This window comes from Cupressus sempervirens, chromosome 1 (genome assembly GCF_028749045.1).
Source record: "Cupressus sempervirens isolate cs-2001-9-10 chromosome 1, ASM2874904v1, whole genome shotgun sequence".
NCBI lineage: Eukaryota > Viridiplantae > Streptophyta > Pinopsida > Cupressales > Cupressaceae > Cupressus > Cupressus sempervirens.
In genome coordinates, this window is record NC_143118.1 from 821,340,958 (window position 1) to 821,413,046 (window position 72,089).

Consider the following 72,089-nt stretch of genomic DNA (forward strand, 5'->3'; position numbering starts at 1 on the left):
TTGAAATTTGAATCATTATAAAATAGAAAATATAGGTTTAAAAATAATTTTTATTTTTGATTGCTCTAGCTAGACTATGTTATCTATAACATAGTCTAAGATCAAAAGGAGATAAATATATTTCTCTATAGTTTTGTCGTGGGAACTAGACCCACAATTTTCAATATTTTTCAACAACTAAAATATTGTCTTTAAAAATTAGAAAAATGTATGAATTCTTATTCCAAATAATTATTAAAAATTATTATCCTAAAATTCATCTATCTCTACACATTTCATTAGTTGATTTAATTTTCAAATTCAAAATAATAATACCAATTTTATGTCATTGAAGGTGAATAGTTATACTTTTGTTAGCCTTTTCCTTTACAAAAGGGTGATACAAGTTTGTGCTTTCACCTATCAACATCAAAAGACAGTGCTCTTCTAGATGATTTCTAGATTTTGTATCTGTATCACTATCAACTCTTATGATATCATGGTATAATTTTCTAAATGATTTCTCTTGCTACTTTATCTTCTGTTATAGCAATCATGTACTTGCTAAAGTGGGGGGACAATGTAACATAAGGGAGAATAATTATATCCAACTAAGCCTCCATCTAATCCAACTTTAAGCTAAATTTATAACCATCTAAATGGTATATTTTTCAGCATATGGGTAGTGCTAAGAGGTCCATGCAACACATACTCATCTCAAAACTCTCTAAATCAAAGCTGGATAGTGTAGAATTACACCTAATATCCTTTAACATACTAGCAATGTTCAAAATCCATTGGGTTGTTTTAAACCTTCATTTTTATCCTTCGTGGTCATTTGAATAATTTATTGAGCCATCTCTACAACTTCTTCAATATTCTTATATAATTCACAACAATTTGCCGATTTTGGCTTTACTACTCCATGACCTTTTGTTGTGCATGAGCTTGTTCTCTCTTTTAATTGACAAAAAATCAGCTTCTTGGCTCTAAAAGTGGGTTATGTGATGCTCAATTACTTTTAATTGAGAAGAATAAATTAGCATCTCAAGGGTTTTTCCCTTTTGTCCATTATCACTTATCATTATTAGATTATCAGTTCTAAAATCTATCTATCCAACTGTCCATGGAGGTACACAACCTCAAATGGGGATTTGACTTCTTAGGCCTCTTAAATAAACATCCCCGATAATTTTCCTATTACTTCATGTGCAAGTTTAGAGTGGAGTAAGGCACCATTTCCATCAAAGGGGTTGTAAGACCCTCTTTCTCATTTCTTAGGTTTAAATTTTTTATTTCTATATTGTAATTAATATTCAATTATTCATAATTATTTTATTTTTAGTTATGTTGAGCTAGCCTCTGGTATTTTATTTTTATGTTATGGATCATTATACCTAATTTGTACAAGGTACATATATGTTATTCTAGTGCCCTAAATTCATTTTGTCATCCTTGGTTCAAACACATTCTTGGACATAGAGGTAATGGATCCTAGTAGTAAGCCTCATTTGTCATCTCTTTCATTACTAGCACTATATGTATTTTCACCATTTTGTATCATACTATTAATCTTCATTTCAACTATTCTGCATTCATATCTAGTTCTAATTCCTATTTAATTGAACACTAAAAGAGGGGTAAACAATTTTTCAAAACAAAGAGATGTGAAAGAAAGAAGGTGCAACCACCCACTAGAGAAGAGACCATTACACAATCTTCTCTTTATTCACCAACTAATCCAACATGTGAGACAATGCCAAATATAATTTTTTCATCTCTACAACATTTCATCCTTTTATTTCAACATAAGTACATTTGGCTAAAAAATCTAGTACTCCTTTCCACTACCTTGGAATGTGACTAAATATAAAGAATCAAATTAAGAAACAATCATTTTCTAGCTAAGAAAGAAATATCACTTCCAAACATACTGTTAGTGAATAGATTGTCTTTCCTTTACACAATGACAATTTTCTCTATGCCCAAGAAATGGAAAGTACAAAGATGTTCACAATAGTTGAGAAAAATTCATGTTATTTATTTTCTATTTGTATTTATAGGTATAGATTCCTTTAAAAGATTTATCAATGAATCGAAACTAATTCCACACCTTTTCCAGAAAGTGCATAAGGACTCCAACACACTCTTGGGTAGTGAGGTGACAATTAATTCATGCAATAAAGAGAAAATAATTTACAATATTTCCTTCGAAATCACTTATTCAAAGAAAGGGATGATATAACAACTTCATAATAATCATTCAAGAAATTTAACTAAAGTAACTACAACATAAATGGCAATAGATATCTTTAATCAGTAAATCAAAGATCTCAAAGCAATGATGATTTAAACACTTGTGAGGCCTCACCCTGATCCTTCGTAGCCTTAGTTGTTACACTACTATTTTGATACTCACGACTCGAGATGTCAAGACTTTATCTGATGCTTAGAACATATTATATTATTCCATGTTGTGTGATGTTACTTCCAGATATTTGATGTTCATCATTTAATGTTTTATGTATATGTATGTTGATGAAATTAGTAAATGTAGGATTGATACCTTGATTTAAGAGATTTTAATAGTTAAGAATTGAGAGAAACCCTGATTGATGTATGTTTCAATTTAATTTCTAATATATATATATATATATATGTACATGTGATTTTACAAGACTACTAATGTGTGCAATGAGTGTGTAGATATTTTAGCTGAGAAAACTGACGAAGGAACAGAACTAATCTCTATGTGCTAATTTTGGAAACCTTGTTGTTTGTAATTAAATTAAGATGTATGTATGTATCCTTATGTGATCAGTAAATGTTAATGTTCGCAACTATGTTCTTTAGTGTCACTTGACACTCGTGAATTGTTTATGTTCTTCTTCATGCTAGCTAGGGTTAGCTGTGTAACCTCTGGACCTAAGGTGGTTTAAGTTAGTGTCAATTTGCTAATTGGGTTCTTAATCAAGTTTAGTCACCCTATATCTAGATTAGTGCTTAATCTGCATTTTTGAGTTGTTAGATGGTCCTATTTAATTCCTAGCTTTTGTTTGGCTCTAAACCTTTTCCTAAGGCTTTAAAACATGAAATATTTATACCCAAGGGGTATGGGTATGGGTATGGGTTGGGGGCCTTTTCCAACCCCTAAGCCCCTTTTATTGACTTTTGATGTCACTCAAAAAGTCTCTTTTTGCCTTTGTGCGAAAATTGACTATGGCTACCATGAGTTGTCTCACCTCACCTCCACTTAGTGATTTAACCATAGTGTGGGTTGAGTTAGGAGTTTCTAGAATTGTAAGTGGGTGGGAGAAGTTATGGATCCTTTTGGTGGTTGATTTTGAGGCTTATTTAGAGGCCTTTCTTGGACTAGTTGAGGTTGTTACCTAATCTCTACATTTAGAGAGGAGTCTTGGAAGATTGAAGCAAGGAAGGGAAACGCTCTACTCAAACTTGTTCATTTTCCATTACCTCTTTGTGCAGGTAAGAATTCTCATCTCCCTTGTTCAAATTTTCATGTTTTTTTCATGCTTATGCTACCTTGTTGTTATTTGAATGTTTGTATGTTTGTGGGTGTGTTGGGAAGATTTGAAAATCATGTTTTTGAATGATTTCTTTTCACGTATCTGTTTGATTTTCAAAGTTTTCTTGTATGGGTTTTTTGGCATTTTCGGGAAAGGTCATTTTAGTTGGACTCCAATAGTGTAGAGTCTCTTCTTAGGACAAGAAGAGGGAGAGAGGGTAGGGTGTTATGGGCCCCTACTTGTCAGCAAAAACCACATATGAGTTTTGGCATGTAAGAATGGATGAACGAAAGTTCTTAATTTATAGCCCCGATTGGGCACCTATCTTGGTGTTGTGTTTGACATCTCCTGTTGGAAAAATCCACCTTTCCCTAGTTTTGATTCATTGTGAATCTTATTGTGTAAACCTTGTATGAATATGCATGTTTGATTGTCTCTTGGTTATGCTTGGTTGTCACCCGATCAGATTTTGTTCCCTCCATAGTTTTAGAAATGTGTTGCAGATATTGTTATGAATCCCTTGATGAGGGTCATGAAGGAAATTTAGTTTAAGTGTTTTAATTCAAGATTGAAATCCTATGTAGTTTGTATCTCAAAACCTTGTTGTAATGGCAACGATGCCGGATTTTCTTCCTAGTTCTTTTCCGGCTGAGCCTTTGAATTAGGTTCGCCAATAAAATTGGTGGTGAGTATAATTTGGTTATCATGTGGTTTAATTGTAAATTTAATTTAGATGAATGCACATCAAAAATAGGATGAATTAAGATGATGGTTTAATTAGGCAAAAATTTTAAGTTTTCCTTATATGTTCAAAAATGAAATTATGTTAAGGAAAGAAAATAATGGCTAAGGTTGATATATTTCAATTCAAGTTATATAGGAGAATAAATGATTATGGTGTTAATGTGATTCAAACTATGGTATCAATATTTTAAATCTATTAAAAAAAAAATACACCTTAAAATTTAGACCAACATATATATATATATATATATATATATATATATATACACATTGCCTTGTAATCTTATACTTAGAAAAATATGATAAAAAATGCACTCCTAGGAGCAAATTACTCACTGGAATTTGTATGGGGGACCAATTTAATTTGAAATGGATAATAGAGAAGATTCTTTAAATTATCCTTTTTATTTAAATTTTGAAATAAAACAAAATAGAGAACAACATAGATATACATGATAAATTAACAAAGAAAATTCAAAAAATATATATATATAACATCATATAGCTAAATATCCTAAACTTACCTATAAAACTTTATTCCATCAATGCTTTACCTTCTCCTTGGACGTCAGTTTTGGAGGGTAGATTTAAAAATGTTTATGTTTTTGCAAAGTCTTTGTGCCATCATAACGATGATGTCATCCTTGTCTCATCCTTACAATTTCGCTTACTTTGGAAGGAGGAGATTTAATAGGGGATTAATTATCATTTTCCCCATCTTGTCACTTGGTCTGTGCCTTGTTTAGACCAGGCCTGCGTGACATGCCACCCATGCAAGGACAGGGCCCGACCTGCCATGCGTAGGCCTTGGGCAGCACATGCGCAGGCCTAGGAGGTGTGGGGGGGGGTGTTAGAGTAGGGTTTAAATGTAGTATAGGTTAGTATTAGTAATATGAGTTAAGTATTAGGGGTTAGTGTTAAATTAGTTTAAATTTTAAGTTATTTTAAATTTTAGCATGCTAGTTATGTGATAAGTTATTTTTTTAGGTTAGTTTAAGTGTAGTTTAGTAATAGTTTTTAAATAAAGTTTTAAAGTTGTTATTAATTTTGTTTTTGTTTAAGCTATTTGTTTTAAAATTTATTATATAATTAGTAGTGTTAGTTTATTAACATATTTTAATTAGTTAGTTTTAAATGGCATGATTTTATGGGTATATTTTGATGATCAACTATTAGTTATTTTATATCAAATTTAGTTAGTTTTAGAATTAAGTTAGAATGTGAGTTACATGCTTAGGTTATTTTGTTGTGTTATTTTTTTTAAGTTTTTGTTTTAAAGTTAGTTATAAATTAAGTTAGTTTTGTATCAAATTTATATTAAATGTAATATAGTTTAGATTTTAAATTAGTTAGTATTTTTAAATAGATATATATTTTAATATAGTTTAGTTGCAATTATAGTTTTAATTTAGCATTAATTGAATTAGTATTTGAATGGTGATTTTATTAGAATTAAAAGGATAAGTTTAATTTTGTTATGAATTAAGTATCATGCTAAATTAATATCAAATTATAGGTTCTATCATCATTTAATTTGTGCAACTTTAGTTCTATACTAATATGATTTTTAACTAGTTTAAATATATTATTGATTTATAATTAGTTAGTAGGCATTAGATTAAGTTAGTTGTTAGTAAATGAAATTTAAATTTAGTAAGATTAGATAGTTAATTTTTATGTTAAGATAGTCGAAATGTTTAAAGTTAATAAATTTTAGACATATATATTCAGTTTTAATTTTAGTTAATTATTTTTCTTAAAAGTGACTTTACAATATCGGTTAGATTGTCAGTCGATAATTGTCTAAGAGATTTATAGTTCATTTTGATTAGATATTTTCAATTAAGCTAAACCCGATTACATTTACATTGTTATTTAAATAATTGTTTCATATTGTTGTAAGTTAATAAAATAATGTATCTTACGATCGATATCAATCTAATAACGAAAGCTTCAAAATCTTAACGATGTATTCCTCCACTAGAGTTTTAAACTTAAGATAAATTGTAGTGGACCTTCACTTCTCTTGCAAGAAATCAGATTAAACCTTAGAGCATTTTAATTATAAATTTTTTTAAAAAAAATTGTGTGTTTTTGCCCACATAGGTTGGGCATGACAACACTCACAAACAGCAAGTTTTGAAGTGGGGTCCAAGATGATGATGATGATGTGTGTGTGTGTGTGTGTGTGTGTGTGTGTGTGTGTGTGTGTGTGTGTGTGTGTAAACTTTATGCACATAGTTATTCAAAAGGTAAACATATATATGCTATCTATTGATCACTGTAAAAGTGTCTACTTATCAAATTATTTTCCAGCTGTCTATTATAACCCCTAATTAGTTCAATGCCCTAGCATTTATAGTTTCATTACAAATCTAAAAGGCCTCCATTAAAGCCCATCCATTTTGGTTTAAATAATTACAATATGAACCAAAAAAAAGTTTTTAAAATGGTTACCTTAAACATGACCAAAAGTAACTATTTTGATCAAACTTCACACCACTCTTTTCCTCTTCGCCCATGGTTTGCCTTACCAATTTCTAGCTTCTAAAGGTGTTCATGAACTCTTGCATCACATGGGAATGGGGGTTCTTTAAACTTAGTAGCTTAGTCCTACAAGTGTCCTTTTTCCATTTGAATTCCTTGATTTCCATGCTCTGACATGGCATGAGATTCCTATTTAGACATAACATGGATCCAATATTTGCTAGTGTCGTGAAATCACTAGCAGTAGGTGTTCCATTGTCTTTAATCTTTGTAATAGCCTCATTGAAGCTCTTTGTTAATGCTTCTGAATCCATGTTGCCATCATCAAATTGTAGAATTCCCATAGGATTAACTATATTCATGTCTTTAAAAAGCTCCTCATGAATCCTAGCAATATTGCTTTCAATGGATTGCATCTCTTTAATATCTTCTTTCTAGATTGATTCTTTCTAGCCCATGTTATTTTTCATGATGAACAACTTATAGGAATCTAGATTTTTCATTAGATTCTCACCTAGAAACTTAAGTACTCCAAATTTTTCAACTTAGTCACCTAAAACACAACAGCCTAGCACCAACTGTGTTCAGTTTCCCACCCTGGAATCAGAGTTTGAATCTCTCCCAAGAGCATTTCCCCTTCAACATACACAAATGTGAATTCTAGGATAAACTCATTACCTTCTTTGATAATGGAATTAACCCAATCTTGCATTGCATCTAAGAGTAGCTTCCCCTTTTGCATTTGTTTTACTAGTTGTTGGTTGTCTACAAAATTAGGGTTGAAAGATTAAGGGGCTTGAACAACTGGTAAGGCTCCGAGATTCATCAAAGAATCAATGTAAGCAACCATGGTCACCACTAAGGCCTTAAGTTCCTTTTTCTCCCTGCTATCCTTTTCAAACTAGGTGATTAGCAAAAAACTTAAAGAAATGATTGCCCATATTTCTATTGATGGTACCAAGTTCAACCAAAGTAACTTTGAAACCTCCACTTTCAATTTCTCTAGATTCAAATTTCTACTTGTATGTGGCTAGCTCTGTTGTGATCTTCCCAATTACTGGGTCTTTAATTAAATGGGCATCAATTTCTAGCTTTTTAACTTTAGAACTGCGTGCTACATATTTTGTTACAATGTCTTTCACAGGTGTACACATTGGTTGCAAATTTCTTTTCTTACTAACTGAGCTGGATAACTAGGATGCGACAATGGGATTAGCAAAGATTGCTTGAGTAACCCGAGTAGGAGTCACGAACTTAGGCTAGTCTTTCGTAGAGGCTTCAATAAATTGAAAATCACCATCAATATTGTCTAAGAAACCAAAACCATCACTTGAATCCTATCCTTCAATTAGCATCTTTTCCTTCTGAACTTCTTGTTGCATGAGGGCTTCGAACTTAGTTTTAGATTTGCTTCAAGGCGCCATGTTCTGTGCAAGTTATGGCATCTTTTTTTGCTTTCTTAGAGTTGGCACACCTACAATAGGAGATGAAACTTAGATGTCAAAGGTCAGTGTTTTAGAAAATGTAACCATTTTTGGAGATCGTTCATTGACTACTTTTATGCTCTGCCTCCTTAGCGAGTTGTCTGTATGAGTGAGAATGGATCTAGTTCTCATATTAATATCATCTTCTTCTCCCTGATCCCAATCCACTTCTAATTGTTTTAACTTGCTAGCTTCCTCCCATCCAAGTTCAATAATATCTTAACCATCTTCAACTACTCCTTCAAGTTGAAACTTCAAAATTTGAAGGAATTGATTTGTTGAAGTGTTAATCTTGAGTGGTCTCTTTTTAACACTTCTTCTTCATTCTTACAATCCTACCATAAATCCTCCAGGTGTGGAATTATGGATGACTAACCCTTCAGACCAAGAACTCGAGCTACAAATCCTTTACTATCAAAATGCCTTCACCCTTGGTAAGACCCAAAACCAAAGCCAAGAAAATTTCTTCCTATGACTGAAGCATTGATCATGTTGTTACAAGTCAGAGGGTCGAGTTTGATAGAAAACACCAACTCCCAACTCTCTTGCTGGAGATTATCCTTGATGATAGAGAATAGCTGCCTACAAACCTCAGCTAAAATAAAATAGTCAAGTGCATAATGTGGTAACCTTATTGGCTCATCCTCGAACCCACCTATTTTGAAATAGGTCAACTTTGGGAACTGTATGTAATAGCTTCCATAATTTTGAATTAATCTTTGGGCTTCTGAAGACAGCCTAAGCATGGGTGCATTTTTTAGAGATAAATACACACTTTCTACTAATACATCGTGCACCTTTCTAAATTTTTCTAACACTTGATCTCTTTGTAGTAGGGGACAATACTAATAGACTATTATTTCCTCACTCCAAATCTCATGGGGTAGGGAAGTGAGATTACAGACACAAGAAATGTAGTGTGTAAGAGGCCATGTAGAAATTTTCTTTCAATTCCTTAGCATGTCTAAGCTGTGTTCTTAAGGAGCTAGCAATTATTTTTTCCCAATCCATTCATTTTTCTCCATTTAAAATAATTTCAACATAACAAAACACCCATTCTTCAAAAAGGACATCAGTCGAACCCTTAACTCAATGTAACAACACTACAAGATCATGAATATGGGGTTTTAGGTGATCTTTTGTGACTATTTTGGGTAGTTTTGAACCTCCACCATAATTAGTCACGGTCCACTTCTTGGCTAGGATATTATGATATTCTCTCAGGGTTTCTTGGTATTCAACTATGGATTGGATGGGAGAAAAAGCAGCAAATGTACTTTCTAGTAGACGCAACACTGAGGCAATAGTCTCCCTAGATATTGATAATACAAGTTCTCCATCTTTATTTAAGATACTTTTACTCCTTATATCATAATGGTCAATACAAAGTTGGAGTAATTTAGGGCTTAACAGGGCAGGAGGGAAGGTCATAGCTTCAATCAAAACACTACTCAGAATTTCCATACAACCATTTAATTCATTGGCTCGCTCAAGGAAATTCAACTATAATTTTTCTAGCCTAACACCTTCTAAATTTGTATCACAAATAATGGGTCTTTTGCACTCCAAACTTGACACATTACCAAAGAAATGCAACATGGATTTCATCTTAAACAAGGAAAGCAAGGCTCAAATTGATTCTATTTTGAAATGCACACAAATGGTAGAATAAAGGAAGGCTTTTCTGTGTTCTCACCTACAACTCTCTGAGAAAAATAACCTCTTTTCTTGTCCCTTAGCAACTCCTTCTCCATATTTCCTTTTTGCATGAACAACAAAAAAGAAAGGCTACACTCTTTTTAAGGGAAAGAGAACATACATGTGAAAGTATAGCCTCATAATGAGGCATTCATGACAGATCAATTGCAATTAAGCTTACACATTCAAAATCTTTTGACGTGACCTCTTATTAAATACTTCCCTTTGTAGCTATATTGACAATGATTAGCTTTCTTTGACACCCAATATTTCCTTTGGCAAAAAGACTTTTCATTTTAAGTCATGATGGCATTTTCCCATGCTTAAAATTAAGGCATCTCCTTTGAATGATTACCTCCTAATGTGGTAATTTGTGCCACAAAAACCCGGTGACTTCACCAACCAACAATAAATTTTTTTAAGGAACCTTAGTTATTGAACATCTTTGAACTACTTTGAACCAAGCTTCAAAGGGGTTCGAAGTAGTTCAAAGGGACACTCCAGAGTCTTGCACAAATTACCTGTAGGAAACAAAGGTCAACGTAAAAATCTTCAATTCAACTACTTTGAACCATGGTTCAGAGTGGTTCAAAGAGGTTCAGACAAAGACAAGGAAATATATGAAGCTTCGAGTGAATTTGTACAATGTTTTCAATGATCGAGAGGGCATGAAATGACAATAAGAAGCTTCGAGAACTAGATGGGCAGTCTAGGAAAGGTTTTAAAATATGGCAACTCATAATATGGCTAACACATACAAAATGTTGAAATCCTCCATCTAATTATCTAAATAAAGACCCTTTTAAATAGAAAAAATTAAATTGAACATCCCTAACACTATCACACCCTACTCTACTAATACCAAAGTGATTAGGATTCTCTAATAAGAGTCATCAGTGTTAATTTTAAAAAATCCTTTGAGGAGGAGTTGTTCACCAACTCTCTCAATTCATCTTCTATAAAGGATGTGTACTTCTATTTGTCACTATTTTTCTAGATCTCGCTACCCCAAGAGAGGAATACTCTCTAAAGATTTAAAAAAATGATTTGATTGTAGGTATCAACAAGTCTAAGATTCCCTCTTCTTGCAAAGTCACACTTTGCCAAGAAAGTCTCATGAAGATAATGTATAATTTGCACCACAACTGCCAAACAACCATCCAAGCATCATGAAATATCCTATAGTTCCTCTCCAACCAAATATTCTTATGACTAATTTAGTTTCCCTTTGTTAATAGTTTTCTATGTAATTTCAATTTTATCTTAACCTATGAAAAGAGTTTTTTTTTGGTTTATTTGAATGAAATATCTCTTATTTCTCCACAAATTACTACTCCATGTTTCTCTTTTAATATTTTTTTATAGCATATTTTCCTGTTAGAAACAAATATCCCCCTTTACTCATTATGAAATAAACCTTGTCCACTATAGTGGTGCATTGAAATTTAACTTCTCATCAAACCTTATGCACAACACAAATTGTCTTTAAATCAACCCTCATAATAGAAATAAGAATTTGGCACTTTATAATTATTTGCATCATTACAAAAGAGAATATCATTTTACTTAAAAATGAAAATTGGGTGACAAAATATTTTTCCCTTTGCCAAATATTGTAAGTATTCACCTCTCTCATAAAACACTATACCATCACCTAAGGGAAAATGAACCTTAAGCAATTTAAATTTACCCTTTGGTTAAAATTAATTCACCTCATTCACTATACTTGTGCACTGCTCGAGTGAAATAATTTTCACTCCAGCAATAAAGTTTTTTTTTCTTGTCAAAATAATTGTCCTATGTGCTTATTCCTTGACATATCTTCTCCACTTCATCTAAAAGCATTTCATCCAAAATGTTGTGAATAGTCAATGGGCCCTTGGTCTACTAGTGAAGTTGAATGGCTCACAAAGAGCCCACCAAGGATCAAGTCTTGCTATGTGCAAGGCCCGAAGACATCATAAGGGATGAGGTCCAGATTGTGCCCCAAGAAAATTTGGTAGCATAAATGCTCCTTAATCCTTGGCTCTTAGCTGAAGAGGTTTTAGGCATGTGTGGGCCCATATCGGGTACCTAAAACTTGTTTGTGGATGACCTCCATCAAAAAATGTTGCAAACAAAAACATTGATAGTAGGATCTAAATTTTCTATCACACATTCGGCATGCATATCTACCTATGTGTTTCTCATAAAGTTACTCATCATATATGGTTTTATGGAAGCCCATACCCCTAATTCATGTCCCACATCTTTTTACTAAAAAATATGATGATGACAATGGCTATCAATAATTTTTATTTATTATTGCCAATGTCGTTCCCTGATTCCCACCATCAACATAATACCTATTTGCATGGGAAAGAAGAATAATTTCAATTGTTATAGAATATAGCTATACATCCTTGAATTACATTTTCAAGAAATACTTTCAATGAATTCCCAAGTGACTTCATGACATGGTCCCCTACTTCTACAACTCAACAACTTGCCTAGGCATTTTATAAGACTCAACATGCTGATAAACATACATCAAGAATAAAGAGACTAGAGAATTTTCTTGTTAGAGATGATGACTCCCATTTTTGTAAATTTTTGTGTACAAATAAAATGTAATTTTTTTGGAGTTACCCATCAAAGTTGATCTAGTTATAAAAGGAAAGAACAAATGTGTAGATTAAAGAGGAAAGATTTAGAAAAATAAAAAGCATAGTAAACTCTTTTAGTAATATAAAAATGATTAAAATTACAATATATAAACTTTCTCGAATAAAACAAATGAGCAAAAACAAAAAAAAACTAGAAAATATGATATATTAATTAGTTAGCTTACTAATTAAGCAATTGCAGTTTTATCTAGATTGGAAACATTTGTCTATAAAACATGGATAAAATAAATTCATAAATCTAGGAAGATAAAAGCATCAAGTTGCTTGAATCCTTTCTCTCCTGCTCCCTCCCCCCCATCCCCCCACTCGCAACTCTTACTAAGGAGATAAAAGTGTAAGGAAAGGAGATAGGAAAGAGGGAAAGCCTAATGTGAACAAAACCCCCTCAAAATATACACTAGATTTGCATGTCAACTTCTATGCTACAATATGATTCACCCTAATAGGTTCTTCTACAAAGTAAAATGGAAGAGGCAATGAATCCCTCCATAATGACTTGTCAATAGTAGATGCTTGAAACTAGATGTAGAAGATGCTCCATGATCATCAAAATAACATTCCTTCCTTTAGGAAGAAATAAAACTAAATATGTATGAATGAAATCTTCTCATACCTCAAAGTAATGTGTATGAAGAAAACTCAAGATTTATATCTTTGAAAACTACTCCATAGTCTTTGTGTTGATGCTAAAAGATATCATAATGAAATCAGGCACTATTGAATATGAAATACTAGAATCTAGTAAAGACCAATGTAGATTATAGTCCAAAGATTTAGGTTTCCCCTTAGAAGGCAACAAGATCTCTTTGTAATGTCGTGTCAAAGTATCCAAACTCACCAAATGTAAGGAATGATAATGTGAAAAGTGAAGAAGAGGATCAAAAATTTTCCCCACAACAACTAAAGAAGAGTAATCCTCATCAAAGAGAATATGCATGCAAACAATAGTGTCATCTAGCTCTAAAATTGATCCGGTGGATATTTTCAATGAAAATTGAAGTGTCTTCAAATCTCCAATTTTTTGCATCATCAAAAAGATCGCAGCATCTTGATTCCAACGCAACTTGAATGAAGTGAAAAGGATTCTATTTGTGCAAGTTATGTTTGGTCAAAGTTTGGTCAAATCGAGACTAGAGGCCGTAAAAGGGGGAAAAAGTAATCATCTCAAAAGTATTTGACCATGGATTTCAAATGAAAGAGCTCGTCAAAAGCTTTCCAATGGTGTTCGTTTCATCAAGAATGGAGATTGGATGTAAAAGTTATGATGGTTTCAAATTCAGGTAAAAGTATGGATTTTGATGATGTCATCATGACATCACAAAATCATAAAGAGAGGGAAAACATTCAAATTAAAATTAAAATGGTTATTTAATTCGAATTAAAAGAATGAGATAATGGGAGTTGAACTCCTAACCATTGGCCTCCTAAAATTAAGGCCAACCAATGGGCTATTTATAGTACATGCAATATTAAGGGAAGAGTTGTTATCTATCCATAACAGATTTGCCCAATCTTATCTAAATAAGGGTATTTGTTGAAAACAAACCCTTAATTTTGGTATGAGATCATAACAAAATAATGGTAAAAGGGGCAAATTCGAAAATATGTAATCAAAATAGGGGATTATGTTTGTTAATTGTTTTAGCCCATTTTTGGCTAAATTTGATGTATAAAATGGGGGTAGTAGGCTTTCGAAAGACATTCAAGTGGTGAGAATAGGAGAATTTTTAAGAGATTTTTGAAGACTATTCTTCACATTGAGGGCATGTTATGCTGATGTGTTTAAGGGAATAAGTCTTGGTGCATTTGTAATTGATTTTTGGAGATTAATCAGATCGGTCGTACTCTATTGGAGCTGACCTAGAGATGTAGTCACGTTTGTGGTGAACTGCAAAATCAAACTTGTTTGCACGTTCTATCTCCTTCTCTCTCAATTCTATTCATTTTACCTTAAATTCTTAAGTTTTGATGCATAATTTCATTTATGTATGCATGTAATAAGACTTCCGCTAAAATTTGATTTTATTTAAGCATTCAATACTGCAATTAGTCTAGATCCGTTCATCAGATCAAGTGGTATCAAAGCCCAGTTGACTATTATTGCAGTTGTTTTCTTGAATGCTAACAAGATCTAGGATTTAGAAGGGTGAAGGCAAGCTTGAAGAATTTAATCCTGAGATCGGGAAGTGAAGAACATTTCCAAAGATGTCTATTTCTGGAATGGAGGTTCTTGATGAGATCAGTGAGCAAGAATTTCGAAGAGCATTCCTCAAGATGAAGGCTAAGGTGGACATTCTTTTTCGGGAGAGACAAGAGTGGAAAGAACGTGAAGACAAGAAAGGGAAACATCATGGAGATGGTGACAAGAAACCAGATCCACCCTCTTCTTCTTCTTCTCCTCCCTCTTCTCCTTCTTCTCCATCTTCTCCTCATTCTACTGCTTCTAATCCTTTCAAGAGTGGGTATAAGCCTAAGATCAAACTGGATGTAAAATTTGAATTGCCTAAGTATTGTGGTGAACTTAATGCTAAAAAATTGGATGATTGGATTCAGCAAGTAGAAGTCTACTGTAGAGTCCAGAACCTATTAGATGATGTTGATAGGATTCAATTAGCTACTCTCAAGTTAGGGGGTACAACTTTAACCTGGTGGGAGAGTAAGACTAAGGCAGAAGTTTCACAACATGGTAAAGTTAGTTTAACTTGGGTAGGGTTTGTTAATGCTCTTAAGAAGCAGTTTTATCCCCTAGGACATATGCAACAGTTAATGATGGACTAGCAAATGTTTAGGCAAGGGAAAGATCAAACTGTCCAAGAGTACACCCATGAATATAGGAAAAGGGCTATTGCTTTGAATGTTCCTTTGTACACCCAGGATACGTTGTTGAAGTACATAGGGGGTCTGCATTCCTACCTTAGACATTCTATTTTGGTATTGAACCCTTGTAATTTGGATGAAGTGTGTGTTCAAGCTACACACTTAGAGTCAAGGGGTAAAGGATCTTTTATTGATAAGTTTGATGATGAAAACTCTATAAAGAAATCTTCTAAGTTTGCAGAGACAGGGAAAGGAAAGAAGACAACTATAGTCAAGAAGGATGATAAACTTTCTTGCACTCATTGTGACAGGAAGGGTCATGATGAAGAGCATTGTTGGCAGTTGCATCCTGAACTAAAGCCTAAGTGGGCTCAAAGATAGAATCAGAAACAAAAAGGTAAGGAGAAAGCCGGAAATGTTGTTATGGATCTTGGTTCAGATTAAGATGATGAGACCAAGATAACAGCAATGGGTGTAAAAGGTAAAGCTCCTATCTCTGGTGTTCCTGTTCATAGTTGTGCTTCTTCATCTACAGTTAATGATTTCCCTAAAGATAAGAAAAGGAATGAGTTGTTTCATCTAAGGGTTGTTGCCAAGAACACTAAAATTGATGCACTCATAGATAGTGGTTCTCAAGTGAACTTGATTTCTGAAAGTATTGTAAGAAACTTGGGATTGAAAACTACATTACTTAAGAAACCTTATCCACTAGGCTAGATTTGTTAAAATGATAAGTTGCAAGTAACAAGACAATGCACCTTAAGATTCAAAATAAATAGTAAATTTGTGGATGAAGTACAATTTGATGTGGTTCAACTAGATATCTGTGAGATAGTGCTTGGTAGCCCTTATCTTTATGACCGAAAAGCAATTTTCTACAGGGAAAAGAATCATTATCACTTATTTAAAGATGGCATTCAGTATATTGTACATTCTCACAGGATTAAGAATGATCATTCTTTTGCAAACACAGGGAAGTTAAAGAGGGTAATTAATGCAAGTAAAGAGTTAACTCTTATGTCTATTAGTACAGGTGGTTCTACACTTGAACTTGGAGTAGCTAACCGGGGTTAGATGTTGCAGGATGCACCCACAGTACAACATGAGGGGATGATGATCGAAAGCATTGATGGTTCCTTGGGTAAAAATGTTCCTGTTGTTAAGGATCGATATGTTGTTGATTTATTCTCTTTCATTTCTACATTATTGTTTAGCTTGATGCTAGTCAATGTTTGTTGGTTAGTGGCTACGACAATTGATGTAGATGCTTATGGAAGTGTTAGAATAATGTTTATGATCAACAATGTTGTTGCAGTCTTCATTGTGCTTGTGAGCCAGATTTTTAGATGTACAGATGATACAGGACAAGTGGGGAGGCCAAGTCCTCACTTTATGTCAGAGTAAATGTCACTTTTGGAGGTCCAAAAGGTCTTCAGTGGGGAGGCCTGATCAGGTGGATATTTTCAGTGAAAATTGAAGTGTCTTCAAATCTCCAATTTTTTGCACCATCAGAAAGATCTCAGCATCTTGATTCCAACGCAACTTGAACGAAGTGAAAAGGATTCTATTCGTGCAAGTTATGTTTGGTCAAAGTTTGGTCAAATCGAGACTAGAGGCCATAAAAGGGGGAAAAAGTAATCATCTCAAAAGTATTTGACCATGGATTTCAAATGAAAGAGCTCATCAAAAGCTCTCCAATGGTGTTCATTTCATCAAGAACGAAGATTGGATGTAAAAGTTATGATGGTTTCAAATTCAGGTAAAAGTATGGATTTTGATGATGTCATCATGACATCACAAAATCATAAAGAGAGGGAAAACATTCAAATTCAAATTAAAATGGTTATTTAATTCGAATTAAAAGAATGAGATAATGGGAGTTGAACTCCTAACCATTGGCCTCCTAAAATTAAGGCCAACCAATGGGCTATTTATGGTACATGTAATATCAAGGGAAGAGTTGTTATCTATACATAAGAGATCCACCCAATCTTATCTAAATAAGGGTATTTGTTGAAAACAAACCCTTAATTTTGGTATGAGCTCATAACAAAATAATGGTAAAAGGGGCAAATTCGAAAATATGTAATCAAAATAGGGGATTATGTTTGTTAATTGTTTTAGCCCATTTTTGGCTAAATTTGATGTATAAAATAGGGGTAGTAGGCTTTGGAAAGACATTCAGGTGGTGAGAACAGGAGAATGTTTAAGAGATTTTTGAAGGCTATTCTGCACGTTGAGGGCATGTTATGCTGATGTGTTTAAGGGAATAAGTCTTGGTGCATTTATAATTGATTTTTGGAGATTAATCGGATCGGTTGTACTCTATTGGAGCCGACTCGGAGATGTAGTCACATTTGTGGCAAACTCCGAAATCAAACTTGTTTGCACGTTCTATCTCCTTCTCTCTCAATTCTATTCATTTTACCTTAAATTCTTAAGTTTTGATCCATAATTTCATTTATGTATGCATGTAATAAGACTTCCGCTAAAATTTGATTTTATTTAAGCATTCAATACTGCAATTAGTCTAGATCCGTTCATCAGATCAAAAATGAGGGATTCTATAGACTAAAAAGAAATATAAGGTAGAAATTGATCCTAATGAACATAATCTAAAAGACATAAATGATCTTGTTGCAAAGAATAATTAGAAGCATTCAGTGAAGAGACTTCAAGCTTTAAAGAACCAATAGTAGATGCATTGTAAACAAAATCATCATCCAAAAAGAATGTGTTCACACAAGTAGGGGCAATAAAAAACTTGTTATCATCCATAGAAGCTTGGCCTTCCAAGGAAAAATTACCTTAGATGAAGAACTAATGATTCCACACAATTGTTAGATGGTAGTCTTTTTGATATTGTGTTGACTGATAATGTAGTGGGTGTTGATGTTGTGACCCTAAAACATTGTTATAAGTGGCTGAGATGTATAACACATTGTAATGTTGGTGTACGTTTTTGCTGGATAATAGAAAGGTTGAAGGTTGTATAGGTGGACATAGCCCAGGTTTTGGGTGAACCATGTTAAATTTGTTTGTTATTTGTGTTCTTTGAGTATTCTTTTTTTGTTTATGCATATAACTATTTATTCTTATATTATTCTAGATCTGTCAAAACCCAACAAGTCTAAGCAATGAAAAAGCACTCAGTGTGCTCTATATGGTGTATGATATCCTCAACAATAGTAAGATATTTTTCATATAAAATTTATGGAGCTTTACTACTATATAAAATTTAGCTTACCTTGCACATCAAAATTGATCTAGGTAAAAAAGAAGGAACAAATTTATGGATTAAAGAAGAAAAGTTTAGAAAAAAAATAAGAATAATAAATTTTTTCATTAATTTACAAATAGATATAATTACATTATATATATACTTTCTCAAAGCTAAAAGTGGAGGAAAAAATGGGATAAAATTGGAAAACCAGAGATATTCCTTAGTCATCTTACTAATTAAGCAACTGTAGTTTTATCTAGATTAGCAACTATTATTCATAAAGCATGGATAAAATAAATTCATAAATCTAGGAAGATAAAAACAACAAGTTACACTAGCAACTCCAACTCTAATTGGCTGCAACTGTCAATACATTTAAAATCTCCTAACAATTATATGGAAACGTTCACTCTTTCTATCATTTTGAGTGCTAACATAGAAATCTTTTATTTCTCTTGACTTTAACTCTAGTGGTCACTCAAAATGAAAAACATTTTCTATGACTACCCAATGAAAATACTTTAGCTAATCAAACATTAAAGAAGGCCCCTCATTTGTGATATTTGCAATAACAATTAAAACCATTTTAATGCAATATTTGTTTTCTTAAGAAAATGTTTAAATCTCCTCTTTTTAGTATTAGGAGATGGGTCCTACATAGACAGTTGAAAACTTTATGTTCACCTCTTAAATCAAGTCCTTGAAAAATTTATCAAAACTAATTGTGAGAAGTTGTCACTTGACAAATATGCTCATGATAAGTAATCAACATGATTCCAAGAGTCATAAGTAATCTACATGATTCCAAGAGTACTTCTACAAAAGAAATGATTGAAATATAAATTATTCACTTTAGAAGTAGGCCATTCAGACAAATTTTCTAAGGATGTCCTCTTATGCTTTTGTAAAAATTTCAACAAATACACTTCGAATTTCTTTAAAATTTAGAGTTACAACATAGAGGGGTACTTCCACTTTAAGTGGTGCGGGTTTCAACCCTCTCATATTTAACCTTGAAGAATGCAAAATAAAGTAGTAAATTTGCACGTTTGAGGCCATGTGACTTTATCGTGTATCCCCTAAACCCTTTTTTGTAAATTTGTCTCTTTTTGTTTAATTAAATAATGGAAAGAGCCTAAAAATAGTTCAACCCACCATGATAAAAAAATATTTAAATAAATTATTAATTAAAATAATAAGCATCCAACTATGCATACGTAGACAGAGTGTGTGGGTATCGCTAGATAGCTGACTCAAACTAAAATCTAAAATATATAAAGACAATTGAAAAATAAAACCATGTGTTCCCCTTAGTAAGATAGGGGTAGGCGTTTTAGTTTGCTGTTTAGCTCCATCTATCACTCCGCATGCGAATCCTGCCAACTCCATTGCTGCACATATCTTATCTTCTCTGAATTCTGCAGCCCATTTTCTCGAACGTTCGACCAGAATCTTGGGCGACTCTGTGACGCTGATGGCAATCAGATCGGCGGCTATGTTAATTAGATAATCCTGCAGCTGCTCTGCACTGTCAGGTATGGGATCACGATCGAGTATTAGTTTGCATAGTTTGTAGATGGCATAAGCTTCTGCTGTGTCATTCCCCTCTGCTCCAGCGCCTTCCGAGTCCACATCTCCCAGCAGCTTACTCTTTTCAAGTTTGTTCTTTGCTTCGTTGAACAACCTTTCAACGGCGTTGGCAACGGTCGGCGACTCTCTGAAATTGAACCGCACACGTTTGAATTGATTAGTTGAGGCATTTCTCAACATGAAAGCTTCTAAATTGGATATGCTGAAGATATCCATTGAGACTACTATGTTATCGGGGCAGTCGAGAAAATCTATGAGATCCTCTGTTTTCTTAAATGCTCTACGGACATCTTTCTTGAACTTACCCTTCGAGTGCTGGTGATCTTGAGAAACTGAATCATCCTCCATGAGCAACACCAAAGCTGTTATCCTCCGGAAGGAATCCTTGAGCCACGGAAAATACACCTTCACACTCTCCAAAGGCTCCAGTAATTCTTTCACATGTTCACCACTTGGCGGAGCATTTAGAACAAACCTGCTTCCAATTACTTTCCGCAACTCTTTGCAACTTCCCCCCTTCTTGTACGCCAGCTGCACACGTGTCTTTCTATGATGGAAAGAGGCTTTATTCTTCACCCATAAGCTCCCTGCCCTATCGCGCCCATGCATACCCTCTCCAGGGCTTCCTTATACCTTGGAAAATCTTCGTCTTCATCTTCTGGAGGCACTGAACAAATCCTTTTTACTAACATGATCACCAAGAATTCTATGAGACTACACACAAGTATTGCCACTGAAATTAGCGTCGATACTGGTAAATCTATGCAGAATAGCAGTAAGAGCTTGAAACAGAGCAGACCCGAGTTAACCACTAATTGACAAGCTAACCTCTCTATCTTTGATAAACTACTGAATAGAAACAGAGCACAGATAACAATCAGAAAAACAGGGCATAACAGAGTAACAGCAGAACAGCAGAACAGAGGAACGGCTGAACGGAGAGACAAAGGAAATAGTAAAATCACAGTATTATTAATCACTACTGATTTTGTTGCATACATATGACAAGAGGGTATTTATAAGCATACTGCAGACCTCTGCAAAGTCCTTGTAGGCTACGGTGGAGAGAAAGAAGAAATCAAGACAATTCAAGATGTTTCTGGACTGTACATTAAATACTCAACTACCACATTCTGAATATTCAACTAGAAAGAAATAAAGAAATATTATTTGTTCTAACACTCCTTCATAATGTTTATTTTGAGAGGATTGGAACATTCTTGAGTTGTAACAGATCTCTAAATTTAGTAAATTTTATTATAGATAGTGCTTTTGTAAATATATCAGCAACTTGATCTTCTGTTCCACAAAAATGAAGCTCCACTTCTTGACTTTCAATTAGATCTCGAACAAAATGATGATCCACTTCTATATGCTTGGACCTTACATGATCCACCATATTTTTTGCTAGCTTGATAGTACTTTGGTTGTCACAAAATATTGTAGTTGGAGAGTCTTGTGGATGGTGTACTTCTTCAAGTAATCTCCTAAGCCACAATGCTTCTTGAGATGCCTTTGATGAGCCAATATATTCAGCTTTTGTTGATGAGAGTGACACCGTTGATTGCTTCTTGCTACTCCATGAAATTGATCCCAATCCAAGATGGAAGATATATTTTGAAGTTGATTTTCTATCATCAATATCACTTGCATAATCAGAATCTGTATATCCAACTAAAGTAGGCTCTCCTATGTTGAGAAACATGTGTCTCAACTTTGCAATCCTTTCTTTAAAAATTCCAGAATTTGTTTGTGGAAGTTTTCCACTTGTTTATGCATTGGAAAATGGTTAGTGAGTTGTTAAAATGAGTCTTGTGCATAGTAGAATGTAGGTAGGTCATTTTTAGAGCCTTGATGATTCATTTTGTGACTTTTATGGGGGTCTAGACTAAGAGACAAAATTGTGGACGGGATTACTATTTTAACCTGGTTGTTTTTCCATATTGGAAATGTAAATGTTAAAAATGGGTAACATGTGGCATGGTAGTTTTGCCCATGGTTTTGTAAAATCATAAGTGGTTTCCAGGTTGTAAAATCACTATAAAAGGAGGGCCTGGGGAGGTGTTTGTGTAATTGAGTTTAGTTTGCAAGACTAGTGCTAGAAGGAGTCTCTCCAAGTTCACGTTGTGGTGATGCGCTCCTGTAAGAACTTGCATTGCAAGTGTATTGTAATCATCTTGGTTTGATAATACATTGTGTGAGTTTTGGAAGGTGGAGTTTTTCTCCCGGAAGGGTTTCCCCACGGTAATCACTGTGTTGTGTGTTCTTTGTTATTTTGATTATGTTATTGTGCATTTCTTGAGATCTTTGCAATAGTTACTTTGATTTGCATAATCGTCCTCTCAAAGATTAGCGTAGGAAGTAATTCCGCGCACCTTTGCTTCCTTACGAGTGGTATCAGAGCCTGGCCAGTTTTGGTTCTATTTGTTGGGTACAAGATTTTTTGAGCTAATCAAGGTTTGAGTGGGAGCTTGTGCAGAGCATTTCATTTATGTGTTGCAGGATTGAAAAGATGGCAAGCATGTCAGGGAGAATTGATGTTGAAAAGCTTTCTGGCACAAACTTTGAGATGTGGAAGCTGAAGATGGAAGATCTGTTGTCTGATCGGGATCTATGGGATGCAATTGATGAGAACAAGCTAAGGCCCACAGATCCGACATTAGCCGCACAATATGATGTGACTGATAGAAAAGCTAAAGGTCTCATCAGATTGTGTCTTGTAGACTCGATTCTGATTAATGTCCATGAAGAACCTACTGCGAAGAAGCTTTGGAAAAAGCTTAGTGAGATCTATCAAGCGAAATCACTTGTGAATAAGATTTTCTTGAGGAAGAAGTTGTATTCCTTGAGAATGGAAGAAGGTGGACAAATTTCTGAGCATCTAGAAAGGTTTAATATGTTGGTGACTCGGTTGACCTCAGTAGGGGTGCCAATGGATGAAGAAAAAAGGTGTCAAATCTTGTTATGTTCATTGCCAGACTCATGGGATAGTTTTGTGATGGCTATAAGGAGCACTTCAGTTGTCTTGAAGATGGAGGATGTTGTTGGTTCTCTACTTTCTGAGGAGATGAGAAGGAAGGTCTCTCTGAATGCCAAAGAGGCTTTGAGTGTTCGCGGAAGACCAAAAGAAAGAGGCAAGAATGAAAAGCAGCATGATCATTCTAAGTCCAAAAATAAGGGGAGATCAAAATCCCCTAGTAAGTCCAAGGCAATCTGCTGGAATTGCGGCAAACCTGGACACTTCCGAAAGGACTGCAAAGAGGAGAAGAAAAAGAAGAAGAAGAAGCAAGATTCTGATTCTGAGTCCGAGAAGGAAGATGGAGATGCTTTCATTGCAACCCTGGCCACTCATGTAGGTGAAAATGCATGGTTAATAGATTCAGGTGCATCTTTCCACATGACTCCTAATAGGAATTGGTTTAGTAAGTATGAAAATTTTGATGGTGGTAAGGTGTATTTGGGTGATAATTCAGTACTTGATATTGTTGGTCGTGGAAGTATTCGTGTGAAATTTTCTGATGGTAGAATTAGAAGATTTGATGGTGTCTTGCATATTCCAGGACTAGTAAGGAATTTGTTATCTGTTAGTAAGCTAATAGATGCGAGTGTGCATGTACAGTTTTCTGAAGCAGGTGTAAAAATGGTGAGAGGCGCTATGGTAATAGCAAGAGGAAGTAGATTGGGTACATTGTACCAACTTGATGCACACACAGTCGAGTGCAATAGTACTTCTAATAAGATTGTGAAAAAGACTACTCAGTTGGAGAAGGAGAGAGTTTCTCTTTCAACAAATGGTCGTGGTTTTTGGGTACCCAAGGGTGCTCTGTCTACCGAATCAAAGTTGCCTACAGAGAAGACTATGTTATGGCACCAAAGACTTGCCCACATAGGTGAGAAGGGCCTACGGACCTTGAAAAATAAGAACCTTGTTGATGGGTTGAATGACTGCAATCTTGAGTTTGATTTTTGTGAGCATTGTATCTATGGTAAACAAAACCGCATTCAGTTTTACTCGAGTTCTCATAAGTCTTCATGTATTTTGGATCTAATTCATTCAGATGTATTTGGTCCAGTTGATGTTCCTTCTATTGGTAGATCAGTTTGTTATGTTTCTTTCATTGATGATTTTAGTAGAAGAACATGGGTTTATTTCCTTAGGAGTAAAGCTGAAGTTTTCAGTCGTTTCAAAGAATTTAAAGAAATGGTTGAATTGCAGACTGGAAAGAAAATAAAATGCTTGAGAACTGATAATGGTGGTGAATTTTGCTCCAATATTTTTGACACATTTTGTAAAGATTGTGGTATTAAAAGAGAGAAGACAACTCCGTATTCTCCATAGCAGAATGGAGTTGCAGAAAGAATGAATAGGACCTTGATGGAGAAGGCTAGGAGTATGTTGAGTGGTGCTAGACTAGAACAAAAGTTCTGGGCTGAAGCTATAGCCACTACCTGCTACCTGATAAATAGGTCTCGTACATCAGCTCTTGTTGATAAGACACCAATGGAAGTGTGGTCGGGCCACAAGCCTTCACTTAGACATCTTAGAGTGTTTGGTTGTGAGGCATATGCTCATGTGCCAAAGGAGAAGCAAACAAAATTGGACAACAAAGCTGTCAAATGTATCTTCATCGGATATAGTTATGGTGTGAAAGGATACGAGCTTTAGGATCCTATTGCACAAAAGGTATTTTATTCCAAAAGTGTTATTTTTAGAGAAACTAAGCCTTCTTTTGTTACAGTGCATCCAGAACAAATTAAAGAAAAGAAAGAAGTGATTCAACTTCCTGCTACACCTGAGAAAGTTGAATCAAGGCCCTTAGAAAGACGAGATGTTGAAGAGAGCTCTATGAGTTCTGAATCATCAGAGGAAGAGGGAGAACCTAATCATGAACTTGAACCTCCTAAACCTGAACCAGATCTTGTTCAAAGATCTACTAGACAAATGAAACCACCTGAAAGGTATGGGTATTCTCCTGATGATTGGAGGTGCATATTTGCATTGAATGCTAACATTGATGAACCGAGATCTGTAGAAGAGGCTCTTGGTATGAATGATTCAGAGTCTTGGAAAATAGCCATGGATGAAGAAAGAAGAATCAAACATGGGACCTTGTACCATTGCCTGAAGGATGGAAGCCTGTTGGTTGTAAATGGGTGTTCAAAAGGAAGATGGGTTCAGATGGAAGCATTGAGAAGTATAAAGCACGTTTGGTTGCAAAAGGTTACTCTCAAGTTGAGGGAATAGATTATGGTGAGATTTTTTCTCCAGTAGCCAAAATGAAATCCATTAGATTTTTGTTTTCTATTGCAGCAGCTTATGATCTAGAGATCGAGCAAATGGATGTGAAAACTACTTTTCTTCATGGAGATTTGGAGGAAGAAATTTACATGTCACTGCCAGAGCACTATGTGGTGAAAGGTAAAAGTCATTTGGTCTGTAAATTGAAGAAATCCTTGTATGGTTTAAAACAAAGTCCTAGGATGTGGTACCAGAAGTTTGATACATATGTGTTGAGTTTGAGATTTGTGCGATCTAAATCTGATCACTGTATATATTTCAAATCTGATGGTGATGGTTTCCTGGTTATTGCCTTGTATGTCGATGACATGTTGTTTATTGGCAAAGGAAAAGGTTTGATTGTAGAGTTCAAATCTCAACTCTCAATAAAGTTTGAAATGAAAGATCTTGGTGCAGCTAGGCACATTCTGGGAATGAAGATTATACGAGATAGACAGAACAGAAAGCTTTGGCTAGGCCAAAGTAAGTATGTTGGTACTATTTTGAAAAGATTCAATATGCAGGATGCAAGACCATTGAGTGTTCCTGTTACTATGGGAACAAAGCTTTCTAGCTCACAGTGTCCTACATCCCCATTGGAGATGGAAGAGATGAGTCGAGTACCATATCAGAGTGCTATTGGAAGTTTGATGTATGCTATGGTTTGTACAAGACCAGACATTGCCCAAGCAGTGGGAGTACTTTCCCGTTATATGTCTAATCCAGGAAGAGCACATTGGGATGCAGTAAAAAGAGTTTTCAGATACTTGTGGGGTACCTCATAGTACTCAATATGTTTTCATGGAATAGGAAGTGAGCATTCCTTGGATATTCGAGGCTATGTGGATTCAGACTGGGCTAGTGATGTTGATAGAAGAGGATCCACCAGTGCATATGTTTTTACATTATTTGGTGATGTAATTAGTTGGATGAGTAAGCGATAGGCTATGGTCACTTTGTCCACTACTGAGGCAGAGTATATGGAAGCTACTCATGCTTGCAAAGAAGCCATCTGGCTAAAGAGATTTTGTTCAGATATAGAGTTCAAACTGGGTGCAGTGACAATTTATAGTGATAGCCAGAGTGCAATCTACCTAGTGAACAACCTGACTTTTCATGCGAGGACCAAGAACATTGATGTACAATATCATTTTTTGAGAGATATGATCAAGGACGGCAAGGTGAAGTTGGAAAAGGTATAGACTTTGGTGAATGTTGCTGATGCATTAACTAAGCCCGTGAGCACAAAAAATTCAAATGTTGTTCAGAGTCTATGGGCCTCTCGGCCCCTAGCAATTAAGTCCATGATATTTCAGATCCCTTGACTCTTGCAAGGTGTTCGACAAGTGGGAGAATGTTGAGAAACATGTGTCTCAACCTTGCAATCCTTTCTTGGAAAATTTCAGAAATTGTTTGTGGAAGTTTTCCACTTGTTTATGCATTGGAAAATGGTTAGTGAGTTGTTAAAATGAGTCTTGTCTATACTAGAATATAGGTAGGTCATTTTTAGAGCCTTGATGATTCATTTTGTGACTTTTATGGGGGTCTAGACTAAGAGACAAAATTGTGGACGGGATTACTATTTTAACCTGGTTGTTTTTCCATATTGGAAATGTAAATGTCAAAAATGGGTAACATGTGGCATGGTAGTTTTGCCCATGGTTTTGTAAAATCATAAGTGGTTTCTGGTTGTAAAATCACTATAAAAGGAGGGCTTGGGGAGGTGTTTGTGTAATTGAGTTTAGTTTGCAAGACTGGTGCTAGAAGGAGTCTCTCTAAGTTCGTGTTGTGGTGATGCGCTCCTATAAGAACTTGCATTGCAAGTGTATTATAATCATCTTGGTTTGATAATACATTGTGCGAGTTTTGGAGGGTGGGGTTTTTCTCCTGGAAGGGTTTCCCCATGGTAAACACTGTGTTGTGTGTTCTTTGTTATTTTGATTATGTTATTATGCATTTCTTAATATTTTTTCAATAGTTACTTTGATTTGCATAATCATCCTCTCAAAGATTAGCGTAGGAAGTGATTCCGCGCACCTTTGCTTCCTTACATCTTATATATTAGTATTCGTTGCCAAGCTGGTAAGTACTCTTAATTTATCTTAATATTCTTTTAGCCACTTTCCAATGTTCAATGTGTGGATCTGCCATGTACCTAGATACAATACCAACCGCATATGCAATATCTAATCTAAATATAGTAAGATACAAAAGATTTCCAACAAGTTGTCTAGACAATTTTCCATCCACCTTCTTTTGAGTAGAATTAGTACTCAACTTCAATCCTACTTCACATGGTGTATTAGATGGTTTACAATCACTCATATTAAACTTCTCTAGTACATCGAGAGCATACTTAGTTTGAGAAAGCATGATTCTCCCTTCTTCTTGCCATACTTGTATGCCCAAAAAGTAGTGCATTAGCCCTAAATCAATTATTTCAAAAACTTGTTTGAGTTGATCTTTAGTTATCTCAATATCATGTGTGTGATCTCCTATAATAATCAAGTCATCCACATATAATACAATGATAACAACTTCATCATCACAATATTTTACATACACATCTAGATCAGCTTTACTTCTTTTAAATCCAACATCTAGAAAGTATTTATTTATTTTTGAGTACCATGCCCTTGGTGCTTGTTTGAGACCATAGAGTGATTTTCTTAATCTACACACCAAATTCTCTTCACCATACTTAATAAATCCTGGTGGTTGTTGCATGTAGATTTCTTCTTTTAAGTCACCATGCAAAAATGCACTTTTTACATCCATTTGAAAAAGTTTCCAGCCAAACTTTGCAGCTAAAGCAACTATTGTACGAATGGAAGTCATCTTAGCTATTGGAGCAAAGGAATCAGTATAGTCTATACCTTATTCTTGTGAGAAACCTTTAGCCACTAACCTTCCTTTGTATTCTTCAATAGCTTCATCTGATGTGAACTTGGTTCTATAGGTCCACTTGCAACCAACCATATTTTTTCCTTCTGGAAGTGTTGTTAGTTCCCACATTCCATTCTTTATCAAAGAGTTGTATTCTTCTTGCATAGCTGCTTCCCGCTCATCTTTTCCCTTTGCTTCTTCATATGTGCTTGGAGTGTCAACCTACATCACCTTAGTCATAAGAGCATAGTTAGCAAATATATTTCTAGGGCCTTCTTGATAAATTTCTTGGATGCTTCTAAATTTCCTTGGATTTTCATTATCACTTTCACTTTATTTTTCAACTTGAGTCTCTTCCCCTTTAGTAGTTTGTACACCTTAACTTTGACCATTGGTAGAAGTAGAATTTTCTTCATCAATCAAAATTGGAAAGAAAGATAATGTTGGAGAGTTATCATTCTTAATATCTTCATTAAACCATACATTTCTTTTAATATAAATTTCATTAGTTTTAGGATTGTATAACCTATATCCTTTTGATTACTCACTATATCCAACCATTATGCACTTCTCACTCTTCTTTTCAAGTTTGCTCCTTCTTTCATCAGGAATGTGAGCATATGCATTGCAACCAAAAATTCTAAAATGAGATATTGTAGGATTTCTTCCACTCCATGTCTCTTCTGGTGTTATGTTCGAAACTGCCTTAGTAGGTGTTCTATTCAAGATATATATGGCAGTATGAACCACTTCAGCGCAAAATTTTGCTTCTAGATTTCTAGAATGAAGCATACACCTAGCCATTTCTATTATAGTTTTATTTTTCCTTTCAACAACCCCATTTTGTTGGGGTGAATAAGAGATAGTTGATTGCTTCTTTATGCCATGTTCTTTACAAAAATCTAAAAAGGTCTTATTCATGTATTTAGTCCCTCTATCAGTTCTTATTATCTTTAAATGTTTTCCACTTTGTTTTTCAGTTACAGCTTTAAATTCCTTAAACTTTTGGAAGACTTCATCCTTCTTTTGCAAAAAATACACCCAAATTATTCTACTATAATCGTCTATAAAGGTGAGGGCATACCTTGATCCTCCAATTGATGGTGTTTTAAAAGTACCCATTACATCACTATGAACTAGATGTAGAGGAATTTTTGCTCTCCATGATTTACCTTGAGGGAAACTTTCCACATGTTGTTTTTCCATTGCAAATCCTTCACATACCTTGGGACTTAATGATATCTTTGGAAGCCCATGCACCATTTGTAATCTCTTCATTAGCTTGAGACTTTGAAAATTGACATGCCCCAAATGCTGATGCCATAGCCTACTCATATCATCATATTGGGCAATAGCACACATATGTTTATCTCCACATTTAGAAGTAAATTCTTGAAACTTATATAATCCATTCTCCATTTTACCAATTACAATAACTCTATAATTATCATTGACATCCTTGATTAAGCACTTATCATTATAGAATTCTATTTTATGTCCTTGACTTGCGATTTGAGATACTGAAAGTTAAAAAAAAAAATTCAGGGACTAACTTCACATTTTTTAACAAACCATTATCAACTTTGACATCACCAGTCCCTTTAACTTCTAAAGCACTATTATCCCCCAAATATATTTTCTCTATATTATTTTTACTTATTGATTCAAATTGATTCTCATTATGAGACATGTGTTGTGTAGCACCAGAATCAATAACTCAATCATCTTTGAAAATATTATTTTCTTTAAGTGCAACACAAAATGCATTTCTTTTAGAATCACCAAATTTTGGAGAATTATTTATCTTTTTTCTGTTGTATCTCTCTTCTTCTTGAAACATTCATTTTCCTTATGACCCATTTTACCACAATAATGACATTTCCATTTTACTTCTATTGTGATCTATGAATGAAACACTCTTATTTTCATACTTCAAATTTCTTTCTTTAAATTGATTATCTTGTGACTTCTTATAATATTGTTTTCCTTTCATTACAAATGCTTGAGATTCAACATCAAATGATTCTTTTTCTTTAACTTGTATTTTCTCTTTTTGAACTAACTTAGCACACAATTCTTTAGATTTAATACTTTTTAATTTATCTGCAGTATCTAAACCCCTTATAAATGATAGATATGATCCCGAAAGACTTTGTAATATAATTTGTACAAAATCTCTATCATCTATATCTTTTCCAAGAGAAGCAAGCTCATTTTTCTTTTCCTTTAATTTACTTAAATGTGGAACTATCTCTTGTGACTTGATAATTTCATATTATATAACTCAGTAGTGAGAGATAAGACCCATACATCACCTAAATTTTGATATAAATCCTTCAAAATTTCTCATACTTTTACTCCACTTCTCTCATTATGAACTTTTAGAAAAACCTCTTCTGAGAGTGTAAGCGTGATTAATGTTGTTGCCTTCTTGTCCTTTTATCCCAATTATCTTGATCTTTTCCTAGATTTGCCGGCCTCTATTCACTACCAGTCACAATATCATAACAATTTTGAAGAGTTAGAGTGATTTCAACATGAGATACCCAATCATATTATTTTTTTCCATTTAATTTAACTATAGGCAAAGTCACACCAAGTGATTCCATTATCAAATCCTCCCTTTTTGGATGAGAATGAAAGAGATTTCAAAAAATATTTAATGCCCAAATTAAAATTGAAAACCTCTCACCAATTTGTTGAAGAAAGTCTCTTTCTTTTGCTGGTGTATTGATATTTTGTCACAAGAATTGCTAATGTTGCTCACTCCCAGATTTCAGCCTACAAGTAAAAGTTTTAGCCAAAAAAAATTCACAGCCCAAAGAGCAAAGAAGGCTCTGATACCATGATAAACTATTGAATAGAAATAGAGCACATATAATAATAAGAAAAATAGGGCATAATAGAGTAACAGTAGAATAGCAGAGCAGAGGAACAGGTGAATAGAGAGACAAAGGAAATGGTAAAAGCATTGTATTATTAATCACTATTGATTTTGTTGCATACATATGACAAGAGGCTGGGTATTTATAAGCATACTATAGACCTCTAGAAAGTTCTTGGAGGCTATGGTTGAGAGAAAGGAGAAATGAGGACAATTCAAGATGTTTCTGGACTGGACATTAAATACTCAACTACCACATTCTAAATACTCAACTAGAAAGAAAGAAATAAATATTATTTGTTCTAACAATCTTAGAATTGAGATCAATAATTGTCAACAAGTACCACATTTTCGTGGCCCTATTTAAAGCAGGTGAACACCCATGTTGGACTTGTGAAGGAATTAGGTTGGTAATGTAGAATCTATAGGTTACAACAAACCATGCTAGAGAAATGAATATACACTAAAGAGTAAACAAAGGGGATGGTCAGTGCAATTGGGACCTTAGACATATGACCTTGATTTCCATGAACACAACATTTATTGTCACCACATATCTCAGTTGATATCAAATATCTGACCTAATTAACACATATTCAGGCTGGGAAACATGTGCTACAATCCATGACTTAAGAAACTCGATCTGATAGGTGCCCTAGAAGATGTTCTCACTAATATTCTCATGACTGTCAACGGCTAAAGTAACTTGGCTCCCCAGATATTCATGAATGAATTGACCTCTAATGATTGACTCACTTACAAGAAATGAGAGATAAAAGATTGACTCTAACATGAAAAAACCGGATACAATTACCCAAATCTCACTTTGTCCCTCAACTACTTTGATGTCTTTCTCACTAACATGATAGTGAAAGGCATAGACAACTCAGTGGCGATATGGGTGGACAAGCTAACAAACAAGGCTATAATAAAAGGCCAAATTCCACAACTAGAGGCTAAATCTGGTAGTAAATACCCACAAATACCAAAGGGACGAGCTTGGAAATATCAAATGAAAGTTGGTTAGAAACCAATACTTCCAACTACTACTCTCTATCATGTCTACTCCCAATCCTCACATTCTGGACATCTAAGTATCCAATCAACTAGAGGTAGAGAGCATAGATAGTAATGGCATAGCCCCTCTTTTGTATGCCATCAATATATCTATGATCACACACATCACCAGGACAACTATGCCTACAAACAAAAGGGTCTCGTCACTTGTGTTGTGTGTCATTGCCTTGTCACACCTTCAAACACACAAAAGTCTTTGACGTAAAGAATATATCAAACTTTTGTTCCCCAAGTATAGTATAGTTCCTTGTAATGTCCTCTTTCAAGGTCATTAGATTTTAAACTCTAGATCTGCATATATTTTATATTTTTTCCTTCTTGATAATCCTTTACTAAAGTTTTTATTTCCTCTTTATATATTTTGATGGTAAGAATTGTTTCTTTTTATAATAATATAATAGTTATATTAATAATATAATTATATTAATATATATTATTAATATAATCATTATTTTAAAATTTAATAGTTATATTAATAATATAATCATATTAATATATATTGTATTAACATATAGATTATACTATATGAGTTCAATTACATACCTATTGTGATATCATTATTCTTAATAGTATTGGTGATATAAATATTATTTATTTATATCATAATATGGGTGTGTGTGTGTGTGTGTGTGTGTGTATGGTTGTATTTAAATTATTATGATCTATGGTCATTTATATTTTAGTATTATTATCTTATTCCTATCTATTATTTAATCTTTTAATATTATAGCACCTATGTATAATACTTATTTTATTAATAAATTATATGTCAAATGGGGATCTTGAATTTGCTTGTCCTCAAGCAATTGATTTGGTCCTCATAGTTTGGATTCATTCTCTTTCCTGCATATGTGTTAGGCACTTGCAAAGTAGACATGTTAGTATATATTAGCATGTACAAAAACATATGAATGAAGACACAAAGTAGACACATTAATGCATGAAGACATAATGCAAACACGAGGTAGACACACAAATGATGAAGACATGAAGAAAATATGAAGTAGACATATTAATACATGAAGACACGATGTAGACACATAGTATAAATGTTATAGTCTAGCTTACAAATTGAAAAAAGAAAAGGGTAAAGAAATGTTTTACCATTTTGATCATGAATGTCGCTCCTTTCCCTTGTCTTGAAATAAAAAGTTAGATTGAAGATGCAAATTTTCTATAGTTAGTACTATAATAGGGTGTATAATTCCATAGTGGATGGTAGATTTACTGCGGCTCTAAGTTTGGACATGCTTAGCTTGAGGCTCCCTTAGACCTTAGTCCATATTGGGATTCATTTTGCCCCAATGTGACCGATTTACTCCTCCCCTGTGCACACTCCCTACCCACTAGAAACATGTTCAATTTTGACATGCATGGTAGATTTACTGTGGCTCTAAGTTTGGACACGCTTAGCTTGGGGCTCCCTCAGATCTTAGTCCATATTGAAATTCATTTTGCCCCAATGTGACCAATTTACTCCTTCCCTTGTGCACATTCCCTATCCACTACATGGCTAACACAATAGTTCTTATGGATTCAACCACAAATTGCTTGTAATATTATTCACACATCTTTACAATTCAACATAATAATATTAGATCCTTCAAATACATTATAGATTAAATGTATACTTTGAATATTTAATATGTATTTGATCTTCTATTTACATATTTCAATATATGCCCCTCACACATATTATTTCCTTATCAAATATTTGACTATGATTAAGAAATTCATATGCAAATAATAAGGAACATATAATCAATTCACAATCTATATTTTCTTAAATTTCATATATCCACATAGAAATTCTTAAAAATAAAAAAATAAAAAATACTTACCTCCAACTTCCTTTTGACTTCTTCAATCCGTATGTAATAATGAATGTGGAGTGTCTCGTATGGGATATAAGACAATGGCCATTCCATAATTTCATATTTGACACACTTTACTTATGTGGTGGTAGTCCAATTATATTTTGTTTATTTGATGTTCCACTAGTGGGATCCATTTACATATTTTCTCTTACTTGTCTTCTCTACAATATATTTTCCAAAATTCTCCAACATATAGTATTCGCTATTTCCACATTTGGTTGATGAGATATTGCTCTCTAATTCCATGCTAATCCAAAATGGTGTTTAGCAATTCTGTAATGTGTCTATTGGCAATTAAACTTCCATGTGCCTATTTGTAATGTTCCATCTAGGACATTACTTTTATAATCCGAAACCTTCTGTGTCTTTCTCTAATTTTCCCACATCCTACGCAGAGGCTATAAGAATTCCCTATACATCCAATTGAAAGCAAACCCTAATACTTATTTGGTTATCATTCATAGTGGTACTAGACGACTCTTTATTAGCAAGAATGGGTGTATTGCGAGGAACTATTATTTTCTTGATGTCGCTGTTGACTGAAATTCCAAGACTCAAAGAAGTGATTTTCATGATTTCATTATGGATTATCTTTTGTGATTTTGAGATTTATGATTCCATGAGCTTAGGGTAGGATATCTGCATGTAGTGTCGGGAAGTGGCTTGCAATGGGGGCCGAGGCCCTAAGAGGCTGCCAGGGTAACTCATTGAAAGTTGGATTAATAAGTGATAACATTCACACCTAATACTAACTGAATGAACCTAAAAAGATAAGTGTTTTTGTTCTCGCCCATGCCTTGAGTGCTTGTACAGGCTACGATGGGAGTAGTGAGAATGCATGGTTGCGACCTTGCATTCCATAGTATGCCTCGTCAGTATGAGAGGATACTAGTGGCCGCATGAGATCAATATGGACCCGTGGAGTTTAGCTAACTGCCAGGGTAACTTGTACGTGATAAATGTGATGACACTTTCTCGCTTGCATAGTAAGTTCCTATATGTCTTTGTGTGCCTCTGGGATTAGATGTCGATTTTTGTGCTTGGAACCTTTGAGTTGGTATACTTTTAGGATTCCTGGACTTGTAGAGATTTATGTTGTGTTTTGGATAGCTTGTTTGGGACTTGAGATTATCTCCTCAGCACGGTGGGAGTGGACCACTTAGGTACCACGCGGTCGGGTGGTAGTGTATTTTCCACTATTATCATTTGAGATTCATTGAGACATTATGGCTGATGCATCCTTCATGATGGTGGATATGTATCCTTTCATTGATAATTAGCATATGTTAGATGATGTTATCTTATGCTTATGTTTGCATGTTAGTTTACTTTTTGCATATGATATAGTATATGTAGGAGTGACATTCTTACTATGTTAATACCGATGATCTCTTCGGTGCTTTGGAATGTTACACATGGAGGGATGGCTAGGGCCCATGATGGTCTAATGATGCTATTAACGGTTGGGAGGAACCGTGCACTTAGTTTGTTATGTTTGACCTTTATGATGGATGTATATTTTCTATGATGATGTATCATGTATATCATGTGATTATCTTTACTTTGATGTATCATGGATTAGAATAGGATGATGTACCTTATTCTACATATGTATATTCTTTTGAGTTTTTCATACCCTGTGACATGTACAGTGGATGATTGAGCATTTGAAATGTAATGTATAAACATTGGACTTATCATTATTATTTCATGTGGATGTTTTACTAGATGGATTCATTAATGTTAATTATTTAGATGTAATTCAACGTTAAGGGATCTTAAAGAATGTAATCAGTTGTGTATGTTATGTTTATTTTTAGATGGACATTGATATTGCTTCCGTTATGGTGCATGAGTTATATGTGGTATTTACTTTCATGTTTTAAAAAAAAAATGCTACCAAACTTAGTGAAATTCTAGGTTAATTCTTTGGATCCCTTGGCGGGGCATTACATTTGGTATCAGAGCTCGAGTTTCTACATTGGGAGCTCTGGGTATTTTGGAACAACTAGAAAAATTTGAAATATTAAGTGTATCTTTTAAACTTGAGACCAGGTGAACTGAGACATAACTTGAACTATTACTTGTATATTTTTCATACTTTCAAAACTGAAAATGTTACTTAAACCTAAACATAGAAATTGAACTTAGTCTATTGCAAACATGTGCCTTTGATTATAATAGAACTTTTTACCACTGTAGGATGGTATTTGAGACTAGGTCTTCTGGTAGAGGTCGTGGTAAAGGCCGTGGTAGAGGTCGTGGGTGTGGCAGAGCTATCAGTGTCCATGAGTCTACCCATGAGGGATCGGCTCATGTAGAAAGCAGGGAAGAGCACACTAGTAGGTAGCAGGAAGAGAGTCGTAGAGAGGACCAAGCTGAGTCTGAAGAGGTTGGTTTGAGACAGATGATGCAGACTATTCTAGAACATCTACCTCCTATTTAAGAACAACCCAAAGTGCATCAGATAGAACAAAAGCATAGACCTAGGTCTAGGAGTCCTCAGAAGGATCGTCAAAGGTCTATTGTGTCCACTCAGATGAAGGATCTTTCAAGATCCAAGGTCAGGCCTTTCAATGGCCAAGGTTCTGGTTATGTGACCAAGCAGTGGCTTATTTCCCTTGATAGGATTTTTTGTAATGCCCCGTCAAGGGATCCAAAGAATTGACCTAGTATTTCACTAAGTTTGGTAGCATTTTTTTTTTTTTTTTTTGAAAGTAATTACCACATACAACTTATGCACGATAACGGAAGCAATAGCAATGTCCATCTAAAGAGTAAACTTAACATATACAATAGATTACATTCTTTAAGATCCCCTTAACGTGAATTACTTACATGAATCCATCTAGTACAACATCCACATGAAATAATATGATAAGTCCAATGTTCAATTATTACATATCCAACTGCTCATTCATCCACTGTACATGTCACAGGGTATGAAGGCTTAAAAGAATATACATATGTAGAATAAGGTACATCATCCTATTCTAATCCATGATACATCAAAGTAAAGATAATCACATGATACTCATGATACAACATCATATAAGTCATTTACATCTATCAGAAAGATCAAATAAATAAACTAAGTGCACGGTTCCTCCCAACCATTAATAGCATCATTAGACCATCGTGGATCCTAGCCATCCCTCCGTGCATAACATTCCAAGCACCGAAGAGATCATCGATATTATCATAGTAGGAATGTCACTCCTAAACATCCTACTAACATAAAAAGTAAAGCATAAGATATCATCATCTAACATATGCTAATCATCAATGAAAGGATACATATCCACCATCACGAAGGACGCATTAACCACAAAGTCTCAATGAATCTCAAATGATAAGAGTGGAAAATACACTACCACCCGACCGCGTGGTACCTAAGTGGTCCACTCCCACCGTGCTGAGGAGATAATCTCAAGTCCCAAACAAGTTATCAAAACCACATAGCACATGACTCTAAAGTCCAGGAATCCTAAAAGTATACTAACTCAAAGGTTCCAATCACAAAACAGACATCTACTTCCCAAAGGCACACAATGACATGTAGGAACCTACTATGCAAGTGGGAAAGTGTCATCGCATTTATCTCGTACAAGTTACCCTGGCAGTTAGCTAAACTCCACGGGTCTATACAGATCTCATGCGGCCACTAGTATCCTTTCATACTAACAAGGCATACTATGGAATGCAAGGTTGCAACCATGCGTTCTCTCTACTCCCATCCTAGCCTATACAAGCACTCAAGGCATGGGCAAGAACCAAAAACTCTTATCTTTTTAGGTTCATTCAGTTAGTATTAAGTGTGTGAATGTTATCACTTATTAACCAACTTACAATGAGTTACCCTGGCAGCCTCTTAGGGCCTCGGCCCCCATTGCAAGCCACTTCCCGACACTACATGCAGATATCCTACCCTAATGCTCATGGTATCATAAACATAAAGAAAGTCCACAAAATGACCATAATAAGGATCAACAAATATCCATGATTAAAAATCATTAAATATGCATAAAAGCATCAAATCACCATGAGCAACATCCATAGAAAATCATGAACACAACAGCTCTCTATTGGCAACTGAAGTATCACTGATAATCAAAATATTCATTGGTTCTCAATAACCAAAATACATCTCAAAATCATACTGATCGAAGACTCCAAAATGGTTGAGTCAAACATGTCACATCATGACATCATCAATAATAAATCCACATATTAGTCCCATCATGGCGACTAGAATATATCCAAGGATAACTGATCGATGACCAAAATAATGGTTAAGTCAAGGGTTCCAGACACAAGAAATCTCAACTATAACAATCAGTATTCACAACCAATTCATAGAGCATTCCATCACATAATCATGGTTGGGTTTATAAAGATCGAATTAAAACATCATCAAGACATCACATTCACATAACCCCCAAGCCTCTAGTAGACGTCCTATACCGGTCAACACTAGTCAACCCAAAACCCAAAACATTAGCATAATGAATACACAATGTAAACACATGTTTTAGTTTTGCTAAGTTTTCAAATTTGAATTCATATGCAAAATCTCAGTTTTTGTATCCCAAGTTTAGAGGAAGAACATTTTCATACGTTTTTCCATGTATTAATTTTTGGTTGGATTAAAAATCCCCTCTAAACTTCAGTTTCCAATTATAACATTTTAAAGACGTTTCCACTAACTTAATTTTCATATGCTTCATATATCTTATAATCTTAAACTATTAATTCATAATAGTTAAAACTATAAAATTACAAAACTATTCATCATTAAAAAGAGATGAATTTATAAATCTTTTATTATCAACTTTAAATCTTTTAATAACATATATATATATATATATATATATATACACACACACACACATATATATATATATATTTATATTTAAACATATACATACGTACATATATAATATAATATTTATTTATTTTTGCATTTTATAAAAAAACATAACCGAATTTTATTAATTTCGATTCATAAAGGAAATCGAATAACAAAGTTTCCTTAGAACAAAGCCGAATCGATTATGCCATCGGCTGTCACTGTGGTGACAATTGCCGTAGGTACCCTGCGACCAGTACAGTCACGGGTACACTGCGCAGCAGGTACTGCGCGCCCCTTTAAACACGGGTACGGGGTGCGATTCTGCCCCCACCCAACATGCATTAGTATTGTTTAATCAAACAATCGTAGCACGATTTAAATAGTTGCGATTCCGCCATAATAAGGTTGTGATTATATAAATATATTATATATATATATATATATATGTATGTATGTATGTATGTATGTATGTATGTATGTATGTATGTATAACAAGGTTTATGTATATATATATATAATATACAGAATCTCAGATTGTTTATAAAAATACAAGCTTTCATTTTCAGAACCTCTCTATGAAACTTGTTCTTTTAAGAATTTCTCTGATGACTAATTCTAATGGGTTTGTCCATGAATTGCAACCCTAGTCCATATTATTTTCAGATCTAAACATATAGAATCCTTAAATAAAACTTAATTGCCCAAATTGAAAATGCACAATGAAGACATATGGAAAATACGAAGAAGACAGGGGAAAGCAAGATGCAGAAGTATCATAATGAAATCACAAGAATCTACCCGGATTTTGATGCTAACTCGCTTATCCTCAGACAACCCGCAGAGCAAGCTCCCCTTCTTCAGAATTTTTTCGAATCCTCCAATGCTTCAACTATTCTCCACGCTAACCATACTATCCATGCTATGTCCCAGCTCTATATCCAAGCTATTAAGGAATGCCCGAATATAAAGAGTTTTCAGATAACCCTAGAATGCTTCTAGAATCAGCTGGAAGATATCGCCAACTAAGCATGGACCTATTTCCAACCTTTTTGATAAGCCCTAGGGTTGTAGACACCATGTGCTTAATTGATGCACTAACCCCCGTGTTGTTGACACATGAAAAATAGGGAACTGCATTATTTCCTATGCAAACTTATAACTCCAATAACTTTTAAATTAATTTTCATTTATATATTTATAACTCCCACTTTAATCTTCATAACTTTTATTTTAATTTTTATAACTTTTATTATTAATATTTGTTTATTAATTAATTAATATTTTATAATTATTATTTATTTTAATTTCTAATTTTCTTTTAATTTAATTCTTTTATTTCTCGATTAATTCTTCTTGAATTAATTATAATCAAAATATCAAAATCATGATATTTAATCTTCTCAAATAATTAATTTATTAATTAAATCTATTTGTTAAGACTTAATTAATGGAAAATTCACCATAGACCTTCATGATAAAATATGAAAACCCATCATAGGACAATTCATACGAAATCAGTCTAAAAGATTAAAAATCACAAAATATGTCATCCGACACATTCAGTGGGTACTCAACTCAGATACTTGTCCTAACTCACTAGGACAAATGGTTTTAGGGTTTGGGATTTGGACTTGAGAATTTATCTCCCCTCTCTTATCATTGAGATAGTATAATAGGGTACGTTCATCCTGGCAATTCAGGGAAGTCGATACTCGGTACCTGCAACCTGTAGAAAAGCCATGCATGTACATACAAAATATATAGTGCTAAGCTAAACAAGCAATGGCAGGAAGTGGTGCATCGTGTAGATCCCGACTAAGCAGGTGACTACGACTCCCTTCCTTAACCACATCAAAAACGCCATACAATAAGAAAAAATGCACACCATACACATGCAAGTATGGGGTAAGTATCCATAATAAAACACATAAGATAATCAACCATCTAACTAATCATCAGCAGTAACTGAAAACAATATAATGATCATCATATACACATGAAATGTGAAGTCTAAATGATCTCATCATATAATAACTGAATCCATAACATAATGTTTGATAGTGTCAAAACAATACCACTAATCCATCTACATAAAACTAGTCCATCAAAGTCTGATAACAATAGCAATAATATGTCCAGAGAAGATGTGAACGAGGGTAGGCACTACATTTTTGCCATGCAAGATTTTGACAGCAATGTTAAGGCAAGATTTGCGATCACTAATTCAGAGAATTTTGGGGCCACTTGGTGGACAATTGAGAAGAAGCTGAGAATCGGTATGAGCAGTGTTACGTGGGAACTATTCTTGGAAAGTTTTCGTGAACAATTCCTACTAGAGGAATGGAAACAGCAAAGGGCGGATGAATTTCATAACCTCAAATAGTAAACTATGTTAGTGACCGAGTATGACCGTAAGTTTTATGAGCTCATGTCTTTTTCAGGGTTCAGTGAAAATTCAGCTCAGTTAACACAACATTTTATTAGGGGTTTGAATAACCGTATAATTAGGGGTGTCAAGGTATTAGAGCCAAAAACCCTCAAGGATGCAGTACATTGAGCAATCCTTGTTGAGAAAAGTGTCAACCTTGGTCAAGGAGGTTTTGTAGGAGCGCTAGCAGCATCAGGATCTAAAGGCAACTACAATTCAAGTGGTAACAAGAAGTTTTCTTTCTCTAAGGGGAAATAGTATCAAAAACAATCTTAGTAGACATGGCAACAGTCTCAGCAGACATAGCAATAGAAGGGATCGAATTCTCAGGCTTAAGGTGGTGACAAAGGTTCTAATTCCAAGAACAACCGCAATGTTCAACGCAATAAACAAAATCAGCCCAATCAGCCAGCTTAGAGTAGCCAGTCTTTTGTTAGCAGGAACAGTTGTCAGCTTGAGGAACTTCTGGCCAAAGGGAGCATTCGACCTAGTGTATCACCATGGGGAGTTCTAGTGCTCTTTGTGAAGAAGAAAGACAGTTCTTCACACCTTTGTATCGACTATAGACAGTTGAATAAGGTGACGATTAAGAACAGGCATCCTCTGCCTAGGATTGATGACTTATTTGATCAGATTAAGGGAGCTACAGTATTCTCCAAGATTGACCTTAAGTCAGGATACCACCAACTTCGCATCAAGGAGGCTGATATTCACAAGACCGCTTTTCGAACGCGCTATGGGCATTATGAGTTCACAGTGGTACCTTTTGGGTTGACTAATGCTCCATCGATTTTCATGAGTTTGATGAATGGTGCATTCCGATCTTATTTGGACAAGTTTGTACTTGTTTTTCTTGATGACATATTGATATATTCTAAGACTCAGAAGGAGCATGAGGAACACCTGCGGTTGGTATTGCAGTGTTTGAGAGACAATCAAATTTATGCCAATATAGCTAAGTGTGAATTCTTCAAGTTGAAGATTCAATATTTAGGACATGTTATTTTAGGCAATGGTATTTCAGTGGATCCTGCAAAGATTTAGGCGATAATAGATTGGCCAAAACTGACTAATGTGTCAGAGATTCATAGTTTCATGAGTTTAGCTAGTTATTATCGCAGATTTGTCTAGAACTTCTCTAGGATAGCACATCCTATCACTTCTCTTCAGAGGAAAGGAAAGAAGTTCGTATGGACAGATAAATGTGAGGAAGATTTCCAAAAGCTCAAGGAGCTTTTGACCAGTGCACCGATTTTAGCCGTACCTGATCTAGAAGGTGATTTCATGGTGTGTATAGATGCTTCTCTTGAAGAGATTGGGGCACTGTCGATACAGAATGGATGAGTGATTGCGTATGAATCACATAAGCTCAAGGATCATGAGTTAATTTATCCTATGCATGATCTTGAGTTAGCAGCAGTAGTTCATGCTTTGAAAAGGTGGAGACATTTCTTGTTGGGGCACAGATTTGAGCTACATAGCGATCATCGTAGTCTTCAGTACATTTTCACTCAGCCTAATTTGAATGCTCGCCAGAGGCGATAGATGGAATTTCTATGCGAGTATGATTTTGAGGTTAAGTACATTCAGGGAAAGGAGAATGTGGTGGTAGATGCTTTGAGTCACAAGAGACATGTGGTATTATCTATGACTCTTAGTGTGGATTTGAAGAGTTGAATTCTTCGGGCACTTCCTATGGATTCTTGGTATCAGGAAGTGCAAAGAGATTGATTCAGGAAGACCTTTGGAAGATAAGTTTGCAGGTTACGTTCGAGAATCAGATGGTATTTTAAGACATATGTGGAGGATTTATCTGCCATTACTAGATGAGCTTCACACCTTGATTCTAGCATAAGCCCATCGTACACCTTACTCAGCACATCCAAGTGTCAAGAAGATGCACATTCTGATTTGAGACGTTTTTTCATTTGGTCAGAGATGAAGTGAGACATTGCTGATTTTGTGGCTAGGTGCCTTGAGTGTCGGAGAGTTAAGGCAGAACATCAGCACTCGGTTGGACTTTTGTAGCCAAATCTCATTCCTTCTTGGAAGTGGGATATCATCTCCATGGATTTCATTGTAGGATTACCTATGACTATTCGTCGTCATGATGCTTATGATGCTTATGGATTTTGAGATTTATGATTCCATGAGCTTAGGGTAGGATATCGGCATGTAGTGTCGGGAAGTGGCTTGCAATGGGGGTCGGGGCCCTAAAAGGCTGCCAGGGTAACTCATTGAAAGTTGGATTAATAAGTGATAACATTCACACCTAATACTAACTGAATGAACCTAAAAAGATAAGTGTTTTGGTTCTCGCCCATGCCTTGAGTGCTTGTACAGGCTAGGATGGGAGTAGTGAGAATGCATGGTTGCGACCTTGCATTCCATAGTATGCCTCGTCAGTATGAGAGGATACTAGTGGCCGCATGAGATCAATATGGACCCGTGGAGTTTAGCTAACTGCCAGGGTAACTTGTACGTGATAAATGTGATGACACTTTCTCGCTTGCATAGTAAGTTCCTATATGTCTTTGTGTGCCTCTGGGATTAGATGTCAATTTTTGTGCTTGGAACCTTTGAGTTGGTATACTTTTAGGATTCCTGGACTTGTAGAGATTTATGTTGTGTTTTGGATAGCTTGTTTGGGACTTGAGATTATCTCCTCAGCACGGTGGGAGTGGACCACTTAGGTACCACGCGGTCGGGTGGTAGTGTATTTTCCACTATTATCATTTGAGATTCATTGAGACATTATGGCTGATGCATCCTTCATGATGGTGGATATGTATCCTTTCATTGATAATTAGCATATGTTAGATGATGTTATCTTATGCTTATGTTTGCATGTTAGTTTACTTTTTGCATATGATATAGTATATGTAGGAGTGACATTCTTACTATGTTAATACCGATGATCTCTTTGGTGCTTTGGGATGTTACACATGGAGGGATGGCTAGGGCCCATGATGGTCTAATGATGCTATTAACGATTGGGAGGAACCGTGCACTTAGTTTGTTATGTTTGACCTTTATGATGGATGTATATTTTCTATGATGATGTATCATGTATATCATGTGATTATCTTTACTTTGATTATCATGGATTAGAATAGGATGATGTACCTTATTCTACATATGTATATTCTTTTGAGTTTTTCATACCCTGTGACATGTACAGTGGATGATTGAGCATTTGAAATGTAATGTATAAACATTGGACTTATCATTATTATTTCATGTGGATGTTGTACTAGATGGATTCATTAATGTTAGTTGTTTAGATGTAATTCAACGTTAAGGGATCTTAAAGAATGTAATCAGTTGTGTATGTTATGTTTATTTTTAGATGGACATTACTATTGCTTCCGTTATGGTGCATGAGTTATATGTGGCATTTACTTTCATGTTAAAAAAAAAAAGCTACCAAACTTAATGAAATTCTAGGTTAATTCTTTGGATCCCTTGGCGGAGCATTACATATCGTGATATCATTATTCTTAATAGTATTAACGATATATATATATTCAATAATAATATCTAATTACTATATATATATTTATATGATAGTATTTATATTATTATGATCTATAATAATTTATATTTTAGTATTATTATATTATTCTTATATATAATTTAGTCTTTTAATATTATAGCACCTATTTATAATACTTATTTTATGAATAAATTATATGTCAAATGAGATATTACATTCCTTGAACGTTCAAATTTAGAATTATTTCTCAATATCGAAGAGATTAACGTTATTTCGTATTTTTAATCAGATAAATTCCTTACGAGTCCACTTAATTAAAGATCATTCTACTCTAAAGTAAAAGGCGCAAGAATAAAAAGACACTATAGTGAGATTAATGTTCCATTCTAAAGTAAACGGTTTACACGAGTAAAGGATACTCTAGTGAGACGTCCTTAAGTTTTGAAGTTGCACACAATGAACCTCGAGTAATCGTTAGGAGCCCATTTGACACGAATGTCAGGTTATTATATTGTTTGCTGGTTAACATGAAATATGACACACATTTTAGTGAGCATAACAAATGAGATCCGCAATTGATCTGTCGTAGAAGTAGAAATCTAAATTTATAAAGAAAAATAGTAGTATATATATTTTTTATATGAGCCTCTTAACAGTTTGAAAAGAATAGAAGCTTGTTATAGCCTTAGTCGATCTAAAATCTCATTACCCCTACTTTCACTTTTATTAACTTCTCAATTGCATACGACGGTCACTACCAAAGTTTCACGAGTCATCTCTTTACAAATCTTCTTAAACTTTACAACTGTGTTCTTCGTTATTATCTTTTACAGAATAATCTTTCGAATCTGTAGTCTTGATTTGAGCTTTCTTTAAAGTGGTTATTGAGCTTTATTCTAATTGAAGGAAATAGAGATCAGAGATTCCTGTATTAATATATTTTTAATTTGTGGCAGAGCTTATGGAGGTGTCACTTGAGTATGCTTTTTATTTTTGAAATAGAATAATCTTTAGTCTTGATTGGACGAATATGGAACGTCGCTGAGAAAAATGAATAGGAATTTGTTTTAATGGTAGGATGTTTTTGTTACGACCAGTTAGGTATTGTCGGCATATAGAAAACAATACCATTTAATACAGAGAAGACCACGTTCAGGATTAGAGCAAAGTTTAGGTTTGCGAGAAATAGAATAAAGAGGAATCTTAGAAAACCACATTTTACTTTCGGAATAGAGTAAATTTAAATGTGGGCCGATCTGTCGGTCAAAAAGAAACAGAAGCCGGTGTTGTTCTACAGTCAATTTCAGAGAGTCACCCACGGTTGCCAACGCCGTTGAAAAGGTGTTTAACGAAGCAAAGAAGAAACTTCAAAAGTGGAACCTGGTGGGAGATCATGTCAACTCAGAAGCAGTTGATGCAGACTGGTCTAAAGCAGCAGAACCATATACAATGTACAAGGTGTGCAAACTCATCCTCAGTCGTCATCAATATGACAGTGTAGAGCAGTTCCAGTGTTCCAGGAAATGGGCTGCAGAGTTCAGAGAAGATAGTATTTCTGTAGCAATTGTGTTAGTAGGATTCGCATGCGGAGTGAAAGAGCAACAACTCCAGCAACCCATATATTCACAGTTTGGATGTTTATGTATGCACGCCTGGATTCTCTAATTTTTTTCTATTAAAAACTAAAATACATGTCTAGTTTGTAATATTTTAATGATTATCAAAAAGAATATTTTACCACTGTAGTGGGGGTTGTACCTTAAGAATCCATAGTATAGAACACCCCATCCTATAATAATGAATGTGTGAAGGGTAAACAATGGAAATATCATGTGCAATTGAGATCTATGTGATATAATCTTCATTTCATGAATACAATGTTAAATGTTAGCAACTATGCTATGTTGTATACCTCGGTGTCTTAAAAAGGGTAAACTAAGTTATCAAAAGATACTTTACCCATAGTATAATATAAAAGGGTCATTTTCATAAGTTTTTGAAATTAAGAAGGGGTTAAAATGGAGGATGACTCATAACAGAGCAGAAAAACTGACCAAAGATCAATTGGAAGTCATTTCTATGAGATTACCCAACCCCCTTTATGAATTTCAAAAACTCATCCATAAGCATGATAGTAAAGTAAGAATTGCTAAAAACAACAAAAGTATTAACATTATACATAAAATTAGCCATTAAACTAGTCTAACATAAAAACCCAAAAGTAGCCTGAAGGACAAGAAAGTAACTATCATAAGAAAAAAAGTAGACTAGAAGAACACCTATAGGAATCACTGGTTCATCGGGTTTTCCAAGAGCAGGCAAAGCCAATCATTAGCCATGAAGCTTTATAGAGAGCGAGTAGTCTCCACATCCTTGTCATCAATTGTACCATCCTTGTTGGTCTGCGTGAGATAGAGTATAGTGGACACCATGTCCATAACACACACCAAAAAATTGGCAACCCTGTCAAAATTATCCTCTAGGTTTGCATTCTTTTTTATCAGGGCAGCAATGGACCTCTCTAGCTTCTCCACCTCTAGGTTGTGTTGTGGTGTCCACAACACATGCCCCATTCTTCGCTAGGAATGGGGACCCTCTACCTTTTTCTTTTTCTTTTTTCCAACTCTCGGACTCACAATTCGAGAGTCAAGAGAAAAAAACTTGTTTAGAAGTTTGCGTCATAGAGTCAAAATTCAAAAAACACAAAAAAAAAAAAAAAAAAAAATTGAAAATGAATTTTTTTTTTTTAAATAGAAAAGTCAAAAACACAAAAACATTAAAAAATGGAGACGCAAGTTTCAAAGAAAAAAAAATTATCATTCACCCCCCGCGCGCGTGCCAAGGCGCAACACACATACTACTCCACACACGAAGAGGGAGGTGTTATAAAACCCTTCCCCCCCCCCCTCCTCCTTCTTCATTTCACTAAGTGTTTGGAGGAGGGAGAGGTGAGCTCCCCCCCACCCTCTCTTTCTTGTAAGCGCAGTGCCCGTATGGGTGCGCACATGCACTACACTAGTGTGGCGATACCCACGCGCAGCACCCTTTTTGCGTGTGCGTGTGTTGTGTCTGCATGGCACCCTTTGTGGCACCTATGTGGCACCCGTGCCTCAGCGCACATCCTCCAATCCACATTTTTTTTTCTTTTTTCTTTTTTTTTTGAAAAGAGTTTTAAAAAATTAAAAAATTAAAAACTTGAATTTTTTTTTTTTTAATAAAAATAAAAATAGGAAACGAATAATTTTTTTTAGAAATTAATAAATCCACCAAAAGGGGACTCTTTTTTTTTTTACATTGTTTCTTTTCTTGCTACACAATGACTAATGATGTTCTCTTTCTCGTGATGCGCAGGTAATGTGATTACATGGTGTCCACACCCGGAGCAATAGCATAATCTATGGTTTTCAAGTTCCAAGGCATACCCCCTAAAGTCAAGGTTACTTGATGAGTACGCTGAGATCAAAGCTACTAACCTCAAACACATAGACTTGGGAGAATTCTTGAGAGTTTGCAACAGTTCGATAGAAAGGTCAACCCTGAGGTCCGCATTAATTTGTTTTGGATTAGTGAATGCAACATCACATCCAGGGACTATATAGTCAGCTGAATTGATCATGACTTTGTCTCGGCACTTCATTCCTGATGAAAGGGTGGTTAAGAGCATCACCAAAGAAGTGGTCTTAGATCTGCGACCTAACAACATTGAGAGGGTTTTCCATCTTCTGAAAGCCAATCAACTCATCTAACTCTCCTATGAAGCAGCTAAAAGATGGTATAAAGATCATCACCGAGAGGCCATTGATATTATACATTCCTTGCACTTCATTGAGAAACCACCTTGGGGAAAGACGATCAGCAAAGTGGATATGACTCAGGGGTACATGAAGGATGACATCAGTTACTCTATCATTCTCTTGAGCAGAGTCATGGGCTTACCAATAGCAGGTCATCTCGCTCCATTCATGGTCAACTTCGTTGAGACCATCAAGCATGCAAAGCAAATCGAAAACTTGTGTGAGCAGCTCAGGACGATAAAGAACAATAAGAAGTTCTATATGACTTCTTATGTGGTGTACCTACTTGTAGCAAGGGCAATGAATTATCCCAAGTTATACAAGAAAGTTAGTATACAGGACCCTAATGCTTGGCCATACATAGTCTATACTTAGTTAGTGAAGAAGAAGCTCTCAGCACAGAGTAAAGAGTACAAAATTGTGAATGATGCATTTATCTTTGCGATCATTCAATTCATTGAAGGAGATTATGGGAAGAGATTTTCCAAGGAAGACAAGGTATAGATCACAGCTCTCGAAACATACTTTATCCATTTCAGGACATTTACATATGTTTGGGTAGGTGGTGCATCTATCAATCCGAAGAAACTCCCAAGGTACCCAAGTGACAAGTTGGTCCTAATGGAAATATCTCGGTAGATTGACTCAGCTTATGAGAGGATCAAAAGACAACGAAGACCTTATTGGGATTGGCCATTGGTCATTGGAGCATATCAGGTGAAGAGAAAACAAGATATCCCGACTTTCGAGTGGGAATGGGAGAACTACCCTCTTGAAGAGTACAACTCTCCTTGGCCATATTTTGACAATGTTGGCAAAGTGGAAAGCCTGGCAGGGAAGGATTTCTATCATGAGGATGCCATTGAAGATCATTGGATGAATGCCACAAACAACTACGATGTCTACATCAGAGACTATTGTAGGATGACTTTGTATCTAGCAAAGACGGCTCTCCATTTGACCATCCCTAATGAGATAAGGCTACAAGACTCCAAGGAACTACTAGATCCCCTATTCAATACAGATAAAGTTGGTGAGAGATCCATTCTAAATGCAGAGGTTGATAGAGAGGAAGGAGATGATATCAATCATCGAGCAAGACATGTAATTCGAATGACAAAGAGTTGGATTAAGAGGCCTTTTCCACTCGATCCAATTTCGGATACAACGATCTTCCACACACATTCTCGCCTAGAAAGGGGTAAAGGGAGGAAAATCACTATTCCTACCTTTGCACTCCAATCTCCTATTAGGCCTGAAATAGTCTACCAGCTTGATCGTCCACTAGGATATTATCACCCTTCTGAGAGGAAGGGAAAGAGGAATAAAGCCTCTCCTCAAAGGATTCAAATAGAGCATGTTGTAGAATAGGTCTCTTCCCAGCAACAAGGACAAAGTCTACAAGAGCCCCAGGATGGTGGAGCTACCCAAATCTACGTTCAACTTCAATTGCCTCCTATTGTGCCAAGCCAACCTAAAGAGGGAGAAATTCCAAAGACCTCCATTCCTTCGATGCATAAAGAGCTCACTTCTCCTACTGTTCCAAAGAGACAAAAGAGGATCAAGATTAGGATGAACAAGAGGAAAAGAGTTAGTAAGAGATTAGTGCCTAATCTATTAGTTCCTGAAACCATTCCAGAGGAAGAAACTAAATTAGAAGAGGAGGAAGTGCCTCTACAAAGAAGAACTCGGCTAGCAAAAGTTGCAGAGTTGGAAAGAAGAAAGAGTACCACTAGTACCCCACCACCCAACCAAGTAGACCTGTTGGAGCTCTCTTCTTCGAAAGACGAAGTGCAACAGTGGGTGAGGGAGAAAAGGGAGCAAGGTGAGGATATTATCTCCATCTCAGATTTTGATTTCATGCCTATGGGTACGGAGTTAGTTGGAGGTAAGATCATGGACAACCATACAGGTGAACTCCAATAGGAAGACTGGACACAGATGCCACTAGAGACATAGGATCCTAATCTCACTCCTCCATCTCTGCCATGGATTACGATGGTAGATAAAGGTTTAGTTACTCCTCCACCTCCAAGTTTAGAAGAGGAACATGTTCAAAAGGAACCATCATTATAAGAACAAACAAAACCAAGGGTTATTGGTGAGGCATCAAAAGAGGGACAGATATTGGAGTATGCTCAACAAGCTTCCCAGAATTTTGAGGATCAAACTATAGGGTCCACAGAGACCAAGACTACAGAAGAAGAGTCCTCATAGCAAGAGACTCCGAGAAAGAGTGATAAAGGGAAGGAGGTAGTTGAACACACCCCTTCATCATCAAGACCTAAGATTGCAGAGAAACACATCCCAAGATGGTTTCGAAAGGAGATAATAAGAAGTGCCAAGCATCAGTTTCATGCTTTAGAGGATGATATATGTGACATTGCAGAGATCTTGACCAAGCTTGAGTCTTCATTACATGATGCAACGCCATTTGCATTTGTCACTACCATATAGAACTAGTACTTATTTGCACAAGTGGCTCACCCTCCTAAAGGTACAGATGCAGAAGTTGTTAGTCTTGAGGACTATGAGGTGAAAGATATTATGTTGGGAAAGCCTACACGAGATACAACCCAACAGATGATGACTATGGGAGTCAAAGAGGTTCTCAAGCACATGGAACAAGATGAGATTGAAATTTGAACACGTTGAAGAAAAGTTAAGATCCTAAGGGGATATCTAGCTGAAGTTGTTGGCCCTCTTGATCCTGAACACCCCAAGGAGACTCTAAATACTATTCTTAGAGAAGAGGAAGGTGCACAGCTCAATCCATTTTTGAAAGCTTGTCAGGAATGGCAGGACAGCTTCGAGGATAAAGGTGTCACCATAATCATAGGTAGCTTGAAGTTTCTACATGCTACACAAGAGAACATGAATAAGGTGGTGGCAATTTTGAGGAAAGACTTTAGTATCATGGATGAGGTATGGGCATGGAGTAAAGATTTGCAAACTCTACAAGCCATAAAGGGTTAAAGGTACCGCATCCTAATTGATGTATATACCGGAGAAGAGTTAGACATGATAGATGATTGGATAGAGAAGATAGCTAATGGAAATAAAGTGATGGAAACATTGTATGAGGAAATCCATAGGCTCAAGGACCAAGCCCAAGAGCGAATTTTGGAAGCAGAAAGGTTGTATAGCAATGCATGCTTGGACATTTTTGAAGATGAAAAATGAGAGAAGCTATTGCTAGTTGAGGTAGTAATGGAGAATTTCAAGAAGACTTTAGAGGAAGCATCTAGTGACGAAGATATCAGACAAGCCTTCAAAACAAAAGAAGCATTGTTAGAGTTGGACACCAAACTTGGAGACTTTGTAGAGACTCAGATTGAGGTGGACAATTATAAACAGAAGGTGAAGGAAAAATATGAGGCTTTAGATCTTCCTGATGTAACTAAGATTACTAAGATGATACAAAAATTCAAGGGAAAACATCCAAACATAACTTGGGATGAAGATGAACAAAACCCAGATGCCAGAATTTCAATTTTGACACTCAATAAAGTTTTGAGTTTTTGGCCCAGTCGAGGTCTGTAGCTCCCCAGGTCTGTAGCTCCACAAATTTGTAGGTCTACAATTCAAAGGTGCACTGATAGTTAACTACCAGTTCCAAAAATAGCACTTTTCATGCATCGAGTGTGCATCTTGACAACAAGTTAACTCCGGGACTCACATCAAGTGAAGGGACAACTTCTATTTTTGATGCCTCCACACACTTCTACTTCAACTGATGGCTTCCTCCTACTTTCTCTCTCGTTTCATCTTTGTTTTTGACATGTAAAGGGCTCATGCATCCAAATAATGATTAAAATGTGGATGGAGTCCCTCTAAGCACTAGATTAGTTGATAGTCTGTATATATTTAGTTTACTTTTATTGTTAATAGCATTTTATTGCATGTAAGATATCTCTCACTCTCAACACAAATTGAGGAGATGATTTCTTATAAATAACCCATTGTAAAATGTTACAAAGGTCATCGTTATTATGCAATAAAATTATGCTTTTGTGCTCACATTTGTAGTGTAGTTATTGTTGTCTGAATGTATCGTAATTTTGTGGATTTTATTCACGAGATTGTGATTGAGCCAAATGTTTATTGCATTGTTTCTAGTTGTGCGATCTTTTAGTTCTAGTGTTTTCTATAGATATACGAATTTCCTTGACGTAACGAGCTTGAGAAGAGATCACCTGATTGTGTCTACATAGCTTTTTGTCTCACATGAGCACACTTTCTGTGGCCTTGCGATTTGATGAAGAGTGAAACATTATTCGATTTGTTAAAGATTCTCACCGACGATTACATCATTGGATTCTAGGAAGCATTGCTCCTATTTTCATTGGTTCCCTACCAATTTCTTTGAAGGTTTAACTTACAGCGTGTTGTGTTCTATAGCTTATGTTCATTTAGGAATTTCAAGTTCAAGTTATTTCAATTTCATGTTATTTGCTTTCAGTTTTGTTATTTTCTTTACTAACCCCCTATTAGAATAATACCTCATAGTAGCTACATTATTAGATTTGCATTCATTGAAAAATAGAAAATACAAAAAATATTGTTCTTTTGGTGTGATGTTTTGAGACAGTGAACAAATTTACTTCGATCCCAAGATTAAAGAGTCTTTAAGAACCAGCAAAGGCCTCCTTGTGAAAACTCACATTTATCTTCTACTGAGAAGATTTTGGTACGTTGCAAGACAAACACTGAACCTTGGAGTGGATCCTTAAAAGGTTTTCTTTTCAAGAGAGGAATTATGCAATGGATTCTTGCCATTGACCTCATGCAAAATGAACACCCAACAGGTTCCCTTTCACTTTTTCATATATTTCCACCATGGAATCTTTTTTATTATTATGATCTGCCCGATCTTTTTACCCTTTTGATCCCCATCTCACTCAGTTACCTCCACCTAGGTATGGTTGCCCAAGTTATCCATCCTAATCAGAGAACTGGTTGTTCCCTTCTCCTAAACATTATCCATTTTCCTAGAATCAGTGGTAATGCTATCAATTTTGAAATCATCCAAAGCCTTAGAGGGAAAGGGACTATTCTAACCCTCGTCCATGGCAACCTCATTCCTATCCTTGCTATTAGTTTCTTCCCCTTCCTACTCTGCATAATTCCTTCTAGTGGTCCTCCATTTAGGTCTAGGGCCTTAGACATTCATGGAGTGGTCAAGGGGATTTTATCTACTAACCTTTTTCTCAACTACTTGATACCCTTCCTAGAGGTGGTGCCATTAAGAATTTCAATTTTTCCTTCTTGATTTTCCTAGCCAAGGAAGTGGGCTCCTCATCAAACCTAGGTTTGGTGCGGAGGAACTTTCATTAGTCATTTTTAGAGGTGAAGGGTTTAGGCTCAAGACTTGAGGGTGACCACATTTGTAAAATTTGAAAAGATAAAAAAATCAAGGCTTGATGGTAAAAAGAAAGTATTTTTTTTCCCTCCTCGCACTTCTTCCTGATATTCCACACACAATTCTCTATAGAGTGTAATAGGAGAAAAGAGATGGAAATACAATCCTTGAAAGTGTTTAAGAATAGGAAAGTGGTAGTAATAATAGAAATTGACCCTATCCTCCATGGTAACATATCACATTATGACATAGAAGATCATACAGTATGATTCTAGAATCTTTTCCTATGCAAAACTACCACGGAAGTGGATAGGGACTTCATCAAGAGAAAGAAGTTCCTAGGGCTCATCTCATCTGTCATTGTGGTTTTCTTCCTCCATGATTTTCCTTCCATTAACATGATGGTTTCATTTTCTATCAATTGTTTTGTGACCTCAAAATAGACCCTATCAATAGTAACCTAACTATTCTTCCATCAGTCAAAAAATGACCAGGTGACCATCTTGTCATGGCCCTTGATTCTTCCCATGAACGGGATGAATCACCTTCAAATATGACCATGCAACTCTATCTTTCCTAACAACTCTCTTAATTCTCAACAGTTCATTTCTTGAATTTTCTCCCTCCATAGCTTCATCCTCGTTGAGATCCACAATGAGATCTTCTTCCCCTTCCTTAAGTTCAACCACCATATCCTTCACCCACTTCAACAAATTATTTAGGTAAACCAGAGCTGAATCCTTGCACACTAGGCAATGATGTTTGAAATTATGAAAGCCACAAGTAAATAAATTCCTTTTAGGTTTTGCATCTTTTCAATTAGGGTAATAATTTTTCTTTAGTTTCCAGATCATAATATCTCATTTCACTTTGAAGCCTAGTCTCGAGATTTGGAAATTCATCTTGTATGATTTGTAAAAAATCATTCCAAATATTGCATTGACTATTGGCTTTCCAATTCCCATCACAAGTAATGATTACCAAATTTTCACTACAGGTAGTGCTATATTTGTTAATCAATATAAATACCTCCTCCAAAGTTAGCACCATCATGATGTGGCCCATCAAGTCCCTTATCAATAATATCAATATCATGGGTTTCCTAGAATCCCATAATCTATTTCTTGGGTCAAACATCTTGAATGAAATTTAACAAAGGAAAGAGTCCATTTAAGTTTATATCAAGATCAAAAGTAGGGAATGGTCACACTATTGACTTTTGGGAAGACAAGTGGTTCTGTGAGGAACTAATATCATCTTTGGTGATGCTAGAGCCTTTCAAAAAAATGTGTATTCTTTAGTATGAATCGCATGTCTCTAATTAGTAGCAGAATTGTAGATGGGTGGATCTAACTGTTCTTGATCCTATCTTCTCTTGTATTAAGATTGGGCTTAATTCCATTGTGTTGCTTTTGACACAAGCTAGTCACTTTATTTTGGAAGGTAGTGCCAATGGTTCTTATTATGTGGTCTCGGGGAAAGTTTGTTGAAAAATTCTATCATCCCCCCTCCAATGTGGGCCAAGGTTTAGGGCCACCATCTAATTCCAAAAATTAATATTTTCCAATGGCTCCTTCTTCAAAACAAAATCTTTATGATCGGCAATATGATGGAAAGATGTATGTCCTTTACTAATAAGTGTTTTCTCTAAAGGGATCTTGAAATGGGTGATCACATCTTACTGTAGTTCCCTTATGCTTGGGATACTTGAATGTGTATTTTCCAATGTTGCAATTTGTAGTGGATCTTGCTAAGGATGGTGTCTAAGCTATGGACTATGTGGAGAAGTCATATACCACCTATGGAAAATATAATTTTTTTGCTTCTATCTCCCCATATTTTGTGGAACCTATGGAAAGATTAAAACAATCAGGTGTTCAAGGAAGTCTTTCAAACATGAGCAATGTTGGGTGACGAAATCAAACTCAATATTGTTGAAAGTTATCAGAGAATCCTTAAAGGTAAGGTGGATTTTAATAAGAGGATTATTATAGATAGCTCTGAGATAAAAAAAGATATTAGTAAAGAGAAAAGGGAGAAGGTGAGATGGGGCTATACTCGTAAAGGCTAAAGAAAATTGAACTTTAATGGGGTAGCGATGAGGAATCATGGTGTGCTCCATTTTGTGAAATTGTTTATAATGAGACTAGAAATATGATTAAGGCCATCACAGTTCTTCTTGGGTGTCAAACTAATCACAAAATGGAAGAAATGGATCTCCCCCATAGGTTAAGGTTAGGGATGAGCTGTAACTCGAAATGATTGTGGATCGATGGAGATTCCATGAATATTCTCAATTATTTATAAGAAAAGGTTAAGGCCTCATGGACCATAGAAAATATCAAGATAGAGTGTAAAACTATGGTGAATAATTTAGATTTTGTGGTTATTAGATACATGTATAGAGAAGCTAATAATGTGGTAGATGCTCTTGCTGATGGGGTTGTTTTTATCTCAAAGCCCATTCTATGGAATGATAATTTAAAAGCGTGTGAAAATCTAAAAGATGAGATTGAACACAACAAGTGTTATATAAAGTAGGGGATTTTTAAAATATTGTTATTAATGAAAGACATGCCTATGGGCATGTAGAATAATGATAGTAGTACTTACAAAAAGTTTTTGCATCGATTTTAGGGAGCTTCTCAGAATTTGTGGGCATTTTTCATTTTATGTATTTATCTTGTTTTTTCTACCAGTAAAGATAGCCATACTTATAAATTTTTAGGAGTTGAGGAAAGGTGTAGAAGAATAACAATGGGTGGTCCTCAAAAAAGGCCGGAGTTAGGGAACTGTAAATTTTGGAAAAAAGAACCTGAAGATAGGAAATTTTGAATAAGGATGGTTTAGTGCCTTACATGATTAGAATGAAGGAAGCAAAACCAAAGATCACTAAGGTATTCATAAATGGTTGGGAAGTAGGTATAGTCACATTAGTAGGGAGATGCTTCAAGATGGATATTGACATTATGGTGTTGACTACGGGTCTCAAAAGAAAACATATATTTTTTAACAAAAACAAAGAAATAGATGAGGAAATAGTTAATAAATTTCCTAAGGTTAGAGATGGGGCTCTAGTTTTAAAAAAGGGGGGATTTTTAGCCCATCTTCTATAAAAAAATTTGTGGAAATTGGTTCTTGAAGTGGTTATCCAATATATCACTCATTATGAGAGGTATGATAGGGTTAAGAATTACCATTTTGTCCTATTAAATCATTTCATGCATAAAATTAGGTTTTTCTTTCCATTTTACCTAATTTGTTCTCTTGTGCATAGTATAAAGGAATTCAAGAAGAAACCAGATAAACCCATCTCCATTTAGGGTTGATGAGATTAATTCTTGAATTTATTATGGAAAATGTGAAGGAAATCCTCCCTTCTCTAGTTCTATTAAAAATGAAAAATTCTATAAACTCTTGGTAGTGGTAAAGCTAGAGGCAAGTGTTTGATGGTCGAATTGGGAGAAATTAAAAAAGGAGTCTATGAAAAGGAACAAGAAGTGTGTAAAGTATAAAGAAATAATGAATGATTCAGAAGGAACTAGTGTGGAAAATGCTAACAATTTGGAAATGGAGAAGGATACAAAGAGTGATTTTTCTAGAGGGTCAGTTGAAAAAGTATTCATACTACCTAGTTATTTCCCCTCCCTTTATTCTATTCATTCACGAGAATTAAAGGAAAATCTATAGAAGAAAGAGGATATGGGTGGTAAACAAGTTGACATAGGTGAAGAAGAAGAGAATTTTGATAAATTAACCTTGTGTTTTAAATTCTTTGAGGAAAATATAGTGCACAATGAGTCAGCTAACTTTCTGCCCTAAAGTTTTGAAGATGATAAGAATGAGGAAAATAGAGAAAGGACTTTCCTAGTTGCTAACATGGTCTATGTGGATGAGGGTAATGTAACATTGTTGGAGGAGGATCTCAAAGGGATTGATGTTCAACTGACTCTAGGTTTGCTCCAAGCTATGAAGACTATGTCTATGTATACTTTCAAAATGGAACAATGGAATTTTAACTCCAAAAAATGATCGACGTTAATTACAGAGCACTAAATGTTGAGATGGAGGAAGTTGAGAATAAATTGAATGAAAGGCATGTGTCCGGTGATACTAGGAATGAGTTGGAATCCTACAAGGGCCAGTCAATAGACTCTTGAATATTAAAAGAACTACAACACCCCTGGTCAATAATTACAAGAATTTATTGGATGTATTGGTAGAGAATATGAATAAACTTGTAGGTAGTATTGATTTTCACAAGGATAAATTAATGGTGCTTGACCTAGATAAGGATAAGGGTGTCAAAGATTCTCCTGGTAAGAAAAGAACCAGATGTGTTAGTTGTAGTTTCTGAATTTGATTATGAAATTTTTTTTACATCAACGTTTCAAATCCATCATTAGGATGAAAATAATAAAGGCCAAAATTGATGAAAAAATCAAGGGGGATGTTAAAGAGGCCATGGAAATGATTAAGGAAAGGAAGGAGGAGTTGGCTCTTAGACAACTTAATGTTGGGTTTGTTTTATTATCTTTAGGTCTTTTGCGTATTTCTCTTTTTAGTTTAGGTTCATCATTTTGTTTTTGTCTCTCTTTATTGTTCGTTTTATGATGGGTTGTTGGTTGGCTTGAGATGTTGGTATTCTTTTCTAGCATAGTTTAATCAATTAAACTTTTAATATGTATTTTGTATTGACAATTAGGGTTTTGGGTCCCTTGTAAAAAAGCTCTTTTAAACCCTTAATCAAAAACATTAATAAAAAAGGACATATTTAAATTATAAGAACTAACGTTATCATCTCATAGTGGAGGTCATGATAGTAATAGTCATTTATTTGACCATTTATTTAATCAATTTTGTTTGTGCAATCAACTATTAGTTGTGATTTTACCTAATGAAAAAATTAGCCATTTATTTGGTCATCTATACTTATGAACTAAAAATAAAATAGTAGAATTTGATCAGTTTTAGTAATGTAACTAAAATTTTTAGTCATGTGGTCAATTATTTTACATAATTATGCTAGTGTTGAAGATATTAAAAAACTATTTGAGTAATGTAAGACATGAGAGTAGGGATCTTGCACAAATACAAAATAAGTTTGAATATGAAGGAATCAAATAACTTAAGTAAAATGACATGTACATTTCATAACTAAAACAGAAAATTGTTGGGTATTCATTGAGAACAATTAAAATATGAAGAGGCCAATGTGAGTTTTTGGTGTACAACAAATACAATTTTATAGAATTAGTAGTATGCTTCATCGATGAATACACCACATAGCTAATTGTGCATTAAATAGAATTGATATAATAATGTAATTGTTGACAATTTAGAAAACTAATAAACCTAATGAAATCCCAATGTTGGAATGTACTCAATGGCCATGTTAGTTTTATAATGTAGTAATTAAAAACATTTAAAATTAAAAGTAAGGCGTTGATAAGCTTATACTCTTGAAAATGCATTAATCATCAATATAAAACATATAATAAGCAATAAGATTACTAAAATAGCATGCATTTGAACCACTAAATTAATGTGTGTGTGTGTGTGTGTGTGTGTGTGTGTTTGTCATTGTATCATTCTTATAGGAATTTTATCATAGCAACCATAGCTCATGGATTTAAATTTTGAATTGTGGTGAGAAGTGATTGGTCATTTCATGCAATGAATTGTATTTAATGTTTTCTTCATGTGAAGGATTCTTGATTTAAAACTATTATTATTTATTCTTTCTCTTTTTCCATTCCATTTGTTTAATTTAATTCAATTGTTGTACTTCCATATTATTAATTTAATTTAATTGGCGAGCCTTACACCATTAGTTGTGCATATAGGTACTCAAATATGTTGGCTTAAATGCTAGAAGTTGTCACATATTTTTTAATCTATGTGGAGAGGGAAATGTTTAGAAAGTGGCTATGCACTAATAACTATGCATCTTTGTATGTCAATAAAATTTGTAATACACCATCAATCGTGCATGTCTATAGACGAATGGAATATAAATTGTACATTAATATGTTCACTTTGTATTCTTGAACTAATTATGTCAATATGCAAATATGTGCACCAATTTGTTTTTTAATTATACAAATGTCATTTTTTTGTGGGATGAAATGTGTAGGATAATTTTTTTTTTACCAATAATCATGCATTTAAATTGATAATATATTAGTTTAAAAGAAAAATACGATTGACATTTATGGTAATCTATTTTAACATATTTGTATTGTAGTACTGACCTATTTTATGAACGATAATTAAGGGGATCTATAATGATAATGTATTGGTGATTGGACCCCACGGTGGCTACTAGGTCTCTTCCCTAATATACTTCTTATTATTTTATAATTTTTTATTTTAAAAAATTAAAAATAAAATAAAATCATTTACAATTACAAAATTATACTTTTATTAAAATTATTTATATGATAACCAACCCAAAAAAAATACTTAAATAATATGCATTAATAAATTAATTAATTAAATATTGTTGGTGTAAAATATCATATTGAATAACTATACACTAGCATATTCATTATCCTTAAATAAATAATCTATGTATAAAGTGTATTTATACTCTATGGAGAAGTTAATATTTTTAAACTATTGTTGAGATATCATTATCAAAAATAAACACCAACATATATTACAATAATAAAATTACAAAATTAATTGGGAAATAAAGCTTTCTCTATTTTGTCAATGGCTTTATTCCTAGATAGGGAAAGATTGCAAGGATTCTAGATTGTAAAATTGAAAATATTTCTACATCCTATGTTGGGATACCCTTAAGGCTTAAGTTGCCAAAGGCCTTTCGGAAATTGGTTGATAGGTTCAAAATGTAAAGGAGCCTAAATGGAAAGGAGCCCTCCTTAGCTAGGAAAGGAACTCCAACTTCTTAAATCTCTTTGCAAAATCTACCAGTTTTTTCTCTTAGCTTGTTCAAAATGACAAGAATTTTTTTGGATTCTATTTAAAAAATCCAAAGGAAATTTATTTCGTTTAGAGTTGAGGATAAAAAACTTTGGCACTAGTAGCATGGGATAAAGTCTATAATATTAAAGTGAATGCAAGTCTAATAATTCATTCTATCAAACTGATAAGCTTAGTTGCTATGGCAAAGAAAATATGACACATTTTTTAAGACTACAAAGATTAAAATAAAATCCTAGAAACAGAAAGTACCTTATCAAAAACATGAACATTATGGATTTCTTGGATTCCCACAATCTTGTTCTTGGGTTTAGCATCTAGAATGACATCTAACAAGGGAAAGAGTTTATTTAAGTCTATATCAAGATGGGAAGTGAGGATGGTCATAGTGTTGACTATTGGGAAGATAATTGGATTTTTCAAGAACCAATATCTTCTTTGGTGATGCTAGAACCTTTCAAGGAAAGATGTATTCTTTGGTATGGATCACGGGCCTCTGATTATTGCAAGAATGGTAGATGGGTGGATCTGGCTATCAGAATGGTAGATGGGTGGATCTAGCTATTTTTGATCATATATTCTCTTGTGTTGGTTGTGACTCATCCTAATCACATTATTTGGGAAGGTAGTACCAATGGTTCTTTTTCTATGGTCTCATGGATAAGTTCTTTGCAAACTCCTATCATACCTGGTCCAATGTGGGCCAAGGTTTGGAGTCATCATCTCATTCCAAAAATCAATATATTCCAATGGCTCCTTCTTTGGATCAAAATCCTTACGATTGACAATATGATGGAAAGAGGTATCTCTTCTACTAATAGGTATTTTCTCTCAAGGGCTCTTGAGACACGTGATCACATCTTTTTATAGTTCCCTTATGCTTGACATACTTGGTTGTGTCTTTTCCAAAGCTAGAATCTATAGTGAATCTTGCCAGGAATGGTGTTTGAGCTATGGACTATGTGGAGAAGTTGTATACCACTTGTGTAAAAAGGAATCTTGTTACTTCTAGTTCGCCATTTTTTTTGAACCTCTGGAAATAATGGAACAATCAGGTGTTCAAGGAAGTCTTTTAAACACCAACTTAGTGTTGGCTAATAGAATCAAACTCAATGTGGTTGAAAATTATCATAGACACCTCAAATGTAGAGTGGATTTTAACAAGGGGATTATTGTAGATAGATTTTAGATCCAAAAAGATAGCACTACAGAGAAAAGTGTGAAGATAAGACAGGATTGTCCTCCCAAAGGTTGGAGAAAATTGAAATTTGATGGGGAAATGAAGAGGAATACTAGTTTTTCTAGATGTGGTGCCACTATTGGTACTGAGACTAGAAATGTGATTAAGGCCATCATGGATCCTCTTGGACCATGTTAAAATAACCACCTTGTGGAAGAAATGGGTATTGTTCATGGGTAAAAATTAGTAGTGAACTATAACTACAAACAACTATGGATCGAGGGAGATCCCATGAATATTCTCAATTATAAGCAGGAAAAGGTTAAGGCCTCATAGACTATAGAAATTATCATGATAGAATGTAAAAATATAGTGAACAATTTAGACATGGTGGTTATTAGCCCCATGTATAGAGAAGCTAATAATGTGGTAGATTCTCTTGCCAATGTGGTTATTTCCACCTCAAAGCCCATTCTATGGAATGATAATTTAATAGGGCATATAAATTTAAAGATGTGATTATACATGATAAGTTTTATGTAAAGTATGATATTTTAAAAATATTGTTATTAATGAAAGACATTCCTAGAGACATGAAGAGTAATGATGTTACAAAAAGTTTTTGTATCGATTTCAAAGAGCTTCTCACATTTTGTGGCTATTTTTCATTTTATGTATTTATCTTGGTTTTTCTCTAAGTAAAGATAGTTGAACTCAAAAACTTTTAGGAGTTGAGGAAAGGTGTAGAAGAATAACAATGGGTGGTTCTTAGAAAATGCAAGAGTCGGGGAACTGTATTTTTTGGAAAAAAGAACCTGAAGTTTGGGAAATATTGGATAAGGGTCATTTAGTGCTTTACATGATTACAATGAAGGATGCCAAACCAAAGATCATTGAGGTGCATTCATAAATGGTTGGGAGGTAGGTACGGTCACATTGGTGAGGAGACACTTCAAGATGGGCATTGACATTATGGTGTTGATTACGAGTCTCAAAGGAAAAGGTACACTTTTTTACCAAAACAAAGAAATAGTTGAGGAAGTGGTTAAGGATTTCCTAACATTGAAAATGAGGCTCTATTTGAGAAAAGGAAGGGGTTTTTACCCCATCTTCTATAAAAAATAAAATTAGAAATTGGTTTTGAAGTAGTTATCAAGTATATCACTCATGATGGGATGTCTGGTAGGGCTGCCATTTTGTCCTATTAAATCATTTCAGGCATAAAATTAGGGTTTTCTTTTCCATTTTATCTACTTTGTTCTCTTGCACATAGTATAAAGGAATTAAAGAAGAAACCAAATAAAACCATATCCATAAAGGGTTGATGAGATTAATCTTTGAATTTATGATGGACAATGTGAAGGAAACTCTCCCTTCATAGGTTCTTATTAAAAGTGAAAATTGTTCTAGAACTCCTAGTAGTTATAAAAGAAGAGGAAAGCGGTTGATGGTTAAATTGGGAGAAGTGAAAAGTGAGTTTGTGAAAAGGAACAAGAATTTTGTGAATTATAAACAAATAATAAATGATTATGAAGGAGCTAGTGTGGAAAGCACTAACAGTTTGGAAATAGAGGAGGATGTAGAGAGTGATTTTTCTAGAGGGTTGATTGAGAAACTTTTTAGACCACCTAGTTATTTCTCCTCCCCCATTTCTATTTATTTGGAGGAAATGAAGGAAATCTCACAAAAGAAGGAGGATATGGGTGGTAAAAATGTTGATATAGGTGAAAATGAAGAGGATTTTGATAAAGAAGCCTTGTACTTCAAATACTTTAAGGAAAATTTTACCCACGATGTGTTCATTGAGTCAGGTAACTCATTGCTCAAAGTGTTCCCCTAAAGTTTTAGAGGATAAGAATGATGAATATTGAGAAAGAACTTTCCTCATTGCTAGCATGGTTTAGTGGATGAGGTCAATGTAAAACTATTGGAGGAGGATCTCAAAGGGATTGATGTTTATCCGCTTTTGGGTTTTCTTGAAACTATGAAGGCTATCTCTCTGTATACCTTCATAATGGAGTAATGGAATTTTAGCTCTATAAAAAAGATCAACATTAATTGTAGAGCACTAAATACTAACATGAAGGAAGTTGTGAATAAATTGAATGAGAGGCATGTGGTTGGTGATACTGGGAATGAGTTGGAGAAAAATATAATGTGGTATAAGGGCCACTCAATAGAACTAAGAAAATTGAAAGAACTACTACAACCATGGACAATAATTACCAGAAGTTGTTAGAGGCCTCGATGAAAAGTATGAATAACCTTGCAAGAAATATTAATTTTTACAAGGAGAAAATGATGTTGCTCGACCTAGATAAGGCTAAGGGTACGAAAGAGTCTTTTGGTATGAAAAGAACCAGATATTCAACTATGAAGTTGAAGGCCAAAAATGATGAGCATATCAAAGAGGATGCTAAAGCAGTTGTGGACACGATCAAGGAAAGAAAGGAGGAGATGGCTCTTAGCCAACTTAATGTTGGGTTTTTTTAATTATCTTTGGGTCTTTTAACTTTTTGTATCTTTAGCTTAGGTCTATTGTTTGGTTGTTGTGCTAGTTTTGGTCTCTATTTATTGATGGCTCTATGATGGGTTGCTAGTGTTCTAAGGATGTTGGCTTTCTTTACCAACATTGTTTAATTGGTTGAATTTTTAATATATATTTTGTATTGATAGATAGGGTTTTGGGTTCCTTGAAAAAACTTGTTTTAACCCTTAATCAAAAGAATTGATATAAAAGGGAACATTTAAATTATAAGAGTATTTTCCCAACATTTTATGGAGAGTCTAATTATATTAATTAATTGAAATGGGAGAGATTAATACTCAAGAAAATTCAAACTCTTCTAAAATTTTAGAGAGAAGTACGGGTTAAGGTTTTAAGTTTGAGTTTCCACTCTCTCTCCTCCCATTTTTCTCTCTCCATGTACTAAAATATTTAGAGAGAGAGAAGTATGAGTTAAGGTTTTAAGTTTGAGTTTCACTTTTTCTCTCTCCACGTACTTGCCATATTCTCTCTCCCCATACTCCAACTTTTTGCCTTAATCTTAACCCGTACCAAAAATCAAAACAAGAACCAAATTGTGTATGTTCAAGCAAACATGAGGGTTTCTTTACATAAACGAGGGCAGTTTATGAGGTTAAAACACAATGGTGGCAGGGTGTGCAGAGATGTAGAAACAGTTTATCCAAATCTCCATAAATCATTTCACACAATCCAAATCCTTTCAGGTCTGTTCCCAACTATGAGTTTAGGAATATCCTCTATCATTTCTGCTTTGGAACTTTAGAATACACAACATAGAGAAGAAGGAAGCTTGTTCTGTCATGAAAAGTGGGGCCAAATGAATCTACTGCTCATTTCTATCAATGCTTAAGAGCATTTCAAAAGAAAAATCTGGGGACGAAATGGCAATGTAACTCACAACTGACCACGAATCTCAAGATTACTCTGAAAGAAAATCCTGCACAGAAGATAATGTTAAAAATGATATATGCAGTTAGCAATTTCACTCTCTCAAGTTTGATTAAATATGGAATTGTTGAACCCTACATGGCCTGCGGCTTCATCAACACAAACCTGCGGCCTTCTAGGCAAAGACCAGCATGCAAAATGCTGAAGATGATACCATATAATGATCAGAATGAATAAAGGACAGTTGCATGGTGAATACGGCTTGTTTTCCACTGCATGGTGTATGGTATTTTCAGTCTGCGTGAGACAGACTCTTCAGTGAGTCAAATGTGGATAGCGCCCAAAAGCGCTTGGCTCAGGAAGGCTGTGCATGGGTACTGGGGAAGATTTTGTGCGCCCCACCATATTTAATATGCTTTTTGCGTGACACGTGCTTGCTGCAAGATGCGATAAGTGCCAAGGAAAGTGGGTGTATACACTTTTTCACTATTGGCTTGATAGACAAAGACCAGGACGTGCGGAAATACAAGGCAGTGGGTGCAACTTGTTTGACAAAATGCATTGTCTCCAGGTTGTCATGCCCATGGTATCCATAGGAAGAACTTCATGTCACTAATTAGTTCAAACATTTGGCAAAACAATGGAGCAAATACATTCAAAGCCAGTGTGCTCATGTAGTCCAACCGAAATATCATCAATTGATTAGAATAAGCGCAGCGTATGAAAAGACATATGGGTAGAGGTGCATGGACATAGACAAGCACGTGACCATTGACATTTGAAGGTAATTTGAAGATCGAGGAAAAGCAGGCAATCCCGCCATCAAGAAGAAGCACATATTTTTAAAATGTGCCTACTATCCATTTGACAAAATAAGCAACCTCGAATGCTAATAAAGCACTTCTAAACTGCTGCACAAGAATACATAGGACAGTCACAAAGCAAGCTCTCAAAGAGGTGAATTGTTCGATGAAATGCTTCTGTCGCACATGAGAGCTGGATTCTTCAAAGAGAAGTAAAGATTTTGGTGAAATTTATAATTGAAGAAGATTTAACATCAAATTTGAATAAAGAAAAGTGGCTATTAACTCCGCGCTACTGCCAGGACAGCCCTTGAGAGTTGAAAGGTGACAATATGAGGTATAATTTTTAGGGTAAGGAACCTCCTGTAATACTAAAAAGCACGCTCCCTGAAATATCTGATACAAAGATGGGACATTTAGAAATCGCAGACTTCTGGAAGATGATGAGCAAAGAAGATAAATCACCCCTGGCATGTCGAATGCTAGAAAGTGGTCTGGCCCATGCAGGAGGGCATCCACTTGCAGTTCAATGTGTGGAATTGGTTTTAGAATGTATTAAGGCATATGATCAGAATTCGAGGGATATCAAAACTACAGGAGGTAATGTCATAGCAAGGTTGGACCCAATATCTATATCCATCACTTTTAGATTGCCAGTAAGAGAAGAGTTTACAAAAATTTCTAAAGAAGGTGCCCAAGGTTATTTCCATCATAATAAGAAAACGAGCCTCAATGTTATTGCTAAAGGTTGGCTTGATCAACCCAGGCGAGGACAATCACAGTTGCCAAGAATGTTACGCAGGAATATCTTTAATGAAGACATTTCTGATATGATAGTTCTTCTTAATAGAGTGGTGGGAAATCAGGCAGCTGAAGATTTTCATGATTGGATGTTTTTGTATATTAATACCATCACCACTGGGAAACAATTTATAGACTGGGGAGAAATGATTAGCGATGCTCTCCATTACCAGTTGACAGGATTCAATGCAAATCAAGGATTTTACATGTCCTCATATCTAATGTATGCAATTGCAAGTATGAAGTCATGGCCTGGTCTAAATCCTTATGGGGAGTACAACTTAACTACTCAAATTTATAACTATTACCCCCAGTTGCAATTAAAACAAAGCAATGCACACTTTCGCAAGGTGAACGATACTTTTTCTATGCTCACTGCCAGGGAACTACAAGGAGACATAGGACTTCGAATTTCTCCTGAAGCAGCCAGTCTCATTAGTACTTATGGTAGCTTCTTCATACAATATCCTCGATTCACTTACATCCACATCGGAGGTTTTCAAGATTGCCCTCTCATGTTGCCTCACTTTGTAGATGATAGGTTGGTACTTTCAGAAGTCTGCAGGCAAATTGGTCAAGTAAACAAAAAGTGCAGGAACAAAAGATCAATCCCTTTCCCAATTGGCATTGGACATTACAGTTGTTTTTCTTCTTCGGATGCTCAAAATATTGAGAGATCCATGGTGAACATAACTCTACACTCTTTCTACAATCGCTTTCCATTTGATGGTAGCGGGTATGTTAAAAATAACTTGGCACTTGGACCTGGCTATCTTCATTTTCCCACATTGGAAGATTTTTGGGCAAATTGTGAGAATGATTTCGAAGTTAGAAAAAGGGATTGGATGAGATTTACAATACAACAAATCATTGATTACAAAATGGGATGGGATGTGACAGGCATAACGGAGGATGGGTCAAACTTGATTGATCCTTACTTCTTTGAGCAGATACAATTACTAGAATTGTCATATATCAATTGGCCATTGCCAGAATTAAAAGACCTCAAGGAAAGGACTTTCTTTGTGATTCAACGAACTGAGACTTGGTTAAAGAATAAAGTCAAAGAAGCCACTACTACCACTAAGTCAACAGGAAGAAGTAGTTTAAATAATAATAATACTTCTCAAGAAGGAACATCAGTTTCAGCCATTTCGTCTGCTATTCCTACATCCTCAGGCTCTTTGCATAGCACACAAGGGGGAGATGATGGTGAAGATCTAGATAAATGAGTTAACCTAGTTTTAGCATGTGAACTCAATGTGATCACCAGGAAGAAGAGATCAAAACCCAAGGAGAAGACCTTAAAGCCGATTCAACAAATGATTGACGAAGCTCCTGAGATGAATGCTTTACCCTCATTTGTAGATGAGATGATTCAATCCATAGCATCTCCTTCACGCTCATTGTCTCCTGAAAGCACAGAAGAAATCCAAGAGGATCCAGGTGTAGAAAATGTGCATAACTTGAACTTATCATCTACAGTCTTATAGGTTCCTTCAGTAACCAGCTCATCCACTAGTATTTCAACATCTTGGTTACAACAAAGTTTAGAGAGAAAGAAGAAAAGGATGATTCAATTGGAGGTGCCCAATCTAGATGTTGTAGCTAACTTGATGCACAGAAGTACAAAGATAAAGAAGACTAAAATGGATTCCAGAATAACAGTGAACCCTACTTCAGGTAATTTATCTGTTGAAATTGCACAACCAGTCACAAAGAAGGACACAAATGAGACAAATGAATCTGATTTTAGCATCACTAAAGTGGATCTAGGCCAGACTCGCGAAGGGAAAGAACACAATTTTCAAGTGTCAGCTACTGTCCTAATAGAACAATCAAGGAGAGATAAGCAAGTTAAGAATCAACTCAAGTGTCAAGTCTGAGCTCTTTCTTCATGCATCAAATTGATGATTGGTGACTCCTTTCTAGATCCTAGTTCATCCATAGAAAGTACAGAAGATCCAAAGAAGATGTTTGATGAAGGAACCATTCAAAACATAGGAGAATGCCAAACATATGGTAAAATGGTGAGAGCATGGGTATAAAGTATGAAAGAACAGGCATCCAGCTTATTTCAGGATGTTCAAAGTACATTTACCAAAGTGGATCATATACAACAAAGCATTCAAAAAGAACTGGCAACTCTCAAGGACCAACAAACATTCTGGAGAGAAATTGATGCCAATTTAGTAGAGATTAAAGGCATGGACAACAATATAGTCAGGTCACTAAAGTTAATCAGCACTGGAGAAGAAGAGCAAATTGACATATGGCTGGAAAAAAACCGATGGAAGAATGATAGTATGAATGAACAATTGAGTGAAGGAGAACAATTCTTAAACTCTTGCAAGTTACTGAAAAAGAGGGCCTTGGGAGAAATACCAATGATCGTAGAGGGTATTCCTATTAATGAACATACTCAAAATGTAGACATATCTTCCATCTTGAAATGCATAGAAACAAAAATCAACACTGAACTTGGTAGTAAACAAAGTTCAGATGCTAGCGCTATGATGAAATTGAGCAGTCTCTCAGTAGCATTGAACTCCTGTACTCAAAACTTGTCAAGTTGTGTCACAGAATTGGATGAAATTAGAAAGAGACATGAGTTGTGTAAGCTGAAGATGCAGAGTTTAATCGTCATTAAGAACAAAACTTTGGCTCAAGTAATCAAATCATTCAGAGCATACAAGGAAAACTTGACTCAGTTGCTGGTAGCACCTACAGATCAAGGAACGAGTTCAAAGAATTAAAAGTTAGAAGTTTTTCTGTCTAAAGTTGTCTTAGAATTTTATTGATGTAATTTGTAAAAAGGTCAACTTTAAAATTAACTCTAGTTTTCATTTTTCTAACCATAGTTAAGCTTCAAGGATTAGAGTTGGTTATGAATCGTCTTCAAGTAGTCCAAACTCTAACTTTTTTGGTAGTTACGAACACGAAAATTTAGTTATTCTAGATTGGCTATAAATTTTTGGAAATCAATGTAATAAGGGACTTTTTGGACTTGGATACAGGGGAACACTTATGCTCTGATCATAAAGCAATTTTTGGAAAGTGTTTACAATTGTTGTTTTGTGTAATCGGTTATTTCTTTCTTTCTTAGTGCAAGAAATAAAAGGAAGTACATTTAGCATTCTCTCTCCAAGGAATCTGGATTGTTAAAGTGTTGATTCATCTATGATTACTTTCATGGTATGATGTGAGTATTTGTGGATGGTTGAATTAGCATTGTGTTGGTGAAAGTTCTCAAGCGTAGTCCTTGATAGCTCTCATTAATAGTTTACATCATTTTTTTTTATGAAAACGTTGAAGGCATGTGGTGCATTCGATGTCAATGGTTTTCCTTCCTATTCAACATTGTGAACGATTTGCCACATACACTCCATTGGGAAATTTCTTTAGTGACAAATCTGTTTACCAACAAAGAGCTACCATTATTATCCCATAGTGGAGGTCATGATAATAATAACCATTTATTCAATCAATTTTATTTGTATGATCAACTATTAGTTATGATTTTACCTAATGACCAAATTAGTCATTTCTTTGGTCATTTATACTTATGAACTACAAAAAAGTAGTAAAATTTGATCGGTTTTAGTTATATGACAACTTTTTTAGTCATGTAGTTATTTATTTGCCAAAATTATACTAGTGTTCAAGACATTACAGAACTATTTTACTAATGTAAGGCATGAGAGTAAGGATCTTGCATGAGTACAAAATAAGTTTGAATATGAAGGAGTCAAATAGCTTAAGTAAAATGACATGTATATTTCATAGCTAAAATACATAAGTCTTAGTTATTTATTAGAAAAATTATAAAATGAAGAAAGCAATGTGAATTTTTGGTGTAAAACAAATACAACTTTGTTGAATGACCAGTACATTTCAACAATCAATACATCACCCAGCTAATTGTGCATTATATCTAGGCTTGATATAATAATGTACTTATTGACAACTTAAAAAACTAATAAATCCAATGAAACCCCAATTTTGTAATGTACTCAATGACTATGTTAGTTTTGTAATGTAGTAATTAAAAATATTTAAAATAAAAGTACAAGGCATTCATAAGATTATACTCTTGAGCATGCATTAATCATCAACATTAAGCAATTAGTAAGTAGTAAAATTGAGAAAATATTTTTTTATTTGAACAACAAAAATAGAAAAAAAACTGAATTGAACAATATGTTACCAGCCTAAACAAGTGCAATGAATTCACAAATTTTAGAGTATAATTAGGGAGCGTTTAGACAAGAAACTTTCAAAAAAATTAATGTTGTATATTTTCAATCTTATAGGAATTTTTTTATAGCAGGAATGACTCGTCGATTTAAAATTTGAATTGTGGTAAGAAGTGATTGGTCATTTCATTTAATGAATTGCATTTAATGTTTGTTTCATGTGATGGATTCCCTATTTAAAACTATTACTATTTATTAGATTTCTCTTTTTTTCCCTTCTATTTGTTTAATTTAATTATAGTGTTCTGATTTAATTCAGTAGTTGGTAAGTCTTACACCATTACTTGTGCATGCAAGTACTCAAAGATGTTGGCTTAAATAGTAGTTGTCACATATTTCTCAATCTATGTGCATAAGGGGGTGTTTAAAAAGTTGTTATGCACTAATAGCTATGCATTTTTGTATGTCACAAAATTTGTAATGAACTAATAATCGTGCATGTGTGCAAATAGAAATTATGTTCACTTTGTTGAAAGGCACTAGCTTGTCAAGTTTAGAGCAAAGGCTTGAGGTTGTGGGTTACCCCCTTGGTCTCTA